General features: G+C 43.2%; 2 protein-coding genes and 1 pseudogene across 2 annotated transcripts; 1 reads left to right on the forward strand and 2 right to left on the reverse strand.

Moving 5' to 3' along the window:
• Positions 1-6,765: 6,765 nt before the first annotated feature.
• Positions 6,766-18,298, reverse strand: LOC144097783 (cathepsin L-like peptidase). The gene is made up of 7 exons (XM_077630416.1): positions 18,187-18,298; positions 16,358-16,500; positions 14,274-14,465; positions 13,243-13,434; positions 12,173-12,338; positions 9,172-9,277; positions 6,766-6,865 (listed from the first exon to the last, which is right to left on the reverse strand). The coding sequence occupies exons 1-7, from the start codon at positions 18,296-18,298 to the stop codon at positions 6,766-6,768; spliced, it is 1,011 nt and encodes a 336-aa protein (XP_077486542.1).
• A 16,211-nt stretch (positions 18,299-34,509) lies between these two features.
• Positions 34,510-48,494, forward strand: LOC144097785 (procathepsin L-like). The gene is made up of 7 exons (XM_077630417.1): positions 34,510-34,579; positions 35,122-35,264; positions 40,828-41,022; positions 41,635-41,826; positions 42,554-42,719; positions 46,256-46,361; positions 48,395-48,494. Exons 1-7 carry the CDS (start codon positions 34,510-34,512, stop codon positions 48,492-48,494), a joined length of 972 nt encoding a protein of 323 aa, XP_077486543.1.
• On the reverse strand, positions 38,025-38,971 carry LOC144096815 (uncharacterized; annotated as a pseudogene).
• Positions 48,495-61,955: the final 13,461 nt, after the last annotated feature.

A 61,955-nucleotide genomic window follows, 5' to 3' on the forward strand; every position in this document is an offset into this window, starting at 1 on the left:
TCGTTGTCGCCATCAGTAGCAAAAGGTGAGGCTCCTGTGCATGCAACCAGAGTGAGTTGAAGCGCTGATTCTTGATGCCTTCAGCGTAGTACAGGTTAATGCTGTCTCTTTCGCCATTGGGAGCCTCATCTGCATTAATTATAGAGCTGCCATTGCGCATTGATGTTTTGTATAAATTTCCGTTTTCCGGAAATTTATTCGTTTTGTAGAAACGTTCGCACAAGTCACTCTAGGCGATATTTGTCAATCTTAAGGAAAATTTTGGCCTTTCTGAGGCAAACTACATTGCCACAACCATTCGTCCTTCTGGCAATAAGTGTAGAGGATTTTAACCTTTAGTCTGCCACGAATCATTCCTTAGGGTACAGCTTTTTGTCCCATACAACTTTCTGCCACCTCGTACAAGCGCAGCAGTGGGCAGCAGATTGTAAAATGAACGGATGAGATTAAGACGTTTGCCGGAATAAGGTGGCCGCAGGGCAGGCTAAAAGGAGCAATTGGGAGAGGCCTTCGCCCGGTAGGGGGCGTAGTCTGGCTGATGATGATTATGATGTTCCTCCGAAAGCAGCGACGGGGTAGGGGGGATTGAAATAATCGTGGGAGTGTGCTGTCTTGGGCTCAGTGCTCTTAATGTAGGCCGTGTTGTGTGCTGTTTCGCGATATGCCTGCATTGTGCTACCACCGAACAAGCTCTCTCTGTGTGTAGGAATCGCACTGTCGATACAAACTACGCGACACAGGCGTGGCTGTTCTGCAAAACATTCTGCTGCTGATGGCGTGGAGCAGCAAGTGTGACCTTTACCATGGCATGTATAATCGCGACAAGAAAATGGTACGGCAGTTTTGACCAATGTGCGCGAAGGCGAAATCCGGAAACAGAAGAAAATTTTCAAGTGTCTTTCGATTATCTAGAAAGAAAGTTCTAGATGAGTTTCGAGTCATTAGTCAAGATACTGCAACATTTAGGTGGTGGTAAATGCGGCAAGGCATGTGAACAGCACATGAAGGCACATGAACGGCACATGACAGAATATGAGGTAGGATAGTTAAGATCAGATTTCATAACAGGGACACTCCCCGTCCGAAGGTAGATGAACAAAACTGATAATGATGAGCGGTTTTTAATAGCTGCATCGGCACTGACGAGAGTTTATGTGAGAGTTCCAGATTGATGGTGCAAGTTTTCCTTCTAACATTTCACACCATAGCGGCTTTCTTTGAGGTACCGCGGAAAGATAGCATGTAATGTAGATGTTATCGTCACCGAGTGGTATAAATAATACAAATCATTCATTTCTGGCAGCTGGGGTTCTCTAATGTGCCCTAACATCTGAGAGAAAATAGGATCCGCGGCGAGTAGACTCGAAAGCATTCGCTTTAAGTAACCGAGTATGCGGTTACGCGGAGAATGCAGCGGATGAGTGGAATTGGTCAGATATATTTTTAGGGTAAAATGGGTTAGGATGTAGCAAACCACTATATAGCTAGCTGTAAGTATAATGGGCAGAGGCAGAGCAGCGTAGATTAGCCACAAACCACAAGAAGAGAAAAGAGCTTCAATGTTATTCTGAGGAGTAAACTGAACACTTCAACTACAGATTTTTTTCTATTACGTTCTGTTCTGCGGCTCAGATTTGCTTAAGAATTAGTTTAAGATTTATCGCTGTTGAAGATCGGAAGTAGTAGCGCTCCGTTAACGCAGCCTGAAGAAATAACGCGTGATACGGCAGTTTATGCACATACAAATGCCATTAGCTTTTGGGAATTACGCGCAGTTATGCAAGAAATAATCAATCCATCGTATTAATATTGAGGTGAACCAAAGGCATCCTAATAAGAAAATCAGGAGAGAGGCACTAATGTGTTGGAAAAAAATCAGCTAACAAGTAGCCTACAAAGAAATACGAAGGCCGCGTTAAGAATTATTTGTACAAATTGCCCCCAATGGCATTACAATATATTCAGCATATTCATAATACCTTTTCATTATGTTTAAGAATGAAAGCTACAGGCGTTCTCTCGGTGATAAAGGTGAGTATCTTTGCTTTCTTGAGAAAAAGCTTTCATTCCTGCTTAGTTTCGACAGCAATGTCGCTCGATCTTCAAGCTCATTCTTTACGGCGTGAAAATGAGAGGAAAAAATATGGACCGAAGTTTCAGAATTATATATTCCAGTGACCAAACTGCAAATCTGTTTACATCTTGAAGCTGTTGAAAGAAACTGCTGTTTGAAATATAAATGCAACACCACGGTTATATGCTGATGCAGTTCTACATCATTGTTGATTACTAGATTGTAGCAATATAGGTAGATAAAAGATTCTTAAACTATTGAAGAATCTTTCATTGCTTCAAATGGGCGGCATATTTAGCATTCCAGATGATACTTTTACTCTATTTTGTCTAGAAAAGAAACTGGTTTACAAGCGCGATCTTCCACATTGTAACATTTGTTGCCACTTACTAGTGCCGCTATGCGGTCGGAATAGGTTCACTGGCACCCGCCCATCTTCCTGGACTGAAATAAATAATAAAGGAGCGATACCAAGTGCTGAGAAAGCGGGTGTAGTTTTTGTGCTATTTTTGTTCTCATCACTTGCAGGATCTTTTTAGAGAATTACGGCAGTGCCGACGTATACCAGAAACTTTAGTTCACTTTGTAAGTTTTGATGACTGCTGATTATAAGGTTTTAAATTTGAAGATTCGGATTGGCTCCCTGTATTTTATACTTCTTACAGATATGAAGGCTCTCCGGAGAATTAATAGTTCAATTTCGTCGAAGTTGTGACTGCAATGATTAAAATGTTCTGACACTGCCTTTTGGACTTTCTTGTCTCTGTCAGCACGGCGGACATTTCCACGCGATAAGGTTACGGACTCAAGTTCTGTAGGAAATGCAGCTACATTATCGTCGGCGTTGTCGTTGTCAGCGTTGGGAGCGAAAAATTCCCGGGGAAGTAGCCTAAGCGAGTCCCTAGGCCACGTGACCTAGTGTGGTCATCACAACCTGTCCTCCGCATTGTGTCCAAACTTACCGCAAAGGCAGGTAGCACTTAAATCAATGATTGACCGTGAGTGATTGCTCAGAAAGAGTAATATAAGTAGCACTTGTCCCACTGATGGCAGCACCTTCCATCGCGGGACAGCGCTTAGTCGGTGCACCACTGCGCTAGGAGTGCTGGAGTACCCCCAAAGATCTATGAATGTAAAGCCCAGAATCACCAATCAGCAAAAATGGGCATTAACTAATTTACGCTATCGCGTTCTACCCTTACGGCGGAGCTCAAGTTTTTCCTCTAGTATGTATGAATTTTGCGTTCCGCACTCAAAAATTCATAGATTTCTCCGAACTTTTTTCCCAGACAGGAGGAGCAAGGAATCTTCTAAATAACTATAACAAACGATAGGTTAAAGCCAGCCTTTATAATCAAGTCAAAGTCGCTTGCAGCACATCTAACAGAAGTGTCCCTTATTAAATGCTTGGATGAGTTGCGCCTAGGTCGAAAGCAGGAAAAAAACAAAGGCAGTGATTTCTCATCGAGCAATAAATAGCGTAAAAGATTTAGCGGCGCCTTTATATCCCCCATAAAAAATCAGTAATTACATTTATGAGGGTCCAGAATGCCGTCCCTTCAACTCATCAGTTTTCTCCTGATTGGCGACGTTATAATGAAACCACTGTTTCTTTTTGTTGACGGTGATGGAAGTGGACGCCGTTGAACTTCAGTCTCGTCGCTCAGTCGCTGCCGTCTAGATGAAACGTCTTTGCCTCCCGAATAATGCAAGCAGCCAGGCCACCGTGGTGTACTCGGCCACCAGTGATGAATGACTCTTCGGCTGGCGACGGCTTCATCAGAGTCGTAAGCAAAAAGGCCAAACGGAGACTGCGTAAAGGTGAGAACTCGTCGTCGTTGAATACGTTCACGGTCACTACGGAGCGAGGATCATCGACATTTACTGTCCCATTTGTGCCAGAGACTCCCACCGACAATCTCAACCACATCAACAGGCAAGCCACGTCGGTGTTCCGGAAGGCTCGCGTCCCGGAAGTAATTAAAGATGTGAGGGTGAATCGTTTTAGGAATATCGTCACCATTTATTTCATGGACCGAAACGCGCTTGAAAGTTTGAGCAACATCAAAACGCTCGGCGGCATCAGCGTTCGTTCCCATGTCCTTCTAGGTAGTGGCACTACGGCAGGCGTCATTTACGACGTCGACTTAGCCATCCGCGACACTTATCTGCCCATTTTGATTCAACCAGCCACCGATGGTGTAGCCATACTGCAAGCTCAGCGTCTTGGAAGGACAAAGTGCATCAAGTTGACCTTCCAAGGGGACTGCATTCCAACGTACGTGAATGTTGGGCACTTTCGTCATGCAGTTAGGCCTTTCGTCCCGAAGCCTCTCCAGTGCCGGAAATGCACGAAGATAGGACACGTGAGTGGTGTGTGCAATTTCCCCGTCGCGTGCCCACGGTGCACTCAGCCACACAGCGGCGTTGCTTGCCGGGCAAAGAGCCCTTAAGTGTGCCAATTGCCGCGGCCCTCTTGACGCTGCCTCAAAAGATTGTCCTCGCCTGGGAAGGGAACGGACAATACTCAAACAATTAACAAAAAACAATTCAACGCACAGAGAAGCTGCCGCTAAGGTGCGATGACGTCGTCACTCTCGTCACAGGCCTTCTAAAAGTGTAGCGAGCATTCGAAAGGATCGTTCAAGAATTTCCGCAACTTGTCCTCCCCCTACGCATACTACTTTAAAGAACGGCAGCCATATGACTAACGGGGCAGGGACGGTTTTCGTAGACGGTCCTTGGCCCTCCCTGCGTGAGCTACACAGACCCGCAGTGACCAACAAGGTATTGCGTACTCAGAGTCCCGAGCCTATTGCTAATCAAGCACAAGTCCCAGCTCAGGTCCAAGACCGGGACCGGCAAGTTTCTTGGCTATCGCTCCCGAAGCATCGCACACCCTCAATGATAGATCAGTCACCGTGCACCCACTGTGTTGAGCCAAATGCTGGTCGGGCAGTAGGTAGGGAACTGGTCCAAGTCACCGACGAGCAAGTAATTGCAATGCTGACGCCAATCGTGAAGGCCATGTGTGTGCTGCTTTCCATCTTGCCCATGCCAGCTGCACAGAATGCACTGCAGATGCTGGATTTGTTCAGTCCAGAACTTGCAGCTCTCCAGTAGCTGGTACAACGCATCCTCTTTCCTCATTGTTCCGAGAAGTCAGATGCTTACATTCTTATCAGTATTTACATCATCCACAGAAAAGCAGTCGAAGAGCTAAGCGTCTGAGGCTAGAAGTTTTAAGTCGGTATAGCCGCAAAACGGCAGAAATATTTAGCAGCAACCTAATTTCATTCCGGGCCATAGTTGACTGTGGCCTCAAGAACTGAATTTTATGTGAATTATTGAAGTCTTGCATATTTTTTCGTGATTCTCTGGAACCAAGCACCAGTAAATAAGGAAATGGTTCGTCTTGTTTTCATTATAAAATTGTGTGTCGTTTCACAATCCGTAATGCGTAAATCGTTTCATAATATCTATACGATTTTAAATTTCTACCAATAAAGAATTCATTAAGGAATGGTTTTAGGATATCTGCAAAGTTTGATGTTCTTATATGTCGTTTTTTTTCCGAGCCGAATAAGTTGGTTGAAGATAACAATGATGTGGCCATCTCTTGATAACATAAATGCGTGGACGCGACGTCCGCAATTTTCACGAAGATAGAATAAGCAAAATATCATGTAAAGCTATTTTTGTCAGCCTTACAAGCCACTGGCAGTGAACGAAAATCTAGAATTTGCGCTGGAGTGTTTCTTTAGCATTGAGTGTAGCTCTGCAGGAAATGTACCTGCTTTTTACGAGCCAGAAGTTCTTCCCGTTGACACCGTAGCCCTTGACCACAGCCTTCGGTTGCGCAGGAATAGTTGAGGGTTTTAATTCCGGTAGCTGCTGAGTGCATGAAAAAAACACCCGTGTGAGGAGGTTCGCTTGCAGGTGAAAGAATTCAAAGTGGTCAAAATTATTTTGGAGGCCTGATTCATCGCGATCGATAGGCCGCAGTTCTGCTTTGTCTGGTGGAAAAACTGGCCAAACGGCAAATTAAAATTTGCTGTTCAAAGAAAACAGCTTGTGTCAGAGGCATCTATTCTTTTCGCTGTAAGCCGACTTGATTTCGAAAACATACAATGTAAGTTACTGCCCCAAGTGTGGGCAGTATCTGTACTCATGTCAGTGAGGGCGAGTATGGACTCTTGCTGCCTCTGATAGGTTTTGGGTCAAAAAGCAACTTGCGCCAGCCTCATTGATTCATGCCCGGAATTCCTCATTCAGTTTAGAAAGCACATAAAACTCTACTGGTTATCCTTTCTCGAAGTTAGTCTAGCGTCCACAGCTGGTATCAGTTGGGTAAACTGCTCAGACATCTGCTAGCTCCTTGGCAATTCTTGTGCTTCTATTGATGCTTATAAGCGCCCAAGAGGCGATTACAACGGCGATGGTAACTTGCCAGGTCTTCGTGTTGGTAGGTTTTCGGTGCTGCTCTAGAAGCAAACGTCACAAATAAAAAGAAATATACTTCTTGCTGTTTTCGTTATACAATTCTTTATCATCGTTTGCAACGATCTACGGTCCCATGAGGACAAGAAAGAAAAAGTAATGCCGACGGCACTTTATTTTTCCAATACATTGCCTCATAAATAATTTATGACCATCCTGCCTTGATGCATTTCCGTGGCTAAAGGATTAGCTCAGACTAGGGGGTAGACGGCGTCAGTGGCGATGCCGCAGTGGTTGTCCTTGTCGCGAGCCATGAGGATGTAGCCGTTTTGACCAAAGCTTTTACCCCAACTGAAAGCAAACAAACGAAAAACATTTTGTGCCAAAACGCACTGTGCGTTCATGATGTATGAAAGTAATTTTCAAATAAGCAAGTATCGCAACACAATTTGATCCCCTTGCTAAAAGTTGTTTTTTATTAAGGCCGACCCGACTAGAACTAGCAAGTGGCTATTTCCGCTTATTAAGGCGACGAGGAAGTAGCGCAGCTGAGTCGTCTCTTCAAATTGCTGAATAGCGAATATTGACTGCATTACAATAAATGCTGCATGAGTATAAAATCACACTTTCCGGGACGCCCGCGGCGCCGCGGTTTGCGGCAAACAGCTTGTCTTCAACACAAGTTGCTCCGCATAGGAAACGTGGGTATTTAAATCTGAGATGAATGTTTTTGCACGAAAAATTGATATTTTGTGCTTGAGCGAGGATTTATTTTCACGATAATCGCTGATTCACGCCCTTCTGACGGAGCACTAAGTACGCCACGGCAGTCTTGATGCTTGTTGAAGGGTACCGGGGCAAACAGAGATATCTGTAAATGACCGAGCTTTGAACGCTGCTACTGACTCGCGTCCGCCACACTTCCGGATTCGACAGACGCTAGACATCAATAAGGCCAGTGCAGAAATGCGATTGCCATCCCAAGGATGCGGCTGTATCAGGTCTGTCGGTTAGCCGTAGGAAGTTTGTTTCAAGTGTTAAGATTGTAAAACCTGCCTGCGCAATCCTGCTGCACAATTCTAAGGCAGTACTTTTGCGGTACACTGACTCCACTGACTGACTAATACCCGTCTTGTTCACGACTGGCAATTGGTCATTTCAACCAGTGGGCAACCTCCCCTTTCCTTCTTACATCATGTTGTTCCATGCGCCTGTGAAATACACTTCATGCGCTCAAGTCTCCTATTGCCGATCTTCCCCGAATAAAAATACAATGTCATGTGACGCATGGTTTGTATCTTCCTCGTGGCAAGAATTCCGTTAGCTTTTTTTGCAATTGTTAAGAGGTTCATGGTAGATATGTTGGTGGTTCGTGGGATTTCCCTGCAAATACACTGATAATTGTGGTGTGTTGAAAAGACGCCGTATGATTCCGCTGCTTTCATTTAGAAATTCTATATTAGCACGTTATAAATTGCTCAAATTAAGATCTTATCAGACATTAAGCGGCCAAAAAAACGCGCTTACTTTACAACAGGACAAGCCCGGGAGCACGCGATTACGAAGATAGGCACAGCAGTCGTAGTCGCCAAAGCAGTGTTTATTTTTCATGGCAACGATGCGACGCGCTGCAGCATTCAAAATTTTCAGGGGGCACTTAGGCTCCTGCTTAAGATATGGCGCGGCAGCGTTAATGTCGTAACGCCCATATATGCGGAATTGGTCATTCTCTCATTTCAATTCTAGGTTCCTGGGAGTCCTCATACCACTCTCTCCGCAAGAGTGGGGCTTGTCCGGCCCGGGCTTCTCTTCCTGGACAACCTCTCGAGATCATTCATTTATTTAACTGCCACCTTCGAGGGTGATCAGTTTGATCACAATCCTGTGGGCAGGCTGTTATAACGCCTGAAATGTCACGTGATCTAGGTGGCCCACTTAGGTTGCTCCTTCAGCATGTGACCACCTGGGCTATCCTGCGCCATCTTATTTTTCGCTCACAGCGTCGACACCTCTGACGCCAGAATTTTTTGGGTAACAGGAGTCATAACGCTAAGGCGTTAAAAGGGGTACACAAACAAGAGGCCGCGATGGCTTTAACCAGTGCCGTCATTGAACTTGCTGCATTGTGGAGTTTATTTCGCTATATGAACAGCGAGAACATGGACAAGTTCAAAAGCGCTGGCCGGTTAGTTTGGTCAGTGGTTGTCTTGATGACCGACCTCTTCCTTTAACTTTCACTCACACGTTTTATAATTTTAGTTTTTTTTTTCATAATTCGCTTACCTAAAGATTCTGTTTTGATTCATTGCTTCAGAAAAAAAAACAAAACTTGCAAACATGTGCTAACATATTCATGCTATATTAGTCCGCAATTCAGGATTAACAATGAACAAAGAATTGGGAAGATGCCTGCTAGTTTAATCTGTTTATATATTTTTCTTGCCGAGCCGGCCATCCTGATTGAAGATACCCGTGATTCCGCCATCTTTTAAGTGCATAAATGTGATGCTGCAATCACTGTAATTTACAGTAGGTACAATGAACAAAGCATCAAGTGTAGGAATTTTAAGGAGCTTAATAAGCCGCTGGGGGTAAAGTAAAACCAAGCATTTGCGCTACAATGTTTCTATAGTCTTGAGTTCTAACAGGAGTTTTACCTGTTTTTGACGAGCCAATACTTCTGGCCGTCCTTGACACCATAGCCCACCAGTAGAACAGCGTGGTCCAGGTGCTCCTTACTGCACTTAGGTTCGTAATACACTCCTGCAATTAAAGCACGAAGTGACTGTAAACAGCAGACCCGCTGCAGATAAGGTGGCAGAACCAAAGGCTCAAACTTCCGCCCTCAATATACATTGACCGGGTGGGCATTGATAAAAAAAATATCTTAAAGCACTTCACTATATTTTATCTATGAGGGCAGTATTGACACAACATGAAATTACCTTCATATTGACCTACACCAAGTGGTAAATTTTCTCCGCGGAATTTCTGAATCAATTCAATTCAGTTCAATGAAATTGTTATATTTCCATACAATATATGAAGGAGGCCGAGGAAGAAAGCTCCATGGCCGCAGCTTGAAGAGCCCTCTACCTCATTTACAAACGACAGTACAGCTGTGAAGATGGCGCCATCTCTGCGGTGGTGAAGGTAATGTTTGTTTTTCTCCTTTCCTCTTTTGATTACAATATAACTTTTCAAAACGTACACGCAGGTCAGTAAAATAAATATACCTTGGTCAATCTGCCTTGCTTTCACCGAAAAACTAATTTTAAGTAGCAATGGTCTTCAGATGAATACTTCTGGAAATGGGTGCTCAGATTACAGTCAAACTGATAGAAAGAGCTAAAACATCAGACGCTTATTTCAGAAAGCAAAAAGTTAGAAATTTGATTCTAGGAAGGGTTTGAATTCTATGGAAGCTAAGCTCAGAATATTTATATCTAGAGTTTCTAAACTGTTGCAGAGTGTAGGTAAGCAGAGGCGAAGCATTCGAAGACCATAATTTGTTCTTGTTCGATTTTCTGTGTGTTGTGTGCAATGCAAAGATTCTGCTTGGCGTGGATTCAAAATACTTAATTGTGTTGCGTTGCTCTTTTATTGCATAATGAATGTTGAGATTCATTTGAAAGCTAAACAATAATTTGTGATTTTATTGTTAATTCTAAGCAATAACTGTGGTTGTAATGTGAGGAATTTTCTAAAGGTGTTTACTTTTACAATTCACTGGTCTCGATATTTTGCTCTTTTTTCTTTCCTCCTTTTTTTGACACAAGATATTATTTTACTGCTCATTCCCCTCCACGGCAATAATTATTCGCCACTGCAGGGTGTATTAAAATAGTAAATATCGAGCTGTAAATATCTCAAAAGCATTAGTGTCTTCGTCGGCGTCGTAGACCGTGAGCAGAAGATCTACGAAAAATGTCCAGAAAAACAACCTAGGAGGCCAGTGGGCCACCTTGGTCACGAGACCGGGTGGCGTCCTCACAATCAGCTCACCGGATTGAGAGGACTACAAGCCATGACAAGTGGTAGTTAAACTAATGATCGGTCACGAGAAGTTGCTCGGGAAGAACACCCACTGCGCTCGGAATGGTATTAGGATTTTCAGGGATCCAGTAGTGTGAAGTAGAGAATTTTCAATTTCGTTAAATGGGCAGCAACCCATTAACTCTTCCCCGTCAGACCCTCAAGGCGGCGCTCAACTGCCCCCTGCAAGTTTTTTTTTCGTTGCATCTGCAGTTGGCCGCGAAATATTAAAATTAGGGGCTGAATAATGCTTGATATGCTTGATATTATTTATTGAAGTGCCTCGCACATGTTCTTTCTCCTCATGCATCTGTTGTGCGCAGACTCAGCAAAAGGTGTATAGTTGGGTCACAAAAAATTGCCCTTAGACTTCCTGTTTACACAGTTTCTTGCTGAAGATTGCAATGCCCTGTATATGGCCTGCACTGGGCAAGCTGAGGGTGCTTATGTGGAAAGGAGGATAGGAGAGGATGAGGTGAGAGAGAATGTGGGTGTCCTCAGCGGCCACAGCTGCGAGAATTGTTTGGTCGCTAAAAACAGCTCTTTCTTCTCTTCAATGTACTGTCTGAGCAGTAAGCGAATTGAAAATTAACTGAGAAATGACGATAACAGTAAAACTAGCCATGGTAGCTAATTTGTTTTGCTATTCGGCTGGTGATCCAAAAGCAGGGTGATTGAATAGAAGCATAGATCACAAAAATAACCATGTACTTTACTCCATGGATGGTAGAAATTAATCCTAACCCTATGATTGCGATGTCCCTGATGTCCCACTCGTGAATTAACGACCACAAATCCTACAATTAAAAATTTCCATATGAGGAGTAGACCTCAGCAGGAGATCAATATGGCTGTCTACACGTGTATTCTTTTGAGTAACCTCTCATATATGTCGATAAAATGTGCAGCTGAAACTTAAGACATTTACTCTAAATGCATTCTGCCCTGACCAGTTCGTCTACCTTAGCTTTTTCTCCTTTAAACGACTCTTCTTCATAACGTGCTTTTGCTTTGAATATGACAGAGCGTTTCTACAGGCTACGACATTTCTAAATATGTGTCTTTCGTCCAAAATTGACGTGAGCATAATCTTACATACAGTACACGTTAAGGGGTACATAGAAAAGTATTTGATTTCCTGTGTTTCTGAATTTGGAAGAGGTCTGCGGCTCTTGTAATGATGAAAATGAGTTAAAGCACTAGTGTGCAACCTGAATAATTAATCACAAATGCTTTCGTGCTGGCAGTTTCGCCAGCTCTGAACTGCACAATAACGTCGTAGTCGACCTGCCAACCGGAACTAACCCATCCATGATTACTCCGCCGTTGCCGGTAGGCATTGGTTGTTCACAGGTGGGTTCGGTGAGGTCAAACATTTGCGGCATAAGCATCTACATGCCGCTAGATATAATTAGAAATGCCGAGTGGCTCCTCAGGAAGCATTGAGAATCATACTGAATAGTACGAGTATAGCAGTTATGTTATGCTGGCTAGAAGGCATCTTTTTAACGCCATGAAACAAAGCAGATCATTTGTTAGCATTTGAAATTTTTGATCTCTACCCCTTTTACGTAAAATATTCCTTGCATGCAGTTTTCCACAAAGAACAGGAAAAATGTTTACCTCTTTTGTAAGAGTGGAAACTCTCATGTGTTGCGTCGATAGCAACCGAAATGGGACCAACAGTAGCGACGGCCATCTTCAGGTCGGCCTCAGAACCCTCCTTGATTTCTTTGTAGCCTGTGCAAGTGGCCCCGACGTCCTTCTTTTTGAAGGTGCAGTTTTGATTCTGCACACAAAATGTTTTCGCGTAACTAAAGGCGCCGTTTCAGAGCAGATTTCTTATTGAGAGAACAAAGCGGAGAAAGGATTGTAAGCTTTGAGTTTCTGTTGCTGAGACATTGAAGTCAAAAGACATGAAAGATACCTCGGTAAACAAGCGGACGAAGCGTTCAGTTGCTGAGCCAGAGTTAAGGGTTTTAAAGCCGGTCGCTCTTGATTGATTTCCGTTGAGGTGAAATGCGAGGATACCATGTGTGGAATTTTGCTTAAACGGCAAGAAAGCCCAGGTGGCTTAAAGTTTTGCGCTGCATCCGATTGTCAGACGTTTTTGCTCTATCGCGCGGAAGCAATCACCGAGTGGCAAAGTAAAATGCGCGTACGAAAACGACCATAGCTGTTTTATGAAACTTAACTCCTCTGGAAGTGGACCTCTTTTCGAGCAAATACAATGTCAGTTCGGCTTCTAAATGCTGCCTTTGTTTCTGCTTATGTGTGTTAAATAGGGCATAAAATCCGGCTTTCTTGATTCGTCTTTGACGCACAAAACGTAACTTACACAAGGCTCACAATTCATGCCCGGAGTTTCCCTATGGCACCTATACCGCGCATGAAACGCTGCATTGTCTGTGCTGGTACGAGTGCAACAGAGTGGAATCAGGTTTCACTGAGTTACCTTTGACGCAAAAACGGATTTTACGTGAGCCTAATATATCCGCGGCTGTAACTGCATCATGACATCTATACAGCGCATAGAACGCCTGTGGCTCTCCTTTTCCCAAGTTAGCTTATCGTACAGCTTGTCTTAGATTGGTAAACTGACCGCTAGTCTAAAACCTCCTGGCCGACTGCAGCTGCTTCTACTTCGCACTATAGGCACCCAAGCGGAGATTAGAGCGGTCATATCCACTTACCTTGGCTACGTATGGGTAGCTTTTTTCGGTGTCGATACCTTTGTTAGCCTTAATATACTTAAAAGAATTGTCTGGGCGTCCTCCATGGCATCCGACATTGTGGAATTTCCCGGAGCAGTCGACAAGGTTTTGCTCGCTTAGCGAGACGAGAGTTCTAGTCTTGAGAAAATGATGGCCCTCCAGAGATCCAGTCTGCGTTGCGCAATCGATAAATTCGCAAAGCAGATAATGTTTAAAACGCTCAAATTGTTGGCAAGGCATAAATAGTATGGATGAAATGATCCTGGTGAATACTATTATGAAGTGCAGAAAGTGCCGACTTCAATTTTTTTTTAATGAAGACAGCTTTCAGTGCGCGCCGAAGTAGGATTTCAGCTAGGATTTAACAACTTGTCCCCTTGCGTTCGTGTCACGCTAGAATGCCAGAAATGGTGCTCACTGCTAGTGTGTGCATTTATGCCTTGCAAATTCAAATCGCCTACATCGCAATGTATTGACACACTCTAGACGTAAAATACCTCACCCGTGCATCGAACAGCATGAGAAGTTAGGTGCACCTTTTGCCAGGCAGTCACTCATTTTGTTGGGTATTGTTATTCTGATAGGCGAACACACTCAGAATATTTCGAAGCTTGGCGTTGTAGCTTGCGCAGGCATTCGTCGGAGCAAGGCTGCCCGTCCGAGTCAGTTCCAAAGCCAGAAAAAAAAGTTTTCTTCGTGACTTTGAGGATTATAATAGGGCTATATGTAGCAATCGCCACGGCATTCAGCAGTATATTTACCGCTAATAGACAGCATCATCTTAGCAGCATCTGAAACTACACCAGAAGATTAGGTTACACAGTCTCATGATACATATTTATAAACATCGGAATGCTTAAAAAGGTTAAAAAGTAAGCAGAAACACGGAGCGAGAAAGAGCTTGATGACAGAGGGCGCTGACTATAGCACTGGAATGCTTAAGAGCTGAACACAGCAAGCATGCAAGGATGGCAGTGTGGCAGTTTTGTTTATGACCATTGAGAGCTTACGGCGCTGAAAGCCCAGCACGATTGACAGTGGCCTTGGTTTTTGACGGGAGTTACGGCCCCCTTTGTACGCCAGTCGACTGTTTGTGGCAGGCTACTGTCATTGAGGTCAGCCGGAGGCACGTAGGTGGATCCACCCCTTCTAGTTCGCTTTCCGCGGTAGCCGTTCATCGTCTTAACGATCTCGTCCGGCCGCTGCGAACAGTGAGATAAGTTGTTTATCCTAACTGACGTGTAATCCACATCAAACCTGAATCGGTTTATTCTATAAAACTAGTGTAGCTTACGCAAAAGCTTACAAATACATTCCATATCCTGTTCGTCTTGCTTCGTCGCCAGTTAATAAACACAGACACATTAAACGGATAGGCGGGTGACAATGTCGGTGTTTCCGTAATTTAACAAATTTCGCGTGTGAATGTTATTCCGTTTTTTTATTACAACTATGTGCCGTTGCACAATCCGTGAGGCAAAATGGAGTTTGTGAAACAGCTGTGATTTTTTTTTTAAATCCTGCTCTCAAGGTTCGGTTTCGCGTGCTTTGTAATATCTTGACGGAGAGGCCAAAGAATGCGCTTGGAATAAAAAAAAGTTCTTTATTGTGTCCTGCTATTATATACCAACCTGCGCAGAGATTTCAAAGAAATCTGTCTCCTCCAACCACACAAAAAGCATTTGATGAAAACTTTTTATACAACATATTCTAAATATTTTAGAGAGAGGACATGTAGATTGGTTTCTTGAGAACACACCGCTTAGACTGAATGTATTTATTTGACGAAGTGGTCCCGTACGAAAATTCACCATTGGTGGCCAGTGTTCTATGTACGGAAAATACTTGGTACTGTGGTGATGTTTTGTTCTGCGGCTCATACTCAAATCAAGAATTAGGATCTTCAAGGGCTGTTTAAATAAAAATGCACTCACTGAAGGACAATACATCACAATTCTATTGGACCCGAATTTTAAACCAGGTGATTTTCTTTAAATATCAAATATTTGTATTTTACACACTATAAGAAATACGTTAGTACCGGTGGTGTTTCCAGCATGGTGGACAAGGGCTTGATCGAGCACAGTATTTAGAGGTATTTAGTTTTTTGGATTTAGGGGACAACATTATACTGCGAACAAAATTTATGGCTGTGAAAATCGAGGTTGAGCGTCAGTTTATACATTTTTTTGTTTTTAAGTAAATATATTAGAAGACTTGTTGATTCGATGGTTTTTGTTATTGGTTTATTAGGGTTTAACGTCCCAAAGCGACTCAGGCTATGAAGGACGCCGTAGTGAAGTACTCCGGAAATTTACACGACCTCGAGTTCTTTAACGTGCACTGACATCGCACAGTACACGCGCCTCTAGCATTTTGCCTCCATTTTGCCACGGCCGGGATCGAACCCGCGTCTTTCGGGCTAGTAGCCGAGCGCCATAACCGCTCAACCACCGCGGCGTTGAGGTTTTTCGTGCTGCACATCTAAAAATGATGTGTCTCACATTTATAATCCAGACAATGCAAATGTGGTTTTTGTATTTCAAGAGGTAGAATGCTATTTGAACGTGCTTTATAACGCTTCTTTTTGTGTTTGATATTTGGAATAAAATTGCTGAGAAAGTAAAATAAAGAAATTCTGACATCGACATGAAAGATTTCGATTTCGAAACACATCCTTGCCTTCTAAGTAACACTTGTTGCGGGGCAAGATGGTGCATAGTTCTGTGTACAAATGTTAGCGCAAAAATAAGAGACAATCACAAGAAAGGTGAACAGGAAAAAAAAGGTTGCCTTCTAAGTTTAAATTAGAAACCTCATTAGTGAATAAATCATCTAAGTATTAAGCTATATGAGATATATGACGACCGCCTTGCTGTACAACATCGCTGCATCTCTCAAAGTTCTGTCAATAATTGTTTATCACTGAAGCAACAGGGCGTATTCGAAGCGACATATTACGTTTACGAGGTTTGTACCTCTGTTTGCACACGGTTACACAGTCTGAAGACTATCAGCAACAAATGTTCTTGCCCAATTAGAACCTTATTGTTGCAATATACAAGGTTTGACAAATATTCCACGGCTTACTCACCATGTCAGAGTACTCGTTGATCCCGAGTTCAAAAGAGGACAAACCGTTTGCAAAATTTTTGTTGTGGCTTGTGATATACTTGTGGTTGTCGGCAAATATTTGATATTTCTCTTTTTCTTCAGCAGAAGATTTGTATTTTCTCCCTGGCAGACAAGTGAGCGGAGATATATGCCCGTTTATTTCCATCCCATTAAGGTTGTTCGGATCCGAACATTTTGAAAGAATTTTTTTTCCATGCGAACTTCGTTTATGGGCACATATGTAAAATAAGAAATCTGAATTGCTTTATTGATGGTTTATAGTGAGGGCGATCTTTACTTCCAGCTCAACACTTATGTACGCTGAACCAATCCCTCTTCCATTATATTCCCACACCATTCTCGCATAGTTGCTGCAGGGATAAATATAAAAGTTTTTTGCTACGAGAAGTTCTATACTATCACTGGTAATTAATTGAGTGTATATTTGAAACGTTACTTAGCCTTCAGTTTAGTTACAAGCTGAAGAAGTTAGTTGTGAAATAGTAAGCATAAATTCGCCAAAATTGTTGCCAGAAAAGAAAACATGACGTTTCGGGGCCGGTACGCGTCCCTTGATGTCATAGTGCGCTGCATGGAATGACGATTAGTTAACTACGATTAAAATTGCGCAGTGACTGACTTAGATCTCTGAAAACTTTTCATGGGGTCTGTTAAGAGCATGCTTCATATTATGGACACGAAAATATTCTAAAAGAAGGCGCGATGATAAATTTTTTGCTGGCCGTGGCGCATTCTTCGTCCCAGTTAATAGCGTGTCCTGTTGACACGCTGTGTTCTGCCAAAGTTTCTGTTTCCGTTAATGTTTCCGCTATTGACGTCGTTTTGATTTTTTTTTTCAGCCTTTGTCTCAAGTTTTCTATTTCGCGAATATAGGCTGTGTCACAGCCTTGACACGGTACTTTGTACGCCACGCCAGGGTATCTGTGCTGGCTAGTAATTTGTAGGCAGGTACATGAGAAATCTTAATGCCATAACCTTTTAAAATACGCGACTGTGCTTCGTTCAGCCTGGAAGCGTACGGAACACTTGCGCGCTTGGTTTTTGCGTCTATCTGTTTTTGGCCAAGACAGGAAGCGCCAGCGGTGTGCTCTTGGCCTTTTGACAAGCTGCTGAGGATATCCGCTTTTTTTGCAAGTCTTGCTTTATTTTGTTGATTTCGCAGGTGTGTTTTTGGGGCTCTACCTTAGCTTGAACGCGCGATTAAAGGGCGATTTGGTGACTGACCTTTCGTGTCCAATGTGATGTGATGACGGAAAGTTAAGGTACATTTCGGCGTGCATATGTTTTTGATGCAATGAGGTTTCAAGTGTAGTTTTTCTGGACGCGGGCACCAAGGAAAGGAGTTTTTTGGTTGATTTAGTCCTGTACGGTAAATTTCATTGTCGGCTGGATTTAGTTTAGATGCCATAGGAAAGGCTGTACGTCTTCGTGATGTGACGGTTTGAACGTGGAAAAGGCTGCGCTCTCAATGGATTTTAATGCAATGTTAGCACAGACCGCGAAAACAGGTGATTTCCTTGCTCTTTCGGTAAAAGCAAATTAAGTGCTGTGGCGCAGACTTTCCTCGTTCAACGGAGTCCTTGAAGGAAATGTTCTTGCAGCACTCTACTCCATATACACAAGAAGTGTATATGGAGGCAGAACATTGTAAGTTTTCTTTATTCGCGGAGTGCCCCGAAGAGAGTTGCACCTTGCCAGCAGTAAATTGGATTTAGTTGAATGATCTTCACGGCTTTGTTAATTGTCTAGTGATAAAAACAATTGCGTTTTACACCATGCAATACTCACCATATTTTGCTTTGAACTCCTTCCATTCAGCTTGCAGATCCTCGTTTTCTGCAGAATAGGCGACAGCAAGAGCAGAAGATAGGATCAGCAACAGATTCATCATGGTGGACATGATGGAGCGAGTTCCGCACAGGAAGGGTGGGTATATAAAGCGTTGTCTGCTCTTTGTGGAGATATATTATGCAGACTTTTTCAAACGCCAGAAACGGTATTGTTCTATCATGAATACATTTAGGTCTTGTGTTTTTAGAAAAGTACTTCAGATGAAAGGAGAATTTATGACGCATATTTAAATCTCACACTAGAAATGTTGTAGAATTTTCTCCACAATAAACTAAACATTATTTTTGTATTCTTTACAGCTCTATACTTTGTGAGAAAACAGATTGACAAGCGTTTATCATTCTTGCTTACGTTCCACGTCATTCACGACGCTAACTTATCCCAATTTCGATCAAGAGTTTTCGTCAAATCGCGTTTACATCAATGGGCGTTTTTGCACCTTGCTACAGTTAAAGTTAAAAAATGCCACCAAAACCAGGCGCAGAGTTTTTTTATCATTAAAGTCTTGTTTAGTTCTATCGTTATGTCTCTCCATCATTACTAAAGGTGATGCACACCTAGCGTATGTTGCGAATCAACACGCTCACCAGATAAAACCTGCACGCAAACTCTAAAATTGGGCCTAATTCATTGATTCCTTGCGAGTCCTGTCTGCGAAAGATAGAGGTGTAACTTGGCGTTTTTGTGTCTGGCCTTTTGGGATCCAAAAAGTGCGGCAGAGCCACTGCTTCTGAAAACCGGCACCGTTTAAAATACATTCGAGTGGAAGTGTGATATTTCCATGGGAATGCTTTAAGTGTGTTCCGCACGTGACTATATTATTCACACTACTTTAAAACGAATTAAGAAGCTACTCTTACTCTCAACTGGTATTCTATTGGAGGAGTATTCTCCAAACATTTATATTCATCGCGCCATGTATCTAAATCGGTAAGTATGGAAATATCTCTCATATAAGGATAGAGTAACCAAGATTAATACTTTAAACTGTCCCTTTTGAAAGGTTACATCACAGTGAGATGTCATTAATAAAGTTTTCTGCACGCTACGTGGTTGCAGATCCAAACAGATTTCAATAACAGATAATAGAGCTGCGCCTTAAGGGCATGACGCGCGAGGGTTACCCTACCCATAAGGGTATAATGCGATTGCAACAGAGAACCTTCCTTCGCAAGCCTATGTTCTGCCGACAAGCGCGTACATCCGACAAAGACCATTTTCTAGTTTACATTCCTAAATTACGGGGAGTTGTCAAACTAGTCCTGGCGTAGTGGTGCAGCGCTTAAACAATGCACTAACGGCGCGTTTCAAACGCAGCCACTGTTGGGTCTTACGAAATCGACGTTGCTCTTCCCGAGGATCTGCTAGCGATCAGTCATTAAGTTAACTGCCATCTGCTTCCGTGGACACCTTGCCCGCAATCTTTTGGGAAGGTTGCCACCTGCCAGAGCGGGAGGTTAATATGATGTCTCAAGGTCACGGGACCTGGGTTGGAGGTGAGCCACCTTTTCGCAATCCGCCTTGGACGTCGAGGTTTCCGCGAAACGGGACGCTTAATTCTATCTCGTTGAAAGACTAAAATGTCGAAGAATTTAGAAATAAAATTTATCGCATCTGAGCGACAAGTTTTCATTTTTGGTCTTTCTACCTTTCTTCGCCTCTTCCTTTTTTGGTTTTCTGTTTGTTTCTTCCTTTCTTCCTGCTTTTCTCCTTTGATTGCTTTTGTCTAGGATGCCATTACCACGTATTTGATCCATTCTGCACTCTTCCTGTCTTTTAACGTTATACCTACCATTTTTTTCCACAGCTCTCTGAGTTGTCTTTAAGTTGAACCCTTTTCGTTAGCTTCCACGTTTTTGCCCCTACAGGTGAATACCGGTAAGATACACTGTCGAGCATACTTTGGTTTTCTGCAAGTTAATTTTTAGACCAGCCGTTCTGCTATATTTGTCAGACTCATTGATCAAGAATTGCAGTTCATCTACTGAGTGAATCAGCAAGGCAATGTCATCAGCGGAACGTATATTATTTAGGTATTCTCCATTAACTCTTATCCTCAACTGTTCCCAATTCAGGCCTCAGAATACCTCCTGTAAACAGGCGGTGAACAGCATTGGCGAGACCGTATCTCTTTTCCTGACGTCCTTCTTTATAGAATTTTATTTCTGACTTTATGAAGGACTATGGCAGGCGTGCAGTCGTTATAGCTATCGCAGTATTTTCACATAAGGCTGTTGTTCAATCTGATTCTGTAATGCCTGCATGACTGCCGAAGTTTGCGCTGAGTAAAACGCTTTCTCGTAATCAATGAACGCTATATGTAGGCGTAAAATCACGAGCATGATTCTGGCAGGTGGCTCCCAGAGAGCAACCTGAGAGGCGGGTGGTCTGCCTAGGTCACGTGACCTTGCAGCGTCATCACGACCTGGCCGGCGGAATGCTCGCAAACTATCCACTGCGGCAGGCGGCAACCAAGGCAATCGTTGGCCGGTCAGGAAGAGCAACCAGGGCCGCACAAGGCCTACCGCTGGGAGCGCCTACCATCACAGAGCATTGGCGCATCGCTTAACCGCTGCACCACTGCTCAAGGAGGGGTATGAGGATTCCCAGAGATCTATGAATGGAAAGTGCAGAATGACCTTCTGCACATATGGGCATCAACCCAACACGCTATCGCGCGTATACCCTTGAGGTGGAGTTTTAAGTTTTCCCCTGGAATTTTTCTCCCGTGATGTGTTTAACATTCAGAAATTCCTTACGCTTGGTGAACCTGAGCATTGTGAAGTTGAATTGCCAGTTGTTTATTAAAGGAAAAAGGAGCACAATTTCACACGATTAAAATTATGCTGTATATATCGCCTAAAAGATTGGGCAGTACTACGTGCAGTTTCACGGTGCGCAGTGAACGCACAACAAGAATACAACAGCCCAAAAAAAGAAGCGATGGCGACCGCACTGAGATTTCTGTCGCCGATACATTTTGAGCTTATTTATTTTTTGTTTTTTGTTTTACCAATTACCACAAGAGATACGGGTGGCAAAATGCAAAAGAAGCTGCATATCTTGACTAAACCCACCTCCGACTACCAGGACGCGGACAGTTTAGTACAGGTAAACAATTCTTACACACAAAGATATCTTAACTGCGATACCATTTTGGTAAACAATACATATGCAATGTAAAAATCCGTACTCAGTAACAGAACGACAGAAAGAAACTAATGCTCGAAGCTCGTTCGTGAAGAGCGTATACCAATCCTTTTCAAAAAGTGAACGCTAACTCAATATTTTAAGGTGAAGTTAATTTAAAACCTGCAGGACGCTAGAATGCATCTTGCGAAATCCGCAATGCATGTGAGATCGAGGGGTATCCCAAAGTTCTGTGAGCCTCATAAAGAGCTTTGTTTTAAAGCATAAAGTGCTTCGTTTTGCAAGTTCGCCACTGCTCTGAAGGGGTATGTGTCCTATCGTGTTTAAGGTGTAACTTTTGTTACTGTAGATTAAACTAATGCAACTATACCTATGAAATACAAGTATGCGAACAATGGAGATATGACATTATAGAGCTTGTTTGCAATCGCTGCTAGAACATTTTGTTTGCATTAGAAGTAGATATACAATGCCTTCTGTTTTCTCATACTAGATACTCATACTAGATACTATCATACTAGATAATGCTGTTTTCTCATACTAGATACTAACAGCGCAAGTGCGCTTCTAAGAACGCAATAGAGATTTAACGGTTTTGGTGGAGTGGGAGCAAAAACCTGCACTCCCTCAGCATACCTGAACACGGGCTCAGGCAGTCAGTATGTGGTTTCATAACATGATAATTATCATCATCATTACCATCATCAGCCTTACTACACCTACTGCAGGGCAAACGCCTATCCAATGTCTCTCCAATTAACCTTGTCCTTTGCCAGCTGCACCCACCCTATGCCTGCAAACTTCTTAATCTCATCTACCCACTTAACCTTCCGCCGCCCCCTGCTACGCTTGTCTTCTCTTGGAATCCACTCCGTTACCCTTAAGGACCAGCGGTTGTCTTGCCTTCGCATCACATGCCCTGCCCAAGTCCATATCTTCCTCTTGACTTCTACTAGGATGACATTATCACGCCTTTTTTCTCTCGCCCGCTCTGCCCACTTTCGGTCTCTTAATGTTACACCTATCATTTTTCTTTCATGGCTCGCTGTGTTGTCCTTAACTTAAGCTTAGCCATTTTAATTGCGTCCAATTACTACCAGGCATTTAGTTGTAACAAATAATTTAATCAGAAATTAATTTCAGTGTAGCGCATCACCGAGATGAGATGGGACAGAGTTTTGGCGGAATAAAACAGCTTTTCTTTTATTACAATTTGTTAATGATGCGATTGACCCGTTTACTGAAAGACAAGTTTTGAAATTGCCTAACTATAGAAAAATACACTTTGAACTGAATATTTATATTGTTAGCATTCGTTTATGCAACGTGTCGTTTTGTTTCATATGTGTGATTCTTTTGCTTTTCGTGTTTTTTTCGACTGAGGCTGGCAAGTTTGTTTACATATATATTTCCTCGTTACGCATTTAGGCAGTGTTTCTGAACGATTCACAACTTTTCTTTGGAACTTGACGTCGTTTCTGCAGAAAACTTCCATTATGTCCGTTAGCGCCGAACAAGCTCAGTTCGACGACTCTGCAACCAAACACAATGACTCAGAGCCCAGCCGCAAGATTGGAGTAAAATTTAACGCCTCGAAAAACGCCAACAAGAGTATGTAAGAACAAAGCCTGCAAGAACATTTTCGATGTTGCAACGATTGTCAAGCTTTGTACAGGATTTCATATCGTCACATAGAAAAAGGAGAGCGGGATTTAGTTAAAGTACAACTTAATCGTTTCAATTTCGAAACAGTCAAGCCCATGTGTGGGTCAGGACGTTGGTGGCTGCGAATTTAGAGCAGGGTAGTTTCACTTCTGCAGCGGCAAACACTGCGCCTGCTTTTTGAAATTTTGATTAGGGCTTTAGCAAGGCATTGTCACATCCTTTCCACAGAAGGCGAAAGCTGGCGACATTCTCGCTCTCCCAAGGCCACATAAATACTGCGAGGCCTCGATGTTCGGCGATGAAAAAACTAACTTTGCAGGCGCTTTGGAATCGTTTGCTGATAGCTGTGGAAGTAGTAGTGCGTAACCTCGCTTATTCAAATCATAAGGTTGTAATATTGAATAAAATCACGATATTGAGACACATGATGTGAAATGCGTACCCAGGTAGTGGTATGAAGATTTTTTCAAGGCATAGTAGATGTTTGCGGACATTGTGGTTTGAGAACGCGCAGAGGCGTACAAAATGCCGGGTGGCAATTAATAAAAAAAACGGAAATCGAATTTTGGGGAAAGGAAATGGCGCAGTATCTGTCTCATATATCGGCGAACACCTGAACCGCGCTATAAGGAAAAGGATAAAGGAGGAAATAAAAGAAGAAAGGAAGAAAGAGGTACCGTAGTGGAGGACTCCGGAATAATTTCGACCAGCTGGGGATCTTTAACGTGCAATGGCATCGCACAGTACACGGGCGCCTTGACGTTTCGCCTCCATCGAAACGCGGCCGCCGTGGTTGGGTTCGAATTCAGCAAATAATAACTCCAAAAAAAAAACCTGCATTTAATATTAAGAACTCTTGCTTTAATCATGTGGAATATTTACTCGGTTACACACCCATAAGCATTTTTTTAATTCTGAACTTATCACAAAAATCAGGCAAAAGAAGATGGAGCGCTTGTTTATTTTGATGGCCATATATAATGCTCTTTACATCGATTTCGCCAAACTCCTCTTTTACCGCTTTATGGTGCTTATCTGTGGTGAGCTGTAACAATGTGTTCGCAGTTCAATGGGCTTAAATACAAAAGGGCACGACCCGAGTTCTGGCCAACGCTCTCCATCATGAGCGTAACTGTGTTCTCTATAAGACAAAGGCTTCTGCCAGATCCCTCCAGTTATCCTGCCCTCTTCCATGCGCAGCCACCTAATCGCTGCAAATCTATTGATTTAGTCTGCCCACTGTACTCTACGGCCTCCTGCTAACTGTGCCCTCCATTCGAATCTAATCCATCAATTTAAAGGTACATTGAAGGCTAAAATGTGTTAACCTGCATAAATAGGCCCTCCTGTTCTAACCACAGAATGGGCATGTGCAACGAAAATTTAGATTTTATAGACCAGGAGATAGCAAAAGATGAATGCAAGTATAGGCATTACGTGCCGGTTTCGGTAATAACATAAGTGAATTGATATTGAAATTTGTGCGCGAATCCCAAGTGCTAGCCTATATCGCCAATCACTTCAAAACAGTGCTAAAGAACAAAAGCGGGGTATGTCGTATCAAGGCTAGCCACGTGAGTACAGATTGACAAGATGTAGGTGTATTGCTCCACTGCTGTGTAAATAGCGACCACTGATTTAACGTTAGGATGACTACACTTCATAAGGTTCAATGACAAGAACTGGAATACGCTTCAATGCACCACCACTAACCTAACCAAAAAATAATAGGCTGCAAACACAACTAATGACTCGGGAATACCTCACCCCGAAATGGCATACGCTTCCATTCCCCTACGTCGTCTCTATTTTACACCTTACACCTAAGCCGCCTCCATAACCTTGTTAGACGTCCGTGCAGGCTAAGGTGGTTCCAGTGATCTGAAAGTGTGTGTGTTGTTATGTATTTCTAACTTATTGCATTAATTTGCTTAACATCATGCGAATTATCTAATGCCGCAATTAGGAGTTTTGAACTACCAAGATGAGTCGACCTCGCAGATATGCTTCCAAATTGTCGTAAAAAATTTTTGCATTTAAAAGATACAAGGCCTTTATACCGTCGACCTCCAATACTGGATAGCAGTACCTCGCATGCGCTTCAAATAAGACGGTGCTGACTGAACGGTTTTCCTGGAGTGGGAGTAAAAACATGTACTTGCTTTGAAAGTGCTGCGCGCAGATGCCTAATGTGGTGGCGCCAAAGTGAAAATGGGTTAATTATTATCTCGTAGACATTTTGTTTATGGAGAGTGTCATTTGAGTGTGGGACGACACTGAGTTCACAAGAGGCGGATTTTTGGTGAAATAACACGGCTTTTGTTAAAAACTGTTTAATAAATACTTAATATAGTTAGTAAGACTAGCATTTATGTGTAGTATATATTCCGTAGTTTGAATATTTTTCAACTTCAACAACGTTTGAGCGACGTGTCGCCTCTGCTTTCTATGCGAGGCTTTTACGTTTTTCATGCTGTAATCCAAAGAGCCTGGCAAATTTACTTTTGTAAATTTCGTTCTTGCGCTTTTAGACAATGTTTCCAAGGGATTCAGCTATTATTTTGTATTAGAGCTGCCTTCCCCGGAAAATTACTGTTGTGTATTATAGAGCCGAACACGCTTAGCTCGTAGGTTCCGCAAGCATGAACGCAATGATGGAAAGCCCAGCGCGAATGATAGCAGTAAATTATAATGTCTCGGAAAACGCGAAAGGAGGGCGGATGAATAACTCTTCACGGGCGTTTGCGATGTTCCAAAGTGATTTTAAGGCGCAGCATTAGGTTTCGTACCGACATATATAGAAAGGAGAGCACGCTTCGTACAAAGTACAATTCATTGCTTTTGGTTGTGATATCATTGAAGCCATATGTGTGTCAGGACCTCCTCTGCAGCGTATTTACAGCCAAAGAGTTCCACGTCAGCTCAGGGAACAACGGGGCTTTCTTTGTGAAACTGTGCATTAGAGTTTTGGTAAGGGACTGTTATTTCGTTTGCGCAGAGAGGGAACACTAGAGGCGTTCTTGCTTTAACACGAGCACCTTTACACTTCGAAGCTTTGCAAGAGCCTTTGCAGGTGTTTTGCCATCGCTCGATGATATTTATGAAAGTAATAGAGGGTAACATTAACACAGTGTCTTTAAATTGTTCCTAGGTACAGATGAATACATTCATGATACTTTGAAACATGAAGTCCTATGCATATCGAAGTACTGATATGAACATCTTTATTGAGACAACATAAACATTGTTGGGCATGCTGTTTTGAGAAATTGGAGAGCCGTACATAATGCCGCGCGGTAACTTGTATCTACAAAACAAAAAGGCCTCAAACACGATTCGAAAACATAATAATGTGTAATTGGTACTTGGCTACAAATCCACAGGAATTTTATTAGTGCACAGCATGTCATAAAAGTTTGGCAAAAGGAGTGTTGGTCCTTTTTTAGAAGTGCATTAATAATGCACTTGTGCGTCATTTGGTCGATAGACCTGATTGAAACGTTCGCTTTAAATGGCCTTAAATACAAGAAGACATGAAGCGGGAGCTGACCAACGCTCTTCACCTTAAGTGTAATTATGTCCTCATCAAGACTAAGGCTCCTCTCACATCTTTCTATTTACCTTGTCCTATTCCAGCTGCGGCTAACTCATCCTAGTAAACTTCCTGATTTTTTCCGCCCGCATTGGTCTGACGTTTCCTTCTAGGCTTGTTCTCTCTTGGAATCCGGCACGGTTCTTAAGAGCGACACAGAGGTAAAATGTATTTAAGCTTGTTACAAAGCGCCCTGTAATACTGACATTTCAGCGAGTTGGTAGAGCATCTTGGGAAACGACAGCGCCGAAGACGAGGAACGTAGAAATAATTGACACCACAGCTCTTGTGGTGTGTGTTCTTTCTACGTCAAAGGTCTTCTGCACTCTCTTTATCTAAGAAAAAGGGTCGCGTGTTCGAACTCTTAAAAGACAACACTAACCCAAAGCAATGTTTCTATTGGGTAGTAAAGACCAAAAGACAAAATACAGATGTCGCCATCTACGGCGGATTGCGCAAGAAAGGTACATGCTTTGGTACCGATTTTATGCCCGACTCTCGCAAGCAAGGCCATATCCTTATACCCTTCAAAACGACGCCAAATAAATCTTTTCGATGTAGACGACATGATTATAATTGTACTACCGAGAAATGTGTTATATTCTTTTTTTCCGTCTCTGCGTCTTTCACTGTCCGAAAAACGTCATCATGCTTTGATGTTTCTACCCCATAGCTTAGCCCGCGTAACATACAATTGATGTTGTATAGATCTTTTTTTAAAGAAATCCTTGCAAACTGCTATTCATTGCCACAGGGTAGCCGCAGTTGTACTCCTGACCGTTCCTGTTACCCCGAATCATTGCAGTGTATGTTCGCCCACAAAGGCGCCGTCGCTCAGCTTTATCAATGCGTCTGTCAAGTGAGATGCGACCAGAAGCATCTCGAATGATCGCAGCCAGGCTAATTTTTTTCCAAACGTTCCAGATTTTTGTACTTTTTTGATGCCTTAGCTCAATGTTTTCCTGACAGCTTTAAATTGAGCCCGGCTGGGAGCGGCCCGTCTTCTGATGGATGATCACCGAGCAGTCTTTTGCTGACACCGGCGACAAGCTGTTCTGTTCGTTTTGGGTAAAAATCCGCCCAACAAAGAGTTTAAATTCTACGCCACTTGGTTCACTCGTTGCTGAAAGTATTTTCAGCACCATCTGACATCTGGTGGAAGTACTGGCTGGCAGTCCATGTACCGGACACTCTCTAACAACTCGAATCGCCAGCCCTCTTCGTTCTTCAACTGAGATTCTGTGAAGAGTCTATCGGGCCAGCGAAGGCCTCCAACAGACAGCTACCTCTGTCTGAGACCCTGCCGGAGCGCACCCAATAGCGAAAAGAAGCTCAACGTCTACCACGAGCCTGACACTGACGTCGACACCATTTATCCTGCAGCATCCGCGGCTGCGACCAAGTTCGACGGCTCTCCAGGCGATGACGACGAAGATTGGTTAGACCAGTTTGAGCTTGTCGAATTTTTCAACAATTATGATGATGCTACAAAATTCAGACACGTTATTCTCCGTGGAGGGATGCATTTACCTGGTACGAAAAAGGACGACTGTTCTGTGAGGACAAGGGGACATTCACGCACATTCACAAGCGCAGTGGGGAAGGAAAGAGCGTAACGGCGCATCATGTCCAAGGCCTATCTTCCGATGGACTTTGTCCGCGTTTACGTCGAAGAAATGAAGCGTCTCTTTCATCACGCCGACCCCGACATGACCGAGATGTAGAGGTTGAAATTTCTCATGGGCGGCGTCAAGGAACAACTCTGCTGACCTCGTACGCCAGCCACCTATAACCGCCGCCGTATTAACTTAGGAAGCCTCCCAGATTGAGACGACCCAAAACGCTCGGAGAAGACCCATAACGCCTTCAAAAGTAAATGCTTCCCCAGCAGCACAAATTGGCTCGGTCCCTTGTGAGACTCAGATGGACCGTAATTGGCTTCTCAGAGGGGACCTGCTGAGGGAGCTAAGGTTGCAGTGAAGCGGGGACCCACAACGGCTACCCTATTCCAGGCCCACATGGGCTAACCCACGCCAAGCCATCAGGCAAAACAGTCCCCTTTCGCTTCTGAACCGGTTTTGCTTACGACGATCGCTCCCCCGCCTCATTTCTTCTCCAGATTAGAGACGTCGATTGCTACGAGTCGCAGCCAGTTTTCTCCCGATTATAGCCCCCTTGACTATGGCGCCGCACCGTTTGCCCATCGGACCAGAAAGAAAAGCTTTTATGCAGGCAGCAAGAAACTTATTGGGCGGTCGCAGGTATTACGCGACAGCGTAAGCAGCTTGTTTTGCTGAAAGTCCGCCGTGACCCGTGGTCAGTCGGAAAAAAATCCCACAGTTGCTATAAACAGAACACAGAAAAAAGTTGTGGACTTTTGTGTTCGAACCCAGGCCCACTGCGTGCCAGGTTGTCCCACAACACAGAGGCCAAAATTTTTTTTTTTTCGTTATTGTCGTTGGTTGGGGCGTGTTTGAGGGGAACCCAGTGCACGCGTTGTGGGCTGTATGACTATGTAACTTGTGTTTGGGATGTGTTTTGATCTCTTATGGTAATTAAAAAATATTAGTATGCTAATTATGCGTAAGAAAATGCAGAGAATGAAAAGGTCGTGTTTTGGTGCTTCATTGTGCTCAAGCAAGAGGCGTGTATATGTAAGAAGTTGAGTAGTACGTCGTGCACAGCAACCAAGATAGGCATATTGATGATAGGTAATCGATAATTGTGGTTGAAATCGGCGATCGTGATCAGTAATGTGATTGTGGATTGGTAATCGCTGAGAAATAAGAAAGAAAATTGATAAAAGAAGAAAAGGAGAAGGCGCTACCGAGAATCTCACGGAACGGAAGTTCAACGTTGCTTGACTTAAAAAGAAATAATGATGCAGAACAGAACACAGGACGAAAGAGAGCACGCGGACAAGTCAGGAATATATTTACGTGGGCAATGCTCAGTATTGTGAATGTACCTCATTTCTTTGGTATTTGAATCAATAATGTTCTGAAAATCTGCATAGTGACATTGTTCTATCACTGGTGTGTAAAGAGGTTGCTGCATAAACATAAGCTCGAGCGAATCAAATGCTTGCGTGGTCGACCTCCTATATTTACGGCGCACTCCGCAGCATCGATGGGAGATGCTTGTTCAGGGTTTTGAGCCGCTCCTGCTGAGACGGTTCTCGCTTATTGGTCTCGCACGCATACACCACATTCCACTGTAACGAAAAATAAAAACCATAAAATTCCAGTCATGCTACCGTGAAGAACAAGAAATTTGGGTATGTAACTAAACTAAAAATTTTCGATATTTTTTCCCTCTGGGACTCCGAGACCCTCTCTACGCTGAAAAATCTACAAATGCCTGCTTAAAGAAAGACGCTGAACTGTTCGAAAATTTCTGTTGGCGGCGAGCATATAACATAGGCGGAGCCAGTAGCTAGACAACACAGTGGTTTCAAATGCCTGCTTAAGCAATAGTACCATGAAGTCGCCGTCATAAAATTATTCTTCACCGTGGTGGGCTTCACCGCTCAACCATCAGTAAATGTTATTGTTCACCACTCATGTTTTTCAGAGCGAGAGCCTTCATCACTGAGACAGGGATGAGAGGGTTCCATCATATTTGCTCTGGGCGTATACGTATGGTGTCGCTGTTATCTTCGATCATGCATTCATAAAGCAAACACGAACAATGCGAAAAATACTGTGTGCCAAAAAGTCAGCGAGGACGAGCGGCTATTTTCGAGGCTCTCTTAGTCGACTCACAATCAACCCAACCGCAGGATAGAAAAAGAAAATTTGTCCCAAAGCAACGCGAGGAAGGCGGAGGAGTACTTCTGCATGACATCACTGGGCAGTGACCGGACACAGTGACCAAGTAGTAGAATCAGAGCCTCATCTCCACTTCATGGAAGTATCGCGTGGGAGGGCGGGCGGAAGGGCGGCATAACTTTTTAGGTAGTGGGTTGTAGAGGGGGCGCCTTCTCGCCATTTCAGGAAAGTGGCCTGTGAGGGACAGGAAGGAGACACGCAAGAGCCCTTGGGGAGGAAACAAAGGCCGACAGAAAAACCGGGGATAAGCAGGGGTTTTGTTGCGAACGGATCCAGGAAAAGTAGGGAAGGCGTGGTGAGTGAAAAGAAAAAAAGTTTAAAAAACAGATAGCATAAAGACCTGCCAATCCTGTGATGTTCCTGCGAAGATTTTTTTTGTTTTGGTTTTGTTCTCTCGAGCGCTCTATGACTTCGCCAGCCCGGGCATCGCCATTAAGGGAACTCCTCAAGCTGAGTTATCTTGTTCTCGCTCGTAGATACAATGGTTCTGGGCGATTTGTGATTATTATCTCTTCCTCCTAGGGTGAAGTGCAGCGCCGTTTTAGATGATGCGTGTTATCTGCACTTAGACAAGTTGCGTTATCAATGGGCGATCACTCGGGGACGAAGCAGGAGGAATGCCTGCACGAAAGCCAAGAATTTCCTTTGTCTTCATCGACGCGTCCCTAAAGACAGCGGAAGCGGACTTCAAGAAAGCTGCTGCAATACATAGATTTAGCATTCCGGAGACTTATTAGCCTAGCCGTATACCGGTTTACCCGGCGCCGGCTGCGCATGAGCAGTTGCATGCGTGCGGCAGGGTAGGGCCACTGCGCATGCACAGCCGCTGTTCGGTAAACCGGTGTGCGTCTACGCTAGTACGGCTCCGCTCCGCTAAATCTCTCCTAGTGATGACACTAACAAAGTTTCTGCAGCTCCTGGCGCTGTCGCCAGAGGCTCGGTATGTTCATCAACGAGTCGTGAAGGCCATCCGCCTCTTATTGCATGGAGAAGACGAAAACGGTTGCAGTGCTGGCATAAGTTTGGCTTGGTTTGGTTTATGGGGGTTTAACGTCCCAAAGCGACTCAGGCTATGAGAGACGCCGTAGTGAAGGGCTCCGGGAATTTCGACCACCTGGGGTTCTTTAACGTGCACTGATATCGCACAGTACACTGGCCTCTAGAATTTCGCCTCCATCGAAATTTGACCGCCGCGGGCTGGCATAAGTGAAGTGCTTTGAAAGAAAAAATAAACGTTATGCTTGCAGCTTTCTCCTTGGCGACCGCAGCACACCAGAGGATATGCTATGTGCGATATACGGAAAAGAAGAACGACAGAATCGCAGGTAAAGTAGCGAGTTTTTTGTTAGTATACCACTGAAAAACCAGCTGTCAAGTTTGAAACATGGAAGGTCACCCTATTTGGGCACAATAAGCCCCTTTGCACCCGATGTAAGGTATGCATGGAGGCTAAATGTGAGAATGTCAACTCTTCCAGTGTACAGCTAATGTACTTGTGAGTGCTGACAGGTGTCGCCTGGCAACTCCCAAATGGTGCTTGACGTTTCTGCGCTATGAAGACCGGAATAATATGCGAATACTTACGAAGGCTGCAGCGGAAATATGCTAGCTGTTGGCCCACACACAGCCGCTTTGGTTTTGCCAGGGTGCTGCATGGAAGCCCCTTTTGCGATTGCCTGCAATTCACATTCATGTAGCCCACATCGCTCATGTACACACTGCATGTTTCGCCACTGCACAGTTCACGCTTAGCCCTTTTATACCAGACATGTAGGACACAGTCGGAGAAAGTGGGGGAATGGCAAACGTGCCCTTGGCCAGCCCATGTATTTTATATGCAGGACCCATGTAGACTACCTAATTGGCGCTGTCAGTGTGCAGCACGGGCAGCCTCTGTTGGCAGTGCCCGTACTTCAGCATTATGTAGCTCCATCTTTTAGGCACACGAACTGCATGCAACCCATTCATGTTCCTTTCATAACCGATTTAGGATACAGGCGCAGAAGTCGTGGGAATGCCAAATATGGCCATGACCAGCCCATGCTTCACCATCGCAGATGTTCCTTAGACAGACCCAACTGCATGTCTATAAAGCTTCGCTAGTGTGAAACCCAAAGTTTGGCCCCTGTATTTTTTGCGTGGGACCCACCTAGGCTGAAGGCAGGAATACTAGCTAGGGGGGGGGGGGCTTAGGTGGGCTGTCCAGTCTGCTTAGGCCCATATATATCCGACGAGGGTCCCACTAAGCCATGAAATGGGCAGCCCAAGCGAATTGTGGCAGCACTGCACCTGCGGGGACCCATGTAGGTTTATTGCAGGCAGCCACGAGCCCTCATTGCCTATGTCAGACCCGCGTGAACCGGCCACCTTGTGCTACTGGGGTTAACATTCGTGGAGCGATCGTTGCACGTATATTTCTGGGGTCTTGGTACACGGCCAGAGGGTTTCTCACGCAGGCTGTGCGTTTGAAATGAAGCAGTTTTACACATTCCAATAAACTTTCAACAAAACAGATAAAAGAGAGATTCTATTCACTGGTCCGTTATGAAAACAAAACAGATAAAAGAGAGATCCTATTCATTGGTCCGTTATGAAATGTTTTAGGAGTACCAAATGCGTAATTCTGATGCTTGTTGTTTGCTTTGTATATTCCACTCCCCTCTATAAATTTTCTTATTTGTAGCTTTGTAGCTCCCTATTATCTTCAGTATCCTTCTGATTTTGTTTTCCTTTCTTTCTTTTTTTTTGGTGCGGCTTTTGTATTCTGAATTCCGGTTCCTTGTTTTTACACAATTTTTTCTAATTTTTTTGTAATATGGTTTTGTCCGAATTTTGATGTTACTTGCGAGGTTGGTGTCTACATTTTTTTGGTGGTTTTCTTTTTTGCTGCTTTTGGTTCCATTCTCAAATATTTTTTGCGAGATTTTTTTTCGTGCGCCACCCGCTATGTAATACCCTCTTGCATAGGGGCTGTAGGGGTATTTGAGTATATAAAGAAACTCACCTTACTGCGCCCTGAAGGCTAGCTTGGCACAGAACATTTTAGGACAGGCATAACATGACTCAAGCGAGGCATGTTGTATGGAGCATCCTCCTCCAATATCGGCCCAGTCAGAGAAATTGTAGCTTCTCGTCGTTCTTCAAAGAGACGCAAATAACTACTGCACTTGTGGAAACGACAATTGATAGCGTGCAGGAATAAACTTAAAAGATGACCATGCAACTAAAGCATTCCTGCTCGAATGTCGTCTAATCGTGGCAGCTTTTCTGAAGCGGTGCGTTTCTGCACGATCTGCATCCCGAAAGACCTGTCGAAAAGCCGTCTGTAACTAAAACCGCCTTTGTTTCGCTGAGATCGAGACTTCGTGTAAAATCGAATTTATTGATCTCAGTCTTGGAGCTTACAAGCACGTACTCAAGTGCACTTTTATTTCTAGACCGTGGTGGTTTGAGTCTTACGCAACGTGTACAGCGCCTCCAGTAACGCTAAAGAGATATACAAGCATATCTTAACAAGCAGCCTCTAATGACTTAAAGTGTATGAAGCGGTAATGGGCGCCATTTGTAATTCTTGACGTCAACATTGCGCTCTGGCGCACTGGTATAACCTCACATGGGCAAGAACTCTAAATTTATCGAAAATGAAACAATGGTGTCGTGAATATTAAGAAACATGAGAAAGAACCCTTAGCACTTGCAAATATGTTTCCTCCTAAAGTGTAGAGTGGCGAATAATACAAAAGGCGAGTTGATTTTTTAAAGGAGAAAAGTTTACAAAGATTTAAAAGTGTGCTATTTAAATGTACACGATAAATTCTTTCAATGAAGTTCTTTGGGAACAACAAAACAACGAAATACAATCATTATAAAACAATACACCTTTTGCCTTAATGATAACCTGAAACAATAATTTCCCAGCGGGCACAGAAAGAGCTTTAAAGCTTTATATACCCACCCTTCTTATTCGCAACTCGCTCCATCGCCTTCACCGTGATGCATCCATTGCTGATTCTATCGGCTATTATGGCAATTGCACATTCTGCAGAAGACGAAACTGTGCACGATGAATGGAAGGCTTTCAAAGCAAAATACGGTGAGCACTTTATTTTGTACTACATGATTGTTTGTTTTTTTCGCTAACTACGACAATGTCGCAGTCGTCAATATTAATTGGACTAACATCAATTTTTCTGCTGTCAAAGTGAAAATCTCGTCACATCTATGGGCGATTGAACAAAAAATCGTCGCGATGTTCTGCCTTTAGTATAGGCTATATGAAATAGTTAGCAAGCCTAAATTCCACTTCAAATATGCAGTAAGGTCTCAGCCAGTGACAGTATACAATTTTTTTGAGCAGAAAACAGTTTTATTTCCCCATCAACTATGCGAAAATTGAGCGTGAAACAGAAAAACATTAGTGCGAGCCCAAGTGCGAAGCGAGTAGAATAACAATAAAAGTCATCATCAATACCAACATCGATATAAGGCACTTCAGCATACCTAAGTCATTATTATGCCTGAACTAGAAAACGAAGTTTCCACGAATAAAATAAAATCATACAGAATGTTTAGTTTCCAACAATCCTAATGGGACAGAAGTGAATGGTCCAATATTTCCGCTCACTCCTCTACTAGGACGCAAATACAAATCTGCTGCTGAAGAAAAAGAGAAATATAAGATATTTGCCGCCAACAAGAAGTACATAGATGGCCACAACAAAATGTTTGCAAATGGTGAAGCCTCCTTTCAACTCGCCATGAACGAGTTTGGAGACATGGTGAGTTAAGTGCAGGGCGTTTTCCAAGCCGTTCTTTAACGTACTGACGCTCTGAAAAAATGATTAAGTTGTAATTAGGCAATAATAATTTATGTGACTTGTTCCAGAGCTGTGTTAATTCTTTCCAGTGCAGTTGAAAGCTTAAGAGACGCAATATGTGGCTTCTTATGTGCGGTAGTTTTTCATTGATAAGCATGTTTATCTTTAAACACAGAGATATGTTTTGCGGGTGGATATCCCACGGCAAGACGAACAATAAGTTCGTTATATAGGTCAATAAATATATTTTTTGACATCACTACAAACCTTTTATTTTTAGCTTATGGTGCAAGATTATATAGCAAAAGCGAAGGTCATCAATATTAATGGTGAGCTGTTTTTCAATATTCTTTGCGGGAAGTGAGGGTCGAAATAGCCAAACGTGAAAATTACGCGTTTCAAAGCCTATTAAGTTGGCTTTGCTGCTTTGCGAACTTAGAAATCAGAGTCGCTACGCGTGGCATCCTCACCGAATCCCGTCAGCTGCTTCTACGGTATAAAATACAGAAACCTTGTCAGTATGGTTTGGATTACAAATGCGTGAAACAGCACTTTATAAACGTGCAAGGCGGGAAAACTCAAATCGGGCAGCTTTAAGGTGTATATTTTTAACGCTTCCTTTTTACACCACTTTGTGAATGCAGAAAGTAAAGAAAACTGGCTCCCACCTTTGGTTTTCACAGCCTTCAATATCACTCGAAACAAAATATCGCACATAAAACTGTGAATAAATGTGTTGTGTTGCTTTCAGGTTTATAAACGTGTAATTACTGGCGTCGACCGCGTATATAATTTTGCGTATTGCTGTACATTCACCGTCATAGATCGCACTGACGTATCGTTTAACTTGCGGCATAGTCCCGCACCGACGTATCTCTCATAGTACTTAAAATAACTTTGCGATGAAAAAGATTACGGAGGGCTATTCAGGCTCTTTACGGGCTTTGAATGCGAACACATTGTATGATCGCGGGCTCTGTCGCGAGGTTCAATAAAGATGCCATTCTTTGTAATGAGACACCTACTCATTAGCACGCAGTCGTAAGGAAACGCACTCGCTAGGTTCACCTTTATTCGCCAAGAAGTGCGCGTTTTTGTGACCAATGGCTTCCGTGGTTGCCAAGCAACATGAAGGTCCTTGGTTCAATTCCCTGCACCTTCGAGAGAATGTTGACTCATTTTTGACCGAAAGCAATGCATAAAACGCTCAATGTTAACCAAGAATCTTGGGGTTGACCATAGCCAGCCTAACATAGCAACAGCCCATGCAGAAATAAAATAAATATTGCCGTTACTAGCCCGGGGAGCGCGAACAGATAAGCTTCGCTAACAGTTGCAGGAGAGCACCATGCTATCACTGCAGCCGATCACGCCTCGTGTTAAACTGCAACACACTCTCGCGCTGTGCATTGTACATAGTTGTATTCATCACCTTTTACCAGCAGTGCGAAGAGATCAGTGTTCTTTTTTTTTTGCACACGCAAATACAGCATAATATCGACAACGAATTCAAGATTAGGCACAAATTGCAGCTAGTTTATTCATAAAAAGCAGACGACTTATACACCCAAAAAGTGAAAGTTTGTATGAGGTGATTTTTGATAATAAAAAAGTCGCAAGTTGGACCCCGTCCTGTCTTCTTCGTCCTCATTGCGTGCACAATAAAGATATCTGAGAATGGAAAGCCTTACTGCAAACCGCTCATTACTGGGAAAAAGATTAGCTGAACCTCGATCAGAGCTTAAGCTCAGTGTAATATCGCAGCCAGACATGCGATGGCCCAAGAAGCCAACACCATCAGCCAACCAGACTAAATTCATGCTTTCTGATGTGTACTCAGTTTAACTACGTTGCACTTGCCCGGCTGCACTTTGTGAAACTAGTCAAAGCAATCTGGCGGCCATTTCTTTTAATACAAAGGTTGCACACCGCATATGTTGCAATGTAACCTTGTTTGTCGATTTCTTGTTGGCGTTATGCTACGGTCAACATTGTCTAGAGGAACTTTCACTGAAATGCGGTTCACAACAATTTACCTTATCGTATTCGGAATATTAGGTGCTCTGTTGCACACAGTATGGGCGGAGGTCCAACTTGCCTCATTTTTTTTCTTTGGTAGAGTTGTCCATCCGTACGAGACCAAGGATGATCTGTAGTTTGAACTTAAAAAGCTGAATTTATGAATTTTCTTCGAATCTTTCGCAAGAGAAGCACGTTAAAACCTCAGATACACTACCACCTCATAATGCTTTCGGCAAGTCTAGAGAGCACATCGACAATAATTCTAAAAACATTCGCTGCAGATATCGCAGCAAAATTTGGATAGAAGCAAAGGCCGCTATTGCTCTTGTTACAATAATAGAAGAATTAACGAAAGAACTGCCGATTAGGAAAGCAGTCACTAAAAAAGGCAGGGACCTCCACGTACGATACCGTCTCAATAGCCCTCAGTTTTATGGCCCCCTTCTGCTGTCGGCGCTTAAACCGCTACTACGTACAAAGGCTTTATAAAACGTCCTTGTTGTTCAGGTCTACCGAGTGAAGAGACAAGTGACTGCTGTTCCCCCCGCATGGGAAGCCCAAACAAGAAGCCGTTATTCATGCCCGAAGGCAGAATATATACACACTGAGGGGCACCGCCCCTTTGCTCCTAGCGCCATCGCGTGACAACTCAAACAAGCACAAGGCAGCGACCACTATATCTCTTCCCTCCTGAGAGTGTTACAAGTTCAACCTGCGCGGTGGTCTCACTGCACTACCGCGTTGCGTTCGAACCTGTTCTTGGTGTTCAGGCGGACACTCTTCCACTGGCAACCCCTGTATCTCAGGCGCAGAAGGTACGCGCAAAGGTCCCACCGGCAACGAGCAAGAAGAACTTTGTTGCGACTTTTCAGGTTTTAATGGCGAGGCTGCTGCCTGTTCTGAGATGTTCTGGGCAGTTGAGAAACGCACCACATGGCGACGATTTCTCTGCAGAATGCTGCCGGGAGCCTCAACCACGTACGACCGAGGTCGCTGAGCATTGCTGAGAACCAGACCACTGCAACCAATGTCCTTGACCCATACGTCGTCCCATTTTTTCAGAGGACTCAGAGCACTTGCACTGTGACACTGGTTGTAGTTCTTTCCCTGTTGCACCTTATTGCAGAATCCTGTGCACTGAACTTCTCGTGACTTGGCAATGCTAGCAGAAGTCGTTCTGGCAGCCCCGGAAGGCGTATTTGCGGTTTTCGTACCATCAGGAATTGTGCTGGAGATACGCCCCAAACACCAGGTGTGTCCCGGTAAGTGAGAAGGGCCAGGTACGGATCAGAGCTTTTCTCAAGCAGGTCCTTCACTGTCTGCACCATACGCTCGGCCTCTTCGTTGCTCTGGGGATATCGAGGGCTGCTTGTCTCATGACGGAATTCGTAAGGTCGGGTGCACTCAGTGAAATCGTTAGATACGAACTGAGGTCCGTTGTCTGTCTGCACGATGTCGGGAATCCCGAAGCGAGCAAAGCAACTCTTACTAGCAGCAATAAGCGCCGTTGCAGTTGTAGTCTCCAGTGTGACCACTACAGAGAATCTGGAGTAGTAATCGACAATCAAAACATAGTCACATCCTTTAAACTGGAACAGGTCGATTCCGAGGTGTTGACATGGCCTCTCCGGTGTGGGAGTTGGCATCAATGGCTCTGGACGTACGACTCGAATCTCGACACACTTGGGACACTGGGCCACAAGGTGTCCAATATGCAGGTTGCAATTTGGCCACCAAACGCACTCTCGGCCGCGTTCTTGACAGCAGTGTACCTCTTGATGCCATACGTGCAGCAGCGCGAGAATGTCTTGGCGTTGAGCAGACGGAATGACGATACGGCGATCTAACAAAAGCAGACCCTCGTACACACTCAGTCTGTCTCTTTCCTTCCAGTACGAAGCTATGTGGGTTGGTACTCTGTTCAAGGGAGGCCAGCGTCTCTGAGAGTAAGTCATGACCGAGGAACATTCCCCATCTGTAGCTTCCTGTCGGCGAACATCATCTAGCCGACTTGCCACCCTATGAGGTAGATCCTTCAGGACCTCGCCGATGAAGGCTTCCAGGCTGTTAAGGGCTTTCGAGGCTGGCGAGTAACAGTGTGCTCGTGATAGAGTGTCGGCCGTAGCTATGAGTTTCCCCGGTGCATAATTGACAGTGTACTGATAGCGCATAAGCTTGATCCGCATTCGCTGTACTCAAGGTGGCAAGATTTCAAGATCCTTGCTTGCAAGGAGGGATACGAGAGGAACATGACCCGTCTTGACCTCAAAGCTCAGACCGCAAAGATAGTGGTCAAGCCTAGCTACGGCCCACGTGACTGCCAGAGACCCCTTTTACGTCTTACTGTGGCGTTCCTCTGCAGGAGAGAGGGATCAAGAAGCATAGGCGACAGCACGTCAAAGTCCCGAAGGCTAATCTTGGAACAAGACGGCCCCCAGACCGTGAGAGCTTGATACTACAGCTGATGCTACAGTCTGGTAATGCGGGTCGTACTGTGCCATACACGTTTCTGAGCTGAGAAACGACTTGATGCGAGTGAGAGATTCCTCTTGGCTGTGACCACAAATCCAGGTGCTGTTCTTGTTGGATAGAGAACGAATGGGTGGCGTGACATCACGCAGGTTTGGAATGAAACGAGCCACATGGTTGACCATTCCAAGCAACCGGCGAACTCCACCGCACAAGGCGGTGACCACTGCACATGTGGTGCGAATTTTACGTGAACGTTGGGAGCTATGCGTCAGATGAAAGAATAAGAAAGTCGCGTAACATTTTGTCCACATATTTTGCACCTGTGATTAAAAGGGTAAACATTTATGTTTCGGAGTCTGCTTTCTCTTTTTTCACACTGTTTTAAAACTTTAAGTTCTTTGATTGCATAAACATCATCAACAAATAAACCAAGACCCCTGCGCTGAGTCCTTGCTGCCGGAAAAACACCGCCTAAGGTTTGCTGTCATGACTCCTATCTACCTGCCCTTTCGCTACCACGAATATACAAAAAATTTTGGGCAAAAAAATTTGCAGCAGTGGCCTCTTTTCGTGGTTGCAGGGGACAAGTTTTTGGGAACTCTATTGCCAGGTTGATAAATGATAGCAGGACATAATAAAAAGCCCTTTTATTTTAAAAGCATCTGCTTCTTCTCTCATGGCTTAAGCCATCGCATACAGCCATCGTAATAAAAAAACAACATTATCATGGCGTGTGCGTTAGTATATACCAGCACAGCTGTCGCCATTAGCCTTTTTAATTTGACCGTTTCTTCATGTGTCGATGCCATTAAAGCACCAGGAAGCACGACAAAGAGGCCATCGAAAATGAAAATTGGCATTTGAGACCAGGAAATGAAGCATTAACTGTCTCACTCATCTCCGTGGACAGCCGAACCGAATGTCTTTTCAAGCTTTCAGTAGGACTACACCCGTTGCTTGGAATAAATCGATTAAGGTTGTAAGTGTAATAGGCGCCTGCGGCGACAGACAACTCTTCTTTTTTTCGCAGCTCCCGGAGGAGTTCGTTAAGACGATGAATGGCTATCGTGCAAATGGAACAGAAAGTGGTGGTTCCACCTACATGCCTCCGGCGAACTTCAATGACAGCAGCCTGCCTCTCATGGTTGACTGGCGTGCAAAGGGGGCCGTGACTCCCGTCAAAAGCCAAGGGCCCCAATGTTCGTCCTGCTGGGCCTTCAGCACGGTAATTTTTCACTAGTCACGGTACGACTCTGCCCCACTTAGACTCTTGAAAGGCTGCGTGTCTTCACCCCAGAAGCTTTCCAGTGCTTACCAATATGTTCTAGAAGACGTTGTAGCGCTGTATGCTGGATTTTATGATGCTGGCATGATGGTTCTAATTGCGAATAATATAATACGAGGTCATTAGACTTCCTAGTTCCCAGTCTAACGAAGAATACCTTTGTTTCAGCTTGATAAGCAACTCATACTGGTAGACTCTGTTAACCGAATGCCTGCGCAAGCTAGTAGGCCAGGCTTCGAGAAATCTTAGTCTACGGTGATGATAATAATTCGACCCGACTGAATAGATGCTTGCCTTACCATTGGTGTACCTAACATGGCATGATATCACTGCACGGTAGTGCAAATCGAAAGACGCGTAGTTAAGCTCTAGCTAAAATCATGGTTCTCCTCGCATTGAAAGTTGCCCTTTCGAAACGTTTTTAGGACGGCATTTTGCAGACTGTGTGCAATATACTTCAACAGGGGAGCTTCATGCACACTAATTATGTGCGACCAACTGTTCGAGTCTTTTGAATATCTGAATTGCAAGTTTGTCTATTTCACAACGCAGACTGGATCTCTAGAGGGCCAAAATTTTCTCAAGACTGGATACCTCGTCTCGCTTAGCGAACAAAACCTGGTTGACTGCTCCGGCCCTTTTGGCAACGGTGGCTGCAGAGGAGGCAAAATGACCAATGCTTTTAAGTACATTCAGGCCAACGGAGGCATTGACACTGAACAAATCTACCCATACATGGGGATGGTAAGTTCCGGTATCCACTGTACTCACCTCACAGGCAATCAAAATGCGCAGTGCAAAAAGATGTGATCGGCTATTAGATAAGGAGTTGTACGTGTAGTTTACCAAGTAAAGACAGACTATACTCTTAAACTAAATTCGCCAAAGGGAGCCAATGGTTTTGAATGGGTTCTATGAATTGCATTGGGGTATTCGGGACATATGTGAGGCCCTCGTAAGTTACGACTTTGCATTAAAATCTGTTAAAGGCAGTCGGAGTCCACATTCGGTTTCAATTGCATGAGCACGCACAATATGAACATTTAGGGCACTAAATGACGTTGTATGTGCCCGAAAACAAGTCAGCTTCCAATGAAAAGGTATTCTTCCGAATATAACTGTTTCTTTTCCTCTCCACACTTCAATTTATTGGTCGGTTAGTGTATTCGCGCCATGAGGGAACACTGCAGACGGTAGGATGGAGTGAAGTGGATGGCTTCGAAATAATTTCTGCCACCTGGGATTCCTTCACGTGCATGCACACTTCCACACACATGTGCTGCTTCCTTTCACTACCACCCAAATCACTCAACAGTGACCAGGATTAAAACCCTGAACTCTTGCTCAATAACTGAATGCTGTGTCGGGTGAATTACCACGCAAGATGACAGTGCTTTTGTGCGCCTCGTGCTCTGACAGCAAAAGTGCTCCGAAATTTGTGCGTTATTTATGGCAACCATTTGTGGCGCAGGACCAATACTGCTCTTTTAGAAGAGAGTACGTCGGGGCGACTTGCACTGGACACAAAGTCATTGCGAGGGGGTCCGAGGACTTCCTTAAGATGGCTGTCGCTACTATTGGTCCCATTTCGGCTGCTATCGATGCGAGCCACCCTAGCTTCCAGTTTTACCATGGAGGTAAAGATTTCGGTTCTCCTTTGTTTGAAATAATCTGTGCTGCTACGTTTCCTTGAAGTGTACCAATACAAAATTTTAAGGGTATAAGGAGATTCTTTTTAGGAAGTTTCAGACGCAGCAATGTACTGGATCATTACTCAGTATTATTCTGAATGCCTTATGAGGGTCCACTCAGCATTTCTACCTGTATTCATGCGCGTCAAGATGTATTAGCTCCTAATGTTGCGGCCTCATCGAACTATCCTGTGAACAATCACTGCTCTCCATCGACAGCGATGTAATAAAAATTTGTTGGTCCAGTTTGCCCGATCTAGCTTGACCTCAAGGTGGATTTCAGCGCTAGCGCCAACCGAGGCCAAAACTCCTTGTAAAAAATTTCTTGTGAATAACAATTGACACCGATAATTTGTGTTTTGGATCATTTTCAAGGTATTCTTGTTCAGTAGACCTTTTTCAAGGCAAGAAAATGAAAAATCAAAAACTTTGTGCCTGTACGCCTGCATGTGTAAACTGCGCGACTTTATACCATATCTCGTATTTTTTGTGAGTGCCCTTCGTACAGTTCTGAAAGGAATTTTCTACGCAGTGCGCTGGAATACATTCGTGCACGGTTGCTAATGGAGTTCAAGATTTTTGGACACTGCCCGCAGTGGTGATTGGCCGTAAGGGCCTGCCAGGCCCTTTTGCGGTTTATATGAGTGTCAGGCCTGCACGGCCGCCTGTGACTTTCCCGAAGCCTTTTCGCCTTCTTATCACTCCCTTTTCTCCCTCACCTTTGTGACCCCATCCCTTTTCCCCAGTGCAGTGTAGCAGACTGGTTTCATCTCGGTTGGTATGGTTGACCTCAGACAATGCTGGCACATACCCACTGCGGGTAAGCGGCCACGACACTGGCGGTCAATTGCTGGCTACAGGAACGTTTTGACGGGAAAAAGAGTTGCAATAGTATATAGGCTACTCCTTTTCTACCGGTTAACCTCCCACTTTTCCTCCTCCTCTTCCTCCTCCTCCTAGGAAACATTATGCTCCCTTTATTCTAGGTAGACATACACTTAATTAGGAATGTTCATTGCGAGTAGAAAAGTTTTTGTCATATTGAGAACGACGTCAGCGTATCCGTAACAGTCTTCCTTAAGTAGAACAAAGCAACCAGAGTACATGGACTTGTCAGTTGAAAATGCATTAAATGTTTCTCTCGGTAGTTCTCTCTCCACAGTCTCAGAAACAAAAAAAACATCGTTACGGTCTTTCCCACAATCTACCCTTATAAAGAAGACAATGCCCGCGTAAAAACAACCGAAATATTTCAGGCAATCTATATTTATTACGTAATTGTAAAAAAAAAAAGGTTTAACATCTGGAAATAGCTAATGGGTCAAGAGGAATGCAGCAGTGGGGAAGTCTGGATTAATTGCCAACACGCGGGTTTGTTTAACCTCCGCTGGCATCGCAAAGTACATGGCCGCTTTGTAATTTGCATCCATCAAAGTAGGGTGAAGGTGGCCAGGATTTGATACATCGAGTTTTGTATGAGCAGCTAAACGCCAAGACTGATGAGCCGCCGTGGTGTGTTTAACTGTTCAATCAACTAAGAGGGAACTTTTAAGTCGGTAATTACGCTTGTATTGCTTTGACAGACTACAAAAATGCGATAGAAACAAAATATTTCTCGCGCTTGGTTTTTTCTCTTTCTCCCCACTTATCCTCTGTCGGTGTTCGTTGGAGCAGCCGCTTAGGACACGCTGCGGTTCGCTGCGTCGTTGTCTCCTGTCTTCTCTCTCTACTCACTCTCAGGTGTCCTGCTGCAGACTCGTTAAACGAAAATGCAGTTTCTAGCAGGAAGATACACCAGGAGGCGGTCGCATCGCAATCTTCTACGTTCCCACTACGCAAGTGGTGTTGATTGTACACAGAACGTTCATTAGGATAAGAACATGTAGGTGGCACTTCATTAAAGAATGCTAGTCACGGAGTATGTTGATCCTCTAAACTTAAGCTAGCAGCACCAGTTGCAACCCCAATGAAAAAGTTTTTTTTTTTGCTCTCACAGCAGCTTAAATAATGCAGGGCTCGTTCTGATCACTACAAACAAAATATCGAGATTTACTGTTATACTTATTGATACAGGACGTTCAAAATCAAGCTTTATAAATTTGTATCGCTAGGCACTCATTTTTGCATTTAAATCCACCTCCGGATATAATTTATGCGACCACGATGACATAAGGTGAGGTTATCATTGTTACCGTGATGCACCTAATTAAATAAAATCGCCCAGTAAAAAAAACACTCAAAAGACGGAACAAAGCGAGGAGACGAGGCACACACACGAAAACTGGTCGTCGAGTGCGTGCCTCGTTTTTTCGCTCTGTTCTTTCTTTTGACGGTTTTTTTTTTCCTGAACATGTACCAGCTGACCCAAATTTCAACTCTACTAAATAAAATAAATATTGAACTTTTAGTGCCTGCAGTAAGAGGGCCTGTTTATGTTGGAAGCTAGCAGCTAGTCGTGTTTCGACGTAATTCTATTTTTTGGATTTATAGCACGCCTGTGTTCCGAGATATTCATGGCCAAATGTTCAGCTGGAACCACGCAATTGCGCACGAAAGGCGGTGATGGTGGGCGCGAACTCCTTCCGACGTTACTGTGTCGAGCAACCCGTAAAGCGGATAACTTTTTCTCTCTCACCGTCGGTTTTTGGAATTTCCGAAAATCATGACACAATAGCTGCGTCACACTAGAAGAAATATGCATGTCGACCGCCACTGCCACTTCAAATATCTCGGAACGCGCGCGCTCTAGAGTCCTCATGAACGGAGTAGTCTAGATTAATGACAGACTCTATGTTCGAAATATGAAGAGTAACGGTAGCCGCAAAGGCTAAAAAGGTGAATAATATATTTCAGTGGCAAATGTCATCTTACTTTCTGTCCCATTTCCGCATAGCTTATGTGCGTAGGTGGATTTGACCCACCACTCAGTGTCTAATTTTCAGACATCATTGCAGGGTATTTATTTACACCCTGTAGTTACAATACACTCTGCAGCGCCAAATTTTACAAGGTAGCGGGTACAACAATAAAGGTACGAGACATAAGATAAAATCACATGAATAAAAAAGACAGACAGGGCAAAGGAGCAATACGGCAAGACAAGTGAAAGGCAAATGTAAGCAAGAACAGGAAGCAGCAAATTAATTCTACAGTGGGTGGTTTGCAAGCGTAGTGCAACAAAAAATTATTGATTTATCTCAATAACACATCCCGATAAACATTCACATATTCTACCGGAACTGATTCTATTAAGATTTACTGGGGAGAAAACAAGCACTTAATGTTGTTTACTTGGCAGGTAATTTCAGGAAAACTAAAACTGTGGTTCCTCCTGTTTGAAACTTAGTGGGGTGATTTGCGGTGTTTCCTTATCAATGACTCTCGAGTCGGTGCATAATGAGTGAGGAACTTTAAGCCTTTGCTTCTGGCGTCTGATCTGTAGCTGTTTTGCCATTTACAGTTACTTTCTGCTTAACTCGCAGAAGTGTTCTACGAACCTATGTGCAGTAGCCAGATTTTGGACCACGCTGTTCTAGTCGTTGGCTACGGTGTCCAGGCTGGCAGGAAATACTGGCTCGTGAAAAACAGGTAAAGCCTCTGCAAAGCTCGACTTAAGGCTAAAAATCAATATCGCAAAAAATTCTTCACGTGACTTCGCTGCCTGCGGCTTTAAAAGCTGCCTAAATATTAGAAGCACTTGTAGCTGGACGTGTCGCTGCATATTCAAGAAAGACCGAGGAGTTCAAAAAATATGAACCCTGACGCAGTGACGGAGCAGGACAAGAGCTCTTCCCGTTCCTTTACAACGTCTCAGATCGTAATTTTTGAACTTTTGCGCCTTTTCTGCCTATATTTATTTACCTGACCCTTTCTTCATTCTAGCCCATGGAATCGCAGCCATCGCAGCGGCGCATTTGTGTTAGGAAGCGGTGGCCACATCATGAATAGCTTCAACCAACTTTCTCGGCTGAGAAAAATTAACACAAAAACACAATCAACTAGCAGGCACTATAACTTTTTGTTTAACTATTCATCATTGTTTCAGTCCTAATTTTGGAAAAATATAATGAAACATTCTTATTGGTTCTGTTTCTAAATTGAGTTGAAAGCTCATTCTTTAAGGAAGCGTATCATCAAAATCAATAAATTAAAAAACGTATGACTCAAGGATGCAGTACAAAGGCATTCATTAAATTTCTATTCACTGAACTGACAGCTCGTGGCTTGTATACCTCTATCCACATTTGCGCTGTCTGTAGAGCGAAACTTAATTGCACAAGCATAAGCGAAAGTAGTCGCGGCCTCTTTCCTATCTACATCGTCGCACTGAACGCAGCCGCCCATTGCATTGTTGGAATCAGGAAAAGTAACTTCCGCGACTGACTGCTGCTGTGCTTTCTTTCGTTCTACGCGCTCCCAGGCTATTGCCATTGTTGTGCTAGCGCACGCACTTCTTGCCCCCAAATTTGTCATAGGATCAAATTTTGAATAAGTTAAGAACTTACTTTAAAATAAACTCTAAAAGAAAGCAGCAGAATCGTAGAAGGCTTTTTTCTGGTCAATCCCAGGCACAAGGAACGTATCTGCAATAGAAGTAGTAAAGTGTACAAGAAATTGTCCGAATTTGAACTAACCGAAGTACAAAAACTATGCTACAGTGGAACTGTTTCCATCGAAGAAACGTGATAGGATGACTTTTGCGCAACAAGTGTGTTAAGCAGGTGTACTGAACAGCACGGCATAAGTAAGACGTAAAGGTGAGGTTGTCAACCAGTTTACGTGCCCAGTTGACGAAGTTACACATCGTCAAAAAAATGAGGATTAGCATAGTCAGTATACCTTAATGGTGCTTCTCTGCGCTACCTTTATGAAAGGCCACATTGTGCGGCCAGGTTATAGGTGCCTAACAAATGAAACGAACTTCTGATGAATAAGCGAAGAACTTCTAACAGCGACATTCGTCGGGCGGCCACCACCTTTGTGAACTGGCCTGATTGACACCTAGCTTCGGACGAACCACGAAGAGTTGAAGGCGCCAGCCAATGGCGGTGGCGAAAGCTAGGTCGTTTTCAAAACGAATTGTACGTCTGTTAGCACCGACACTCTTGAATCAGGAACACTGGTGCCGGAGCCTGCGTTGTACGCAGTCAGCAGAGCGTGAAATTGAGATGATCTCGAAAATGGACACTAGTTCAAGTCTAAAATAAAACTTTTGTGAGAAACATACTCATCTCAATTTTAAATAGCCGCGTTAGCTACGAAAGGCAAAATGCGTCAAAGTCAAGCGCCCCACTCCAAATCGGGGCTGGGGCGCCTTAAAATAAGTCATTTCACACATTGAAACACGCAACCTCTGTTACGTTTACTGTAAAGGAGTAAAAATAAACCACTAAGCAATTTTAAAGTACGTGCATGCGCCGCTCGCCTAAGATTGCCTTAATTAGCGGCGTTTTCTATTTGTTAATTATTCTGAATTAGGTCAGCCTAAACTAGAAATCCTTCGTAGCAGTCGCTTCGAATTGTAGTGTGAAACTATTTTAATTAATCCAATGACTTTGATAACCTTTATGAACACGCAAGGTGTTGTTGCACAAAACGTTCCGATCTCTTTTTTTTTCCAGCTATGGTCCATCCTGGGGCCTGAACGGTTACTTCCTCATGTCTCGCGACTTGAACAACCACTGCGGCATCGCCACAGACGCAAGCTTCCCTCTCGTCTGAGCTAAATCTACTTCTACAGAAAAACATTGAAGCGGAAGTGTTATATTTTATTAATTAATCAATGAGCAGGAGAAATAAAGCGTCCTCGGCAATAGTTTTCATTTCCTGTGATACAAGTGTAGGTACAAAAATAATATAATACACACCTAACAAACAAAAACACCAGGAAGCTTCTTTTTGTTAAAATCAATGGTTGGCTTCAGAGCATCAGCGAAAAAATGGCAAGATTTCATTGACTTTTTTTACCTTTTCTTCATGGGGACACTCGGTGAACTATAACCCAGAATAAAAACAGGGTGGGGCTAAATGCTACTGAAGTATTGCGGCTATGCCTGCTGAAAACTTGTTTTCTCAGGGGCTTAGCTCTTCGTAAACTTTGCTGTGAATTATGTAAGTATTTGTGCAGACATTTCTTCGTTCCATATACTCATTTCATAAAGGAGCTATGCGTCCTCCATACGGAGCAGCTAATATTGAAGCAATGGAAAGGCCAACAAGCGAACTGTTCCCTTCTTTGGCGCAAAGTGTTATGCAGTAATTAAACCTAGCAAATCCGCGAAATCTTTTTTTCTGAACCGCTACCTTACAGACATTCCAGTCCACTTTCCTTCCTTTGTACAGGACACGCTGCAGCTTCTACGAATAACAGACGCACTTAATGACGCAGCCATTATCAGAAAGGATAGCGTACTGGTTGCACGGAATAACGCCGCTTTATATTCAAATGTTTCATTAGGAAGGAATCGAAGCGCTTGCGAAAGCTCTAACTCAAAATCCACACCAGCATGAAAATAAAGTTCATGTCTCGCTACTTGAGCTAGTGCTCACACACAAGTTTTTTTGTTTCGATTCTTAATACCTTCAGGTATTTGGAAGAAGTGTAGGTAATCCCTAGCCCCAACATGCGGAAACATTTTCACAGAGTTAATATAGTCTAAACTTCTGAATTAAATACCGCTCGTGTAGCTGCCCCTATAGACAACAATTTCATGAGTTTGGAACACGGGTCCAGACCCTAAAAGTTTTCGTCTCACAACTTAATTCGTTCGAATCCAGTAATCAATTCACCTTCCACTACTCGAGGACGCAAGTAAATTTTCTTGACACTAGGATGTGTTTAGGAAATAACCAGTGTAAAAAACCATTATCTTCAGGAATCCTACATACGGACAGGAATACTTAGATTTCACTAGCCGGCGACGAAGAATCTCAGCGGAAAGCATATTTTCCGGCCAGGCAGCCAAATTTAGAATAAGCTGCACCCATGACAACGGCTATTTGAAACATATCCACAAGTGACACCATAATTAATAGAACTCTGTTATTAATTCTCTTAAAACTGGTTTTCTCTACAGTCAGAATTTTTGTTGGCCTAACATATAACTTGTCTAAAAAAGAGCGATGTTCCTTAAATACGACAGGCCCTGTTTGGGCCTGTGCAAAGGCCTACAGTATTGTTAAATAATAAAAGTTAGCCGTGAGCGGCCCCTGCACTGAAGACAAAATAATCGAACTCCCATCCTTACGTAAAGAAGATTCGGTGGAAATGTCGCCCTATTGTGATGGCCGTCTAAGGAAATAATTCACCAAGCGTAACATAGACTCAATATAAATGTAATATATAGGCTAGTACACGCTAGGCTCGACAAAAAAACTCCGCCGAGAATAAGGTCATGCTCTTATCCTTAACGCAAGACATGCAAGCATTTTCAAAGCGACACTACTGTTAGAAGGGCGGCAAGAGGCTTCATCTTCGATATAAAGACGAGCTTGAACGGCGTTCCTTGGAATGTTATCTGCATGCTTCAATGATCCTTATATAAGACACACTATATCAGACAAACCGGACTATAAGTGAGCGCGTGACTGAATGGCCACCGTGCTGACACAGGACAGGAAGTTTAAAATTGGAGCGCCCACTTCAGCTTAGCTTTCAAAGTATGACACGATAGCTTATTGGGTCAATTCCCATATACGTAGAGGGTAATCTTCTAATTTACAATCATACGTCCCTGGCAGTCCTCATACCCCTCCTGGCAATGGTGAAACGGTTAAGCGATGTGCCGCTTCCCTGCGATGGCAGGTGCTCTCAGCGGTGGGCCTTGTGCGGCTCAATTTGCTCTTCCCGAGCGAGCAATCATTAATTAACTGCCATCTTCAACAGTAGGAATTTTACGGTAGTCGGGTTGCGATGACGGTTCCAGTTTTCGTAACCAAGGTGGCCCATCCGACTCCCAGGTCGCTCTTTGGGCATCACCTGCCAGTGTCATTCTCGTGATTTTTCCCTGAAAACGCCGGAGCGGACAACGTCGTCACTGAATTTTCTGGACAACGGAGGCTTCAAATGCTATCGCGTTAAAAGGCAGTGTTGGAATATTTATGGAACACGGTCAGAACTTGAATGCCCTTAAACTGTACATTCCCAGTCTGTCTTCAAATCCGCAATTGACAAAAATACACAGAAAAATTCCTAATACAAAGCTAAACTTACAACCAGCCGCAATCAACACCTCCAAGAGAAACTTAGGATCTCTCTGGTATATTCTTGCACTGACGTAATTCTTTAGGCAGGTGTGGTAAATGGCGAGAGCAAAAGTAACAAAAAGAAATTTCGTCTGTTTTTTCAGTACTTCCTATCACCTCTTCACCGTTTCTCTCAATGTACCGTGCCCTCTCTCTTCTTACTTATTCATTGTTTATTCTTACCTCCTTTCACATTGGGCTCTTCACCATCTTCAACATTTCTGAACAACCCTTGGCTTTTTCACTCTATTCTCCTCCTCCCTGCCTTTCCACCGTTCTCCGCACCTCTTCTCTTTTTTTATTCGCATCCACCTTTTAAGTTTTGCCGTGATGCTCAAATGCTAACTCTTAGGATTTCCAGGTCATCTTAACCAGTGATAGCTTGAGACAACTCGCAGCTGCCCGTGCATGGACGCAGCCTTCTATGTCCAGTATCGCTACATCTCCTCGATCCCCACAGCCACAATATTTTCTCTTAAGGTGCTCTTTTTCTTATTACAATTTTTCAGGCAAATAGTCGAATTCTCTTTACCTGCCTCTATTCCTGGATATGAATTTTAAATTAGCGCTCCTCATCCTAACACACTTGCTGCTTCATATATCCTTCCTTCTCACCGAAGTTTCCTCCTTCGAGCAAAGCCCTATTTAGAGAACGCTTTGCCAAGACGAAGGCAAGTCGTCTTGTGGAAACGTTGGCAAGCACCCTGAGGCTGCCCCATCCGTCCTTGTTAACTTCGCGTTATCAAGAAAACCATTTACCTACCCTCTCTCTGCCATCAGATCTTTGAATAGTTCTGCATGAGAAGAGGTGGCTAGTGTTTTAAGACCTTACTTTGCCGCCTTTTTAGACATGTTTGTTGCGCGGCGTTTACTCGAGGCAGCTTAATGAAAATTTAATGCACATGTTTTTGACGCGGTATTAACTCTTAAGTACGCGCTCTGCTCCTAAGTATGCACGCGCTTTTGATGGTGTGAAGAGATCAGAACGAGTTCATTTTTTAAATGAAATGTTACCTAATATAGCAAAGAAGCACAACTTTTTATGTTATTTTCAAAAGTGAATTTATTGTTAAGCTAGCTGCCATAGTTATTGAGTAATAAGATATAACACCCGCGTAAAGTGATGCCTGAACCGAATAGAGAAGTACGTGAGTATAGAGTGCTCTCGTGTGTTCTGCCAGGAAGTTCACAAGCCTTGCACAGTGAATTAAAGATATCAGCTTTTTTACATGAATAGTACTCATTGAAGCAAATGTTTCTCTTGCATAGACATTCACGTATTGAGGTTTCTTCAAAAACAAATTACTTGCACAAATTTATTGCAATTCAAATATGAAAATCAAGTGTTTTATTCCACTGTTAAGCGTCTGAAGGTTCCTACGCACAAAATAATAGCCGTTCTACTGTAATTCTTTAGGAAATGCCGAACAATGAGCGATCGCAATCACAAAAATTGTGAAAGATGAGAAATTCATTCCTAAAGTTTATTCATTATGCGGCTTCGTTCATCTTGTCCTTTGCTTTTAGTTCGGTCACAGAAATACAGCATGCCAATAAGCGGAAGCTCTCAGCTCTCATCTTCATGGTGATATATTAGATGGTGGCACTCCGTCGTACGCAGAGCGCGGAGTGTTCAATACGCAGGGACTGTCAGAAGAATGACTCGCTTCAAACTTGAAATTAAAAAATAATCAAGAACATAAACTGAGAAATGAAAAATTGTAATCAAAATTGCCATGTCATTCGAAGCGTCCCCCGTTAACCAGAGCATAATATTAGAAGTGACTGTTTATGATCAGCATGTGGCTACAATTTTTATTTCTTTAGTGCCTCTGCGGCACTTGGCTGCCTTGATGTCTTCATACTTCTTTGCTTGTGAGTCCTGTTGTAGCATGATACCGGAGAGGAAGCTCCACAGGGAAGTGCTTTCGCTTATCTATTCTCAATTTTTTGATGGTTCTCTACATGCTAACGGCGCGATATCGGTATGCCAGGAGCTGTAGATGGTGTGGAAATATGGGGGACCAGCCTTCCGAACCCCCGCACTCCCACTCCGCGGATGCAGCATTCCCGCTCGCTAACCGTGGAGGGGTTCTTGCTCGAGGAAACAAAGGGAAGGGACGACAAAGCGTGTAGGCTCATATGCTATCTATTACACTTGAAATTAATACAAAGAGCGGGCCAGCTAGCTACAAAACATAAACGAGGCATTCCTCGGAAAGAGAAGGCTACGTAAGAAGGACTTCCGACTTACCGGCTTGGGCAGGGGTGCTACATAAGCAAGGATATATACATTTTCTATAAGCGATCGTTGCTATAAGCGATTGACCGACGAATCGCAAGATGTGTGCTACACTGGCTACCCATCCAAAACCGGTGGAGCAATATTGAGCAGCCAAGCCCAATGTGTATACATGGTTGGGAAGCCATCGCAACTACTAAAGCAATACTGACCAACATATACCAAGACATGTCTAATCTACACAGGCCATAAAGGTTGGGATGACAACCTTGACCTATGTATACAATTATGTATGCCACTCTCGCTAGCCATCGCAACTGTTCCGGCCAATATCCGCCAGCATTTGCCAGGTTGTACGCGATGTCGGGCTGCCATTATTTCTGGCTGGTCATCGTTGAACGTTGTTCACTGGTGTGGGACAGTGTTGGGAAATACAGGGCATAACCGTGCCATTAATGGACGTGTTCTCCAATCGAATCGCCATTATTGGTCACGCATTGGCAACAATGGGCCACCGTAGAACCACGGATTTCCAACACGGTAACAATATCGGGCCGATGACATGTGATGCCTGGGAATGAGGTTTGACTGATACTAAAAGACGCTTCCATAGCAGAAAAAAGAATTAAGAAATTTTTCTTCTACTTAATTCGAGCATATCATGCAAAGACTGAAAAGTACAGTGTGCTTCTGATTTGAGGTAACTGGTGGTGTAGCTTTGCCGTTCGGGCCACTGCATAAATTTGGTTTCAACGCAGGAAGCATATTTTGGACATCGGCTGGCGTTGGTGTCACATAAATTTCTTCATTACCCTTTGTAGCCAAAATAACTGCTTTTTCGGCTAGCGTGTTAAATATGTGATGGGAACGCAGGGCCTTCTGCATTGAGGAAATATAAGCTTGCCGTCAGTGCCTTTTTAGAGTAGAGAAGTGCATTCGAAGGAAGCTTGGCATGCCTAGCTGGACGCGACAGAGTAAGGCGGGTAAAATAAATAAAATTTTAGGGGATGAGGTGGCCACAGCTTTAATACAGAGTTATATGGATATAGTAGATGCCTTTCTCATTCTTATGACGCAGTTGCGGTAATGGTGAAGAGGGTTCATCAGCAGCCGCTTCTTGCCCTGGTGTGTGTCAGTCCATCTAACTCAGAGATAAACACTATGAGGTGATGCACAGTTAGTGAAGCCGTATGGAGCAGTCTAAGTAAAAGCACTATATCAGTAGACCATTAAATAAACCAGCACTCAATCTGTTTTACCAGGATTTTGAGATGTGCTCTGCTGTAAGAAACTGTCTTTGGATATGTCACAAGTTGAAATTCCGCATGCTTAAGATAAGGGTCCGGAAAATATAATGCAGTGTGTTTTTTTTGCTAGGGATGAATTCCCACTCGGCACGTTTTACGTCTTAGCAGTTTCTAGAACCGGCATGCCGAAAAACGTTTATATTGCGTTTCCAAAATTTTCTTCCTATTAGCACCTGGGTAGGCATAGCACATCATGCGTCTCAATATGTTGACTTTATACAGCTTTACCTCCGAACAATTTCTTAAAAAATAGTTACGCCAGAATACTGGCACAAATATCACTGAACGACAGCAGATTATTTGTGAGCGCTGTTATTTGATACGCCGCAGCCTCTCAGTATTTAGGTGCTCGTTTACCGCAGGAAAGTCTCTTTCAATCTCTTAGCAAAAAGAAATGGCAGTCCTTTGCCTCAATTTCTTGAGGAAAATTTTAGAAAGCAAGTGCAGTGGTTTCTGCTCCAGAACTGGGACTCCCCAAATCTAATTCACTATTAGTGAAGTAATGACAAACGTGTAGGATCGGTCATTTCAGAACTGAAACTGATGATATGTGTTTTCATAAACCGCAGCTCTCGTTTTCATATAGGGCTTTATGAAACGCTATACAGCGCATGATTCTCGCTTTCGAGCATGAGAAACGCTCGTGAAAACTTTATTCACATGTTCGGCCTTCATATCTTTTAATGCATTATATTTTATTGCTAGCGTACGCGCTATGCTTAAAACCAACGCGCCATGCTTGCAGAGTGTTTTGAGGTTGTTCGGCGCTTTAATACACAATGAACGTTTCCACAAAAACCAGTCCTGGCACCAAACAATAGATGAATTGTTTAGAAATACTAAGAGCCTAACATTTAAATTTATTAAAAACAAGTTTGCCAGTCTGTGTGGAAGGAAATGCGAAATGCGAAAACCCTTCGCGTAGAAAGCAGAAAAGACACGTTGCATAAACTTTGCCCACATAACAAATTTAGAAATTATATAATAATGTCTGATATGCACGCGAATTTTAGCTTACTAACTGATCTAAATTATTATTGTCAATTTGGTTCAAAACAAATTTTTTTTTATTACTCCATATTCGTAACGTGTGATCTCGATGACGTCTGACACGAAAATTTCTATACTCCTCATTTGCCCCGCAATTATTACCCACGTGGCACTTTTTTGCCGAATTCATGCTGTGTGACCACCACTGTTGGTCTCCTGTGCACAAAAATTTTGACAGCTTCGGGTATTTTATGGAAATGAAAGTTTTTTCTTCCTGTCTACCAAGCAATGTAAACTGCGCGGTCTTGCTTGAAGCACATATGAAATCCTGCCATACAGTACGCAAAATAGTTGTAGAAGGCACCATATTACGTAGATATGATGCAAAAAAGCTCTACGATTGGTTGCGCAGCATACCTATGAGGTCCACTGATACGTGTTGTTCACGAAGTTCGGAACAGTAAAATCACTCAACTCTGAAGTTAAGCTACTATAAATATTTAAATCGGAAATACTAAGGAGACGCACGCTTTGAGACCACTGTCAAACTTGAGTGTAGCCACGCTTTACTCTCAATGTGGCACACACAACTTTTGGCATGCTGCCAAATCCAGCATGATTTATGGATTGCAGATGATTGAGTAAAGTATCACGAAGGCTTTAAATGATATCGCCTGAAAATACAGAACTGTCTAAAAATGACTGGTATGCGATTTTTCTGAATGATTGTGAACATTCGTCTTAATTGCTTTATTTTGTCACATGAGGTGGTATGTTCACATATTGCATATTTCGTTAAATAAGTTTTTCGCAGTTCTAATATCATTATGTCATTACGTAGTGCTAACCTCTGCCAGCATAGACTGTGTCCGACTAGGTGGAGTGGACAGTCAAGTTGCGAACTTTTACGGCCACGTCTCATGTGCTGATGTCTTTGTACAAGTAATAAAAAAGAAATAAAACCAACTGAAATAAAACTATATCCGTGACTAGAAATTGTGAATGGCCACCTTCTCATCGAATTTCTTACTGCTCCCCTCTTGTGTGTATATTTTGCACAGTGAATTTGCTCCTCGTAGTGCCTTATCTTTACGTTATATTGATTGCGACTGTATTTAGTTCCAACAGTGTCGTTACTACGCACATCGAAAAATATTACACCGTGATTTTGCCTTGCTCCATCGTTCGGAAAGCTTGCTGAACGCTTAATACGCACCCAGAGAAAAAAATTACGAAGATGTGCTCCTATGTATGCTCTTCTGGCGGGAATGAAATTGGAAACAATGAAACGAAATTGCCTTTTGTAGCATATATATATATATATTTCTAGCAGATTTTAATCCCGTAGTTCATCAAACCTCCACTGCGGAGCTAATTTTATTGAGAATTTGTGCCAACAATCCACCAAATTGTCTCTCTGTTGCTAATTCTATACCATATACTGATGGTAAGACAATCTTATTACTAATATGTGAATTTAGGAAGATGTGCCCTATGTGTGCTCTTCTGGCGGGAATAAAATTGGAAACAATGAAACGAGATTGCCTTTTGTAGCATATGTATATTTCAAGCAGATTTTATTCTCGTAGTTCATCAAACCTCCACTGCAGAGCCAATTTTATTGAGGATTTGTGCCAACAATCCACCAAATTGTCTCTCTGTTGCTAATTCTATACCATATACTGATGATAAGACAATCTTAATACTAATATGTGAATTTAGGAAGATGTGCCCTATGTGTGCTCTTCTGGCGGGAATGAATTTGGAAGCAATGAAACGAGATTGCCTTTTGTAGCATATATATATTTCAAGCAGATTTTAATCTCGTAGTTCATCAAACCTCCACTGCAGAGCCAATTTTATTGAGGATTTGTGCCAACAATCCACCAAATTGTCTCTCTGTTGCTAATTCTGTACCATATACTGATGATAAGACAATCTTAATACTAATATGTGAATTTAGGAAGATGTGCCCTATGTGTGCTCTTCTGGCGGGAATAAAATTGGAAACAATGAAACGAGATTGCCTTTTGTAGCATATATATATTTCAAGCAGATTTTAATCTCGTAGTTCATCAAACCTCCACTGCAGAGCCAATTTTATTGAGGATTTGTGCCAACAATCCACCAAATTGTCTCTCTGTTGCTAATTCTGTACCATATACTGATGATAAGACAATCTTAATACTAATATGTGAATTTAGGAAGATGTGCCCTATGTGTGCTCTTCTGGCGGGAATGAATTTGGAAGCAATGAAACGAGATTGCCTTTTGTAGCATATATATATTTCCAGCAGATTTTAATCTCGTAGTTCATCAAACCTCTACTGCAGAGCCAATTTTATTGAGAATTTGTGCCGACAATCTACCAAATTGTCTCTCTGTGTTGCTAATTCTATACCCTGTACTGATGATAATACAATCTTAATACTAGTATGTGACGGACCAAAGGAAACACGCAGTCGTTTTTGCTGTTGTTGCCTTTGAAGCAATGGCACATACCCCTTTTGGAGGATTAGCCAATGTTTGTTTTTTTCGAACAATATGTTGTTTATCGCCCTCCCAGTGGCAACTTGTCATGCTTTCTGGAGTTTTTGTAAGAATTTTTGAAATATGTCTGTGAAACCAAAATGCAACTAATGTATCCTGGAGATTTTAACGTTGATATTTTAGAAGACAGCAAAACAGCTTTCGATTTCACTACTTGATTATCCTGAACTGGTTTTACCAACATTATTTCTACAGCCACTCGCGTCACATTGTCAACTACATCGGCTACATCGGCACTATATCTAATTATCACCAACATTGAAACAAGCATCCATCGTGCCGGCAGAATTACATGTGATGTAAGCGACCACTGCCCTATATTTATGTTCTATTCTAAGTATGCAAACGGCAGTAATGTGAAAGTTCGTGGTTCTTTCTCTCTCCAGTGTATTAAACCTGATAGAATTGAATCGTTTAAAAATGAAATAAGGACTTGTGACTGGTCTTTTATTTTTGAAAAAAACATGCGCGGCTGAGCAATATTCTGCTTTTATTGAAACATTTGTGCGCTTATAGGGACAACATTTCGCTTTTAAAACAGGCACACGCTCAAAGAAAATAGAAAAGATCTCGATCACGCGATGCCACGTGAGAATGATGACGCATAAAAACCGCTTGTGTCAATTCTTCCTGTGCAAGCGTGACCCAGAGGCTGTTCAGGAATTCAAAAAGACGAGAAATAAACTAAACGGCGAGATCAAACGAGCAAAGCATGCGCATTATCAACACCTATTTGCAGATATATCTAGAAATCAGCCTAACCACGCTTGGAAAGCAGTGAACAAAGTACTGGGCCGCAGCACCTCCAACTCAGCCCCAGATAGTATTCTTGTTGACGACGAAGAAATCTCCGGCAAGTCGCTTGCAGATTACTTCAATAAGCATTTTGTCAGCATAGGCGCAACAGCACACCTTGTGACACGGGACAAAAATATAATTTGCAGCCCCATAAGGAGTCTTTTTATGCAACCCACTGACGAAACCGAAGTGTCCAGAAGATTCAAAAGCCTAAATAATAGCGTTTCTTTAGATTGTGATAATCTGCAAATCAAGCCAGTGAAATATATACTGGAATTACTTCTTCCAATATTGGTGCACATATTTAACTTAATTTTGAATCTGGCGTCTTTCCTGCTGAAATGAAACGGTCCAGAGTTTCGGTCATTTTTAAAGGTGGTGATAAGAACATCGCGGCTAATTACAGGCCAATAGGCATCCTTCCCGTCTTTTTTAAAGGGCTGCAAAACCTTATGTTCGCGCGTCTCATGCTTTATTTTGCACTACATAATGTTTTCAGCGATGACTGACATGGTTTCAGAGCAGAGAAATCAACCGAAACTGCTTTCCTAATTATGAAAGAAATTGCATTAGATAACACGTAGAGAAAATTTGTTACCCTTGGCCTTTTCGCAGACTTCACGAAAGCTTTTGACTCCTTAAGCCACAGCATCCTTATAACATCACTACCTTGGTACGGTGTTCGTGGCACGCCCCTCGAATTCATCAAATCCCATTTAAGCGACAGAACACAAATGGTAAGCTTGGGTAACCATCGATCAAACTTTCTACCAGTTACTAACGGTGTTCCGCAAGGGAGCCTACTAGCACCGCTTTTGTTTAATTTATTTGTGGATGATATTGTACACATTCACAAATCAATTTAATTCATCATATACGCCGACGACTGTATAAGACTGGCCGAGATGCAAATGTGCTGAGGTAGCAGTGCAAAAATTTTCTTATTAAGCGGTCCCCAAGTTCATAGTTAAATGGGGCTGGAAGTCAGCCCAACAAAGACGAAAGTAATGATTTTCAGAGCTAAAAATAAAACATATCAATTAAACCATCCCATCACCTATGAAGGCCTGGACGTAGAATTAGTTGAGTCACACGAAATAGTAGGAGTTATATTCAACAGTAATCTGAACTGGGACTTGCATGTTGTAGACATATGCAAGAATATCTCCAAGGCAGTTGGCGCTGTCTCACGTTGCCGGACAATCCTTCCAATGCAAATTAAGCTTCAACTATGTCATCCATTATTTGCCTCACACATCTACTACTGGCGTCTTGTTTGGGGAACTACCACAACCACTAATATGCACAAAATATTTGTCCTGCAAAAAAGAATTCTTCGTTACAATGCAAACAACGAATACCTCTCTCACACCAGACCCTTGTTCGTGACCTATAATATGATCCCCTTGTTGTGTTTGTACAAATCTCGTATTTTACGCTCATTTTATATTTCACGAGGCTCCTTCTATGAATTCTTAATTGCCACCGCGTTATTGAAATGTCACGAAAGTATTGCTTCAACAAGAAACTCTGAAATGTGGTTCGTATCGCGCTTCCGCACAAATTATAAAATCCAGTCACTGAAACATAATCTTCCATCACTACTAAACAGTTACAGTTATGATACTAAGTCCACGCTAAACCAGTTGAGGGAACAATTTTTTAAGATATGGGAATAAAAATCTCATGAACAATGCTCTGATTACTGGTCTTAAGCAACATACCTTTCGAATTAGTTGTGCTTTTGTCATAACATAGTGCACTTGTTTGCTGTAATTTGTTGCCATTTTTTTAGTTTACATATGCGCTGTGGTGTTTCAGTTATTCTATAACTGGCAAGTGTCTGCCATTTCAAGCAGTTTCCGGCTGTTTTGTATAAGAAATATGTTATGATACACCTCAGGGCTTCATGTCTTGATTACAATGTTTGATTACATGACTTGTTTATTGCAGTTACAATGTTTTATATACTGCATATCTTGCTTTTTGAGCGCTTCTGTAGCTTACGTGTGAACACGTCGGTGTTGTTGTTCTGCTATGTTTATTTCGAGGTGTCTACCTACATTGTAGTGTTTTCAGGTTCATCACGCCCTACCTTGCAATGATCACCTAGGTTTCGTCAAGCTGCCTTGAGCAGCTTTTAGCCCCGGTGCTCCAACCAGTTGCACGGGAAGAAGTGCAACAGGCACTTGGCACCCCGACCGCCACAGAACTCCAGGCCATGACCTACGCCGCTGCAGTAAGGACTGCTCAGCCCCAGCGACAACCCCCACGTCTTCTCCGAGATGAGCCAATTGTTCCACGGCTGCAAAAGGAACGGCTAGCGTATGCGATGACTTTCTCCGCTTGTCACTTTTTTGAACGAGGATGGCGCCTAGTCCCACGCTGCTTGCGTCGAAATGAACTTCAGTATCGGCGTTTTCATCAAAATGTGCAAGGATCGGTGGGGACTGTAAACGACGCTTAAGTTCCTTGAAAGCTTCTGCTTGCGGCGCTTCCCATTTAAACGGCACGTCTGCCTTCGTCAGTTGGGTGAACTGGATTATGAAGTCATCCCTGACGCAATGACTGCATCCCAGCGACGCCGCGTACGACCAGAAGTTGTCCATGTAGTCCGCTTGAAGCCGTATTATGCGCGCAAAAGGCCGCTGCATTTCCATGCTCTATTTTCGCAAGATCCGTTTTTTTTTTCTCTTACTAGTCGCAATATTTGTTTTAATGCATCGGGTCGATGCTTCTTTGAGCGGGGAGTAATGCCGCGAATATTTGCAGTGTTTTTTCGTTTTTCAAATCTCCCGCCACACCACTTTATCGCTTTGTTTGCGACGCAAGACGCGACCAGATTTATCTGGATTGATCGCAGCCAGGCAGAGCTGATTCTACGTTGTTCCGGAATGTTCTAGTAACTTTGCACGCTTTATCTCGAAAGTTCGCTATCAGCTGTAAATTGAGCACGGCCGACAGCGGCGGGCATTCTGTTCGACGACCGCCGAGCACGCTTGTCGCTTCGCCGCCGCCGAGTGATTCAGTCCATTTTGGGTGCAAGTCAGC

This window comes from Amblyomma americanum, chromosome 7 (assembly GCF_052857255.1).
Source record: "Amblyomma americanum isolate KBUSLIRL-KWMA chromosome 7, ASM5285725v1, whole genome shotgun sequence".
Taxonomy (NCBI): domain Eukaryota; kingdom Metazoa; phylum Arthropoda; class Arachnida; order Ixodida; family Ixodidae; genus Amblyomma; species Amblyomma americanum.

Coding starts and splice junctions, on each gene's coding strand:
- LOC144097785 (XM_077630417.1), top strand. CDS start 34,510: ATGGCAATTGCACATTCTGCAGAAGACGAAACTGTGCACGATGAATGG. Junction 41,023..41,634: donor CCTGCTGGGCCTTCAGCACG/GTAATTTTTCAC, acceptor TTCACAACGCAG/ACTGGATCTCTAGAGGGCCA. Junction 46,362..48,394: donor TACTGGCTCGTGAAAAACAG/GTAAAGCCTCTG, acceptor TTTTTTTTCCAG/CTATGGTCCATCCTGGGGCC.
- LOC144097783 (XM_077630416.1), bottom strand. CDS start 18,298: ATGTCCACCATGATGAATCTGTTGCTGATCCTATCTTCTGCTCTTGCT. Junction 16,501..18,186: donor GGAGTTCAAAGCAAAATATG/GTGAGTATTGCA, acceptor CTTGTCTGCCAG/GGAGAAAATACAAATCTTCT. Junction 9,278..12,172: donor TTTCCACTCTTACAAAAGAG/GTAAACATTTTT, acceptor CTTTAATTGCAG/GAGTGTATTACGAACCTAAG.